The sequence below is a fragment of the Indicator indicator genome, chromosome 11 (genome assembly GCF_027791375.1).
Source record: "Indicator indicator isolate 239-I01 chromosome 11, UM_Iind_1.1, whole genome shotgun sequence".
In the NCBI taxonomy this organism is placed as follows: Eukaryota; Metazoa; Chordata; class Aves; order Piciformes; family Indicatoridae; genus Indicator; species Indicator indicator.
The window spans coordinates 8257447-8318394 of NC_072020.1; the positions used below are offsets into that span (position 1 = coordinate 8257447).

At 41.6% G+C, this 60948-nt stretch overlaps 1 protein-coding gene across 1 annotated transcript; it reads right to left on the bottom strand.

The window, feature by feature from the left end:
• Positions 1-7279: 7279 nt before the first annotated feature.
• On the bottom strand, positions 7280-59694 carry TRIM71 (tripartite motif containing 71). The gene is made up of 4 exons (XM_054385086.1): positions 58840-59694; positions 20092-20259; positions 10466-10600; positions 7280-8731 (listed from the first exon to the last, which is right to left on the bottom strand). Exons 1-4 carry the CDS (start codon positions 59692-59694, stop codon positions 7280-7282), a joined length of 2610 nt encoding a protein of 869 aa, XP_054241061.1.
• Positions 59695-60948: the final 1254 nt, after the last annotated feature.

Below are 60948 nucleotides of genomic sequence, written 5' to 3' on the forward strand. Positions count from 1 at the left end.
CTACTGCTTTTTCCCTTCAGCTAGGTTTAAGCTCTGATAGTAAAGAAGTGAAGGTCATCTAAAACTGCAAGCTATCCTGTCCTAAAAATACCGGGAACAGCCCAGGCTGTGCTGCTTAAGTCAATGTTTATTATTTTAGTTTTGGCCACTTCTTGCATGAAAGGCTGCCTATCCCTCTCTTCTGCCCTCCCCTTGCCTCCTTCATATCCCCGTAGCAGGAAGAAGGGTTTGTACTCCCTTTCACCCCAAGCACTGTAAGAGTGACTGCCCACATAGGGGGAGGGGTAGAGGTTTTGGCAATAAAGTGGACAACAGTGACCATGGTGCAGGAACTTGTACAGCAATGCCCAGGGCCACCTCAGGCCCTGCTTTCAGGAAAAAAGCAGAGAGAAACCAAGGAATACAGACAAGAGCTGTACACAAAGCTGCACAAGTCTCTCATCTTGGCACTCACCTGAGCAGCCTTTTTGAGTCTCCAGTAGTTTTACTCCTTCAACTTGAAGTGATCTCTGTACCGTTGCTCCAGCAGAAAGAAAACAATGAGCTGGTCAAAGACTTTGACAGAGCAGAGCATGGTGTTGAGCAGTTCTGTATCTGCAGATGCAGAGCTGGGGCTAGAAACCATCCCATCTTTGAAAAGTTAGTGAGAGCAATCAGCACTAGCAGGCTGGAAGTCACCTCTGCTGCTACCCATATGCCAGAAATTCAGTCAGTGGCCTTTGTTCTCTCCTTTTAAAGAAGGTTAAGGTTCTCAGGTAGCCAGGCTCTAATTCAAGCAAGTGCTTTTTACTTTCTGCATCCTAAGGGAAGGCCTTGTCTGGGTAATACAGAAACACACACAGATTTGCCATGAAAAAGCTCACATTTATTTGATTAAACAAAAATAAAATAAACTGCATAGGAACATTTTAAAGTCCAGAGAGACACTGACTTTGTTTTAAGGCTGCCAGTAGCTGATACATCATCTCCTTGCTACATCCTTCAGCCTTCCCTATGGACCACAAAGATACATTCAGAAGCCTCCATTAACACAAGGGTTCTAACATTCTGCTCATTTATTCTACATAAAAGTTTGCACATAACCTGTCATGCTTTCTTCTCTGCGCTACTCAGCATCTGACATCTATAAATTATGTCACTTCTTTTTGTCCAAGTAGAATTGTGATGCCCTGGGTTTTTTTGGGAGCATGGAAGTTCTTGTCACAACCTGTCTCATTATCAATTAGATGTAAAAGCTGAGCAGCTCATTAAAAGCAGAGCACTGTCTGTCCTGCTGAGACATTTTTTACTGTTAGAAGAGCAGCATGACTAATCGCTACAGTAGAAAAGAAGCACCTGCAACAGAAGAGGAAACTACAGACCAAATCAACTCAAGATGCCCAACATCCAAGGACTGAAACAAATCATTCTGGATGCCAAAGCAAGCCCGTACCAAGGCAACACTACTTTCTACACTGGTAATGAAGTTTTTGTAAGATGAGGCCATACACGTACAGTCAACTGAAATTAGGGGAGAGGAAAGGGGAAAAAAAAAGGCATCTGCAAGTTTGTAACATTGATTTCATGCTGATGACCTCAATTTCGTTCAAGACTTCCATTTTCTGTGCGACTTCAACTGCAGGCTCGTGTTCAGCCCCCTCGCTACTCCAGTGGATTGTGTATGAGCCAAGCAGCACACAACAGGTAATGCACACTTACAAGAGTCACATACAGTAAGAAACCCTCACCAACTCAGGTGACTAAGGACACCTTACAAACTAGTTAAAAACTTTTTAGTTATTTTAGAAAAAGAAACTAAAAACAAAACCCAGAAACAGACATCCTTCCTCTGAAGGAAAAACTACTTAACTGTCTGAAAAATACTCTACAAACCTATAAAAGTTTTTTTTTTTTTTTAAACTAGTCTGGTAGTTGAAAAGGAAGTTACTTAACTATACTACACAGACACTTAACATTCAGTCAGTAAGGCTCTATGAAAAGAGCTTAAAAAATTATCTACCTGAGTTTGTAAGCTGATACAATCATTAATAGAAGGTCTAAGACCATGCAGGTACACAAAGCATTTTTTAGAACCATTATTGGTTAAACAATGATGGAAGATGCCAGTTTGGCTCGTTAACCCGTAAGATCACTTAGAGACATCAATGTACATTTTCCACCATAACATTTACCAAACCCAACATAGCCCACTGTTATTAGGGGTCTCCTGTACCCACTTCTGTCATCCCCGTTTATAAGCAGGGGAGGAAAAAGACTTTGCTATAGTAATCTGAAAACGTGCTTCTGCAACTTGACTCTCCACAGGTAAAACAAGGAGCTTGTTGCATGTCACTATTAGTTGCCAAAACCCCCAACATACTAGTTTTAAACTGCCTCTCCTGAGTCTGCCCAAACTTAACCTGCCCTCCAGAAATACAAACTCGATTGCTTTGTCATGGTGGAAAAAATTCCATTGAGTCAAGAAAGCTACTAATAAAAAAAAAATCACCAAGTTAAAAGGAAAAAAAAAAAAAAAATCAGTATCTTATCCCTTCAAGCATTTGATACAGCATTGTGTTTGCAGCAACCGTGAGATTAGTCTTTCCAAACTGGACTTATTTGTAGGCATGCATGAAAGTTTCTCTTGTAGAGAAGACCTTAAAGGTCTTGTGGATAGAAGAACACTGCAAATGACATGAAGGATGTCCTGTCAGTTGCTAGTGTCATAATACTGAACAAGTTTACATTTTCTTTCTCTGTAGTGAAAGCAGAACAAACTCTGAAGTGTTTCAGGTATCTTGGTCCAGTTTGCCTGAACATACAAATACTTGGGTTTATTCACAGATTCTCTAGCTAGGGCAGCTTAGTGTGTCCATGGGGAGGCAGCAAAACCAAAAGCAAACAAAAGCAGGAAGTCACCACATTGTACACACTTAGAATTATCTCATTTTCAATTAAAATGCTTGTCCAACAGGCAGGATGAATCCTTCCCCCAGGCAGATTCTCAACTGTTTCTCAAACCTGTCTGATGCTAAATTGAGGTAGATGATTTGTTTCTGCAAAGTGAGGTAGAACTTCAAGGAAAAAAAAAAAAAAAAAAAAAGATAGTGGCATATCTAGTTGTGCATTTTGTACCACAGCAAACTGGGTTTCAAACTCCCAAGGACTCAAAGACCAAAGGTACAATTATTTGTCTAACGCAAGTACCAGTGTTCATTTTTTTATACAGCTCCAAACTGTTTGTCTAAATATCTCTATCTTTAAATACCCTATTACCTTTTGGCACCATTTGGCTTACACTCCTTTAAAAAAAAAAATTCAAAAACCCAAACAAACCAAAAGAACCCCCAACAAACACAAAAACACTTTGGCACGATATGTTTTTTAAGAAAAACAGAACTGAACAAAGATCTTGTTATCAAAGTTATGGCCAAGCTAAGCCCATACACCTGCTCTCCTCAGAAATCAATTCTTACCTGCAACGTAACAGACTGGGTTCTTTTTCCTGCAATTCCAAGGGCACGCCCCATCCAAATGCCTTGTTCTTTCTCCCAGCTTGGTTTTATCTAGCCCCACTCTGCACTCAGCCCGGATGTTGTCATCCTTCCCTTGCTTTCTCTACAAGTTTAAGGTTTATGGGCTTCCATGAATAAGTTCTATTTAAAAGGTACTAAATAAAAAGGAGTGAATTATCTGAAGGATGAGTCTGCTTCAGTCTAAGAAAAGACAAGACTGTTCTATAGGCTGAACCCAAACCAGCCATACTGACTGCTGATAACATTTTGTCAAGCAAAGTTTACTGAGAGCCACTGGTTTAACCTGGCTTAGCGAAATTCCTTTGGGAGTTCTGATAAAGGTCTGTCACTCACATCTGTTGTTCCCCAACGTCAGACGTAAGAGAAAGAGGGACAAGCTCAATAAGCTCACTTCACCCTTCCCCAGGCCATTTCCACTAGTTCAGATTACTCTGAATGCTTGTTCAGTTTGCAACCCAGCTTCAGAGCCTTACTGCTTCTCTCTGCACTGTGTGTATTATGAACTGGGGCATTAACCTGAGAGCATACATAGCCTGAGAACATGCATGGAAAAGCATAGCAAGACTTGACTCTTGTTTAAGTATTACTTTTGAAAAGCCCCTATGGGGCAACTGATGTTGGCATTGTATATTACTGCTACTTATTTTCATTGCATATAAACCACTCCATTTTATAAGGCTATGCTACCATTTTTTCAATGAGACCAAGCGTGCTTAGCACTATGACGTGGATAACGACTTATTTTGGGTAGCTAAATAGCAGTGTTTTTAAAACAAAAAAGCTCCCCAACATCTAAGGTCAAACGCTAGAGAGGTTTGGTTTGCAAGCAAATCCCACTGAATTAAATAGCAGCTCAGGAAGAGTTAAAGCTATTCCTTTTCCTGACAGAGCTGGACCGGAGGTTTGTGCAATGGCTCCATACAAAATAAAGGGCAACTTCAGTGTCTGTCACCTTCTACTTGGAGCAGACTGGAGAAGGGCAAAAAGGTTTCTGCAAATCAATTAAATCCTGAATGCACACTTTTTTTTTTTTTTTTAATGCTTGGAAAAGCTCCCTTCTAGTCCTAGAGAAGGTTGATAACTCAACAAGCATTAACTTACAAGTCTATTTCTAGCATAGTCCAGCACTGTCTGGGTCAAGGTATTAAAAGACTCTGGTCAAGGTACGAGGAGACCTGGCATTTTTATTAAGACATGATAGGACAAATGCAAGGACACTGCAAACTAAACACTAAAGCTTTTTAAACCAGTTTTCTTTGGTATCTAGATCTTGCAGGCTATTAGTTTTCACAGTCCCAAGTTGCAACTAATTCTTGGACTGAACAAGACAAGTCAAACACATCTGTCACAGCTGTAGGCCACCCTCAAGAAGGCAGGCATGTATATAAGCAGAACTTGAAAACACTGAAGATAAACTAGCTCTTTCCCTCCTACCCACACTTTGAGTGGCCACAGAAATTTATGTGGATACCTGTCATTAAAAGATTATCCTTTAAAGACTATTTTTAAACTGTGCTGTCCTAAGCTTAAGTCTAACAGAAACACCCTGCTTTGAAGAGTTTGCTTCCTTGAGACTCTGGCTGAAAGGCAGCAGTTACTCTATCACATTTAGTTTAGGTGTTTTTTCCTCACCCTTCTTTTTCAAATGAGGTTCTGCCATCTCATCAATTTGTCTTTCTGGTCCCCTAGTTTAAGCCTCCTCTAAAATGGCAGCTATCTTGTCTGCACACATCATCAGGATTTCTACAAAACCCAGAAAGTTAACAGTCCTTGGAGGGGAAAAGCAGCAAGAAAGAAAGTGCACCTTGTGATTTCTCACAAACTGGTAAAGAGCCTTTCAGCCTCAGGTCACTCCTGTGCATGGTGGCTAGCAGAGAGATGAACCCTATCCTTGGAGGATAGTTAAGGCTTTTCAGACTTTCTGATAATGACTGTGTTTGTTTCAGAGATCTTTTCTTGCAAACAGCAAGGAAAATAAGATGGCATTTCCAAGCCTAGGAGTACTGATACATGAATATTTCCATTGCAGAGATAGAAAAGCCCTCTGTTCCCCATGTTAACCCTATTCTTGTTTGCCACCAAAGGCCTTATCGAGAGGGTGAAGCAACAACTCTGTAGAGACCATATCTGCATTAACAGCTAAACTGGAATGCAAGAAACTGAAGAATAAACCCAAATATTTCCTGGGACTCCAAGTAACATTTTGCTAGAAATCCCTATTCTCAAAAAAAAAAAAAAAAGTTTCTGCTTCTCAGAAAAGCTGGTTTTATATCCCTGAAACGGCTAACTTCCCCCTGCCTCCAAGTTTTTAAGGATTATATACATTTATTTTATACAGAATTCTTTGGTACTGCCCTGGAAAAGAGGCAGAGTTTCACCTTGATGCAGTTTGCCTTAACGCTAGTACTGGTAAATTTTCACTCAGATCTGTAGCAAAAGACACACAGAACTACAGTTCCACCTCACCCGAAAAACTACAGCAGACCTTCCTGAATTTTTCAGGTCCAGCTCTTTGGGGAAGCCAGAAGATGAAAAACATTTCTGTCATGATAGTTTTTGCAATCCTCTTTAAACACAAACAAACAAAAGAAACCTGTTGACTTCTCCAAAACACACCCTGAATCGCCAAAGCTGTGCTTATTTCTTACTTTCACTAAAAGGTACCACTTCTAACAAATCCATCAAACATTATTCCCTTAACATCTAAAGGGAGGGGAAAAAAAAAAAAAAAAAAGAAAAGAGGCAAGCTAGTAATTTCACAATGAAGTAAATCAAAAGGGTTTGATTCTCCCTCTTTCAATGCTCCTTGTAACCTCTTCTGTTATCCAGATCAGGTACGCTGATAAAAGAAACAGTAACTTTGAAAACAACTAATATAGCTTTCAGGTGAAAAGGGTAAAAAGAAATACTAAAGATAGGATATATTTAAGGAAGCTTTTCATCTAAACTTCAGAACGACTGCACTAAGCCACAAAAATGAACAATTTGGTTTAAACTTAAAAGATTTTGTGCATTTTCATCATCGTTACTTTGTGCTGTTGGATTACTCTGTTTCAAAGGAAAAAAAAAAGAAAGAAAAAAAACAGAAATGCCAAAAAGATGCAAACTTGCTCTTCCTGACCAGTGAATCCCACTCACTTTCACAAAATGTTCAAAATCATCTGGGAACAGCACGCTCTGCTCACCAGTAAATCAAACACACCGAGGTATAAAAAGGAGAACAGGAGAAAGTTCTCTGCTGCAGCAGCAATTAAAAAAAAACCAAACAAAACAGAAACAAAACCCCACAACCCCCCAAAAAAACCCCAAAATCAAACAGGAGTCCCTCCCCTCCCATATCCCCACCCACTGAACTGCAGTATGGTCAAGAACACAAATTCTTTACAGACACCTACTACCATTTTCCCCATTAAAAGAGTTACATAGAGCCTTTTTTTTTTTTTTGGCTTAGTCTAACATAATTCACCACACAAAGCACCTAATGTGCACAGCAACACTTGTTTGTGCATGAAACCCCACCGGGGGAGAGGTAAAACATTCTGAACTGCGAGTGTGTGGGGATGGGGAGGGGTGAGAAACCTGGGAAGGAAGGGAGGACGATGAGGTAGATAGAATTTAACTTTACAGGCTCACTCCCTGCAGAAAAAGATAAGTACATTCATCTGTAAAAAAATTAAAGATGAGGTAGGTTTGAATTAACGTTGTATTTTGTTTTCTCTTAGAAGAATTTCCCTGAGACAGTTTCTTCCTAATTCAAACACCTATTAGAAGACAAGAATTCGATTGTTTCCAAAGTCGACCACCACAATCATGCCATCAGGGGTGATGGCTATACCTGAAGGACGGTCCATCTGACCGAAGCCGCTTCCCTGAGTGCCAAACTTGCATAAAAAGCTACCATTTGACTCAAATATCTGCACCCGGTGGTTCCTGGAATCAGCCACGATAATGCGCCCCTCTTGATCCACCGCCACTCCCTGCGGGCGCAGGAACTGACCGTTCCCGGTACCTTCCGAGCCCAGAAAGCGCGCCGACTGGCAGTCCGGATGGATGACCAGAAGGCGATGGTTGTTAAAGTCTGTCACTACCAAGTGGCCCTCATGATTGAAAGTCACACCTCTGGGGGAATCAAAGTGCTTCCAGAGTGCCCCTTCGAAGCCGTACTTATTCAGAAACATGCCGTCAGGCCCGAATAGCTGAACTCGATGATTCCTGGTGTCAGAGACGAGGATCTTGCCCTCTGCATTGACAGCCACGTCCCACGGATAATTGAACTGCCCGTTCTTTGTTCCTTTCTCCCCAAACTTCAGAATGAACTGCCCCTCGAACGTGAAGATCTGGATGCGATGATTGTCCTTGTCAGCCACGACGATTCTGCGCGAGACATCGCAGGCCACGCCAGCAGGGCGGTCAAACTGCCCCGGCCGGGAGCCCAGCGTGCCGAACTTGTGATGGAAGGTCCCGCACGGTTTGAACACTTGGATGCGATTATTGCTGCGGTCAGCGACGATGATGTAGCCTTCTTTGTCTACGCTGACTCCCCAGGGGCGGCAGAGTTTGCCATCGCTGTCTCCCTCACTGCCAAAGGAGAGCCCTGGCAGCCCAATGCCTATATAGCTGCGACCAGACTTCACGATGACTTTGAAGGGGCTGTTCTCAATGTGTTGGTTGCACATCATCACAGACAGCAGGTGTTCTCCCTCCAGCTGTGGACGGTAGCTGACCAGGTAGGTCCCATTCTGCTGATCACTGATGTCTGCCCCGAAAAGGTTTCCATCTGGGCCCAGCACCACTGCAGAGATCATGTCACCTCCTGAAAGGCGAGGCTCCCCATCGTGATCATACCCTATTACTGTGAAAGAGGCCACTTTGCCCTGCAGTGCACGCTTGAGGCCTTCCCCAGCGGCTTTAGTGAGAGGAGCAAAAGCCCCACTGCTGACAAAACCCATTGATTTAATGGCCATATACAATGCCTGGTCAGGGGGAGTGAACATGATCCTGTCATCTTCCTGTGGCTGAAGAAGGCCTCGCACGTTCTTCAGCTCCTGCACCTGAGCCAGCATGCGGTCCCGGGCCAGAAGAATATCCATGGTACGACCCTCCTCCAGGACCTGCTGAACAGCACTAATGGTGTTGTCCAGTTTATTTAGGTTCTGACGTAACTTTTCAACTTGCAAGTAGAGTGACTTTGCCTTGACTTGGCGAATCTTTTCCACCTTCAGGAGATGAGGGAGGAGAAAAACACACATCAGGAAAGACAACCATAACACAGAAACATTTCCTAACGTTGCTCTTCACAAAAATCAGTTGTGCGATTATTGCAGCATGTCAACACAGAACTGCAGAACAAGCCCCTAAAAGCCATGACGTAGAGAAGCAGAAATTAAGGTATCTATCCAAATTCAGGATTATTAATCTCTCCCATTCCCCAGCAAAAAATCTTACATTCTTGCTCTGCAGATCTGCTGTATCACCAGTGTTGTTTGAAAGCAAGAGTCACTTGCTTACTAGCTATTATTTGCTTCCTCAAACACTGTTCTATCTTCTAGGTGCAAGGTACTTAGACTCCAGGGAAGACAGAGGGTTACTGCAGGCTCTCAAAAAGAAAAAAAGCAGAGGCTGAAGCTTCTCTAAATCAGAATCGAGACCATCTTCAGAAAGCAGGCTGCTACCACTCAAAGCTGAGGCTAAAGCACATGGTCTCTTGTCATTCCCCTGCCTGCCAGAACTGTTTTCATATGACTGGGTAATACCAGACATCTGTCTCCAGGGATTTGTAGAGTCCAATTGCTTTAGTATTTTATTGGAAGTACTGTCAATCATGCCAGGCTAATGCTTTACAACAAGATGCTTCATAATTTCACTTCAAACGACTCAAAGTTGTTGCCAGTCCCTGCTTGGGGGACTGAAACAAAGTAAGGCCAGTTTATTTGTAACTATTTTATATAAGCCTGTGTTTATCTTTACTTGTGGGGAACAAAACCCAAACAAAATACCAAACAAAAAACACACCACAAGAAAACAAAACAAAGCCCAAAAAAGGCAAGAAATCTGACACTTTGCCATATGCTCTAAAGACACCTGCCTTGCACAACTGACATGTAATTGCTTACTTGTTGCAAAAATACGTTTCCTTATAACCAAATACCAGCAATGCATTTTAATGAGGGACAACACTCACTGTCTGAGGACTCCTTGGTTCTACACTGACTAGAGAACAGATGTACAAACATGCTATTTCATGTCAGTTAAGGCATACTTTTTTTAAAAGTCAGATATTTCCTCCATTAGATTTCCAAGAAAGATTACTCCAATATCACATATGCATCCTGGCTGAAGAGAGTACAGGAGTTTGGGACTGTGCAGATACTCTTGCTGGAGACTTTTGTGTATTAGTAAAAAAACCAAGTCAAACCACAGAGGGACACCACCTTGAAATGTGAATAAAATGTGGTTTAGGTGTAGGGATAATAGAAGTCAATCTTGCAGAATTTCTAATAGTCTTTCTTAGAAAGGACACAGCATAAACAGCTTTGCTCCTTTCCTTTGTTTGAGAAGTGGACCAGGTAAGGAAATCCACATACTACATACCTCAGTCTACAGCAACATATTTAAAGTGGTTTTAAAGGCACTCTTTAAACAAGGTGTTCAAAGGTGATCTCCTCGCCAGCCAGCTCAGAGCTGGGGAGCCAGCAGAGGGAGTGCCTACACAACTCGTGTGAGGAGCAGGCAGCAGTCCCTGCAGAAACCCAAGCAGCTTCGCAGATTAAGAGAGATCCTCAGCACAAAGCTAACAGGGGCCAGCATCCTGCCACCCACAGAAAAATGAGTTCACAGTAACCTGTTGTGATTCAACATAGTGTTCCTTGGGAGGGTACCAGTTAAAAATCACATTTTCAGTTTGAAAAGGTACTTCTCAGCAGTTCAAACCACAAATGTAAGGTGCATACCTTCCAGAGCAGCTCACACTCCCGCTCTTCCAAGGCCTTCTTGTGTCTAGTAGTCACTGCTTTGACTTCAGATTGTACCACCTTCGCTTTCATCTCAACCTGCTCTGCCACAGTCTGGGCCTGCTCAATGCTTAGCTGGGGAGAACAAAAAATAAACAAAAAGACACTTAGGGCTTAACCAAACCAATCAGAAGTGCATCAGAAGACTGCTGCTTACATTTCACCAACCTTCAGCTGAAGGCAAAGTGACAACTCTTGGGTTTTTAACTAGGTCTTAACACATCAGAGCCTGAAAACTGACATAATTTTTTAATGCATCCATTATGTGGAGTTTACACCTTAGAGTGAAGGGTACTTTCACTGGACCCTTCAATTCCCTGTGCAATTCCAGCTAGCATGCACTTAAAACAAGGTACTTGCACAGAAGATTCATCCTTGTCCTACATACAGAAAACCCAGTTTGTCTTGTCTCCCAAAACAGTTCTTACCACTGTTGTGTGATGGTTCTGCTTCTAGTAAGAAATTATACTAGAGAACAGACATTTATCACTGTATCTGAGCTGCACAGAAATACCCCCTAATAGAATGTGAGGTTAATCAGTTTCAAAAGAAAAAGCATTAATATAGTTATTCACAACTTGGATAGAGATCAAATTCCAATAACTTTGTAATACTAGTATTTAAAAAAAACATTTTGTAGTAGTGTTCTGCAAGTATGCAGAATGTATCTGGAAGGAACAAGTCTTGAATCCTCAAGTTTCCTTGAAAAACCCTTTTCAAACTGCTCCTATTTTCACAAAATATTACAGAAAAGGGCATAAAAATCAAGCAAGATGAAAAGCAGGCAAGTCTGAAGAATCACGATTCTTGGTGGAAAAATGTTCAATAACACCTTTTCAACACCTCTGTCATACAGTGAGCCAGCATTAACATGCAGATAAGGTTGTGAACCTTTAAGATGTGAAAAAGATAGTAGTTTAGTTATAAAAATCTAGAACAAAATGATGGTCTGAGAAAGTATTTAGCCTAAAAAACAGAAAGCTGAAGGGAGGGTGCAAAGAGGACAGAGCTAAGCCATTTTCAGTGGTGCCCAGTGTCAGGACAAGAGGCAATGGGCACAAACAGAACCACAGGAGGTTCCCTCTGGACATTAGAAAACACTTATTCACTGTGAGGATGGACTGGGTGTAAGCTGCCCAGAGAGGCTGTGGAGTGTCATTCTTTGGAGATATTCAACAGCTGTCTGGACACGATAGTGGGCAACTGGCTCTAGGTGACCCTGTTTGGGCAGAAATGTTGGACAGGACCTTCAAAGGACCCTTGCATCTTCAACCACCCTGCGAGTTGGTAAGTGTACCGTCAAGCATTTACTTATTTCTCTTTTCATAAGCTTGACACATTAAGATTCTGAAGATAAAACACTAAACAGACACAAGACTTCTAAACCCCTACCAACACAGTACACAACTGCCCCAGAGCAGTTCCAAAGAAAATATATATAAGCAACTTAATGCTGCAAGTTGTTGAGAGCTGATAATGTAACTCAAACTCACCTTCATTTTCTGTATTACATACTGAAAGCCATGAAAAGAGCCAGAAGCATTTGTTTTTAAATATTGTATTTTAGACAGACTTTGCAATGCCTTGCCCTCATGCTGGTCTAAGTCCATGCAGAACTTGAGCTGTTTGAGACTAGGTAGCTAAGGAATACTCTGGCAAAAAGCATCTTTAATCTTTAGAAATACAGGCTTCATAAAATGTAATTAAAGGCTTTACTGTACATTCAGAGCCTTGTGGAAAATATCCTCAGCTTAATTCTACATATGAATATGCACCACCAATCTAAGAACCACCCAATGCAACAATCTATGAACTACCAACGTGCTCCAGCTTTGTCTAGGAAGTCAGGCAAGGCTTTTTGTTATCTTTCATGGAATTAGCTGTTGAGTGTTTTTCAGGTCTGATCTGGCAAGTTCAACAGCATCGAGTTTGCATCAACAATGGGAAAGCTAAAACATAAAAATAGAAGTATACTGTTACTTAAACGTTTTCATTCCATGTAGTTATTTTAAGACAGCTAGTCTGAATTAGATATATCCTTCTGGGTCACATAAGGAGTAGAGAACTGCTATTACTCTCTGGAGACAAGATGAAGACATTTCTGACCAAGTCAGACAAGGCAATGTTTCTGACCTTTAATTCAAGAAAAGTGTGCAAGCTAGTAGATGAAAATAGGAGTGCTGCTCTCAGCCCCTGAAGCACAGGGCTCCCTAAGATAGGCTTGCCTTTCAGCTCTTACTCTGAGGCAACTCCCAGGCCAGAGCCACATTTCCTACTTTCTAAACAGGAAATGTCTTCAAATTCATGGAAAGCCTACATATCCCAGTCCCACTGGAGGCAGACCTGACCTGCCTTCACACAAAGCTCCTAGCTGATAAATTTGGCTCAACACTTCGACAGAAAGTGAAAAAAAAAAAAAAAACCCTCATTACAACTAGCAAAGCAGACATGAAGTCACAACCAGCCACAAGATAAAGGATTCATAAAAGCCATTAGATCTTGGTCCTAGTGGGAAGAGTCTGTACATAAGAATATCTTGCCTCTATCATCTTTATTTTAACACCGAAATACAGAACCAGCTTCTACTGCAGGGCAAAGGTATGTATTTCTTCCTAAACAAACCAGGATTCTTGTCAAGTACAGCAAAACACCCTCTCCTTGAGAAATGTTAGGCACACCAGGTTATCCACTCATACTCTCATTCCAGCAAGCACATCTGTGAAAGCAGGCAAGTCTTGGTTTATTTGTCTGAGCTTTCTGTACAGCAGTACCCTTCAAGACAGTGGTCTGGGTATGTTTTCCTCACACCTTACAGCCAAGAACAATTTCAACTTTCCTCACAATTCTTCACTAAAACCAGAGTCCACCTTAGTAAGAACTCCATCACAACAAGAGAAGCTTCCCTGTAGATGCTGTGGTCTATCACCTGTAGAAACTGGTAGGGCAGGTAACTATACTTCATAGCACAAGGTTGCCTACCAACAACTTGAGTCATCATCTGGATTTATCTTTTCTTGCCTGAGCCTGAACAGATCAGATCAGTGCTAAGGCTCTAATTTTGTTGAGGATAGTACTGGTAAAGTTTTGCTAACATCCACATGACCCTGCACTCTGACAAAACAGGCTAGAACAGCCTAAGAAGGATGACCAGCATCAAAACATGTAGCAGTAGGCAGTGGTATGCCATGTGGGGGTAAAGAGCAAAACACAAGTATCTGAAATAACAGCTAAGAACTTTAAGTACAACTTTGTGAAGCCTTCTTTACATGGAAATACATTGTTCTCTTTGATGAATGCAAGATACCACAGCTCTACCATGATAACTTTCCCACTGTTCTGCAAGCATTTCCTGTGTAGAATTTCTCTCCAGGAGGTCAGCTTTTTAGGAAGCTTCTTAAGCAGCAGCATTGCATGGCATCTGGCCAGAGCATGTAATGTTTTTAACAAGAAATCTTTTTAAAGAAAATCAGCTTTTATGATGCTCTCTCTTCATGGTACGTCATAATTATTCCTGTGCTAGTGAATGAGATAGTCACTCAGTTCAGATGCCTGGGAAACAGAAGACAAGGCCTGTGGCTCAGCAAAGAACAGATTGGGTTACTGAATTTGAGATGCAGAACTGTTTTGTTTCCTGCTGTTGGCCAATATAGTAAGTCACTTATTTGCAGCTGTACCTATTCACCTGTGACATCTCAGGGGCCAAAAGATGGCCAATACTGCCATCTTTTACTGATGTCACCAGTGCCTTGCATTATGAAAATATAAAAGGACTCTGCAATGTATCTTGTAAAACTTCGGGGTTGAAACTGGCACTTCCAATCCCTCAGAGTAAAATTTACATAACTGTGTTTGTGCAGTAGTATGTTCCAGAGGGCCACAACAAAAGGAAACTTTGCACACAGAGCTTGCAGTGGGGGAGACAGGCATGGTTTTCACGAAGGAAAGTAATGCAGACATCCATTCCTATGGAGTATTTTAAAATAACACTCTAGAAATATCACTACTCCAAGTTTTTACTAGGACTGCTTTTTCAAATGACAAATCGTGATCAGAAGCATACAGGCCACACCACAGGAGAAATAAAAACCATTACAAAGCATTGTTCTGATGAACTACAAACAAGAACTGCAGAGCTACTGTAAAGGTGCTGTTGCCCTCACTGCATGGTTTCCACAGTCCTATACCCAACTTCAATCAGTATGTCCACAGCTATGTCCACACACAGCATTATTTAAAGAGGCTAACTCAGTTCTCTGAAACAGCAGAGCCTGTTAGACCAGAGGCTGAGCCATGATCCTAGGTTATATAAATTCAGTTCAGAAAATTGTCCATTTGAGCAAATGGCACAACTAGCACTAAGACAGGCACAGGCTGCTGATGGTAACTGCACTGCAACTCATCAAGATGAGCTTGGATGAACTTTTAAAAGGTCCTTAGGATTTTTAATTCCACCCATCCAAAGATGGGAGTGAGGTATAATTTTTCAGACATTAATTCCAGTATTTGAGTTTGCTGGTCTTAAATCATTCGATGAAAGTGAAAACCTCTGGAGACAAAATTCAAACTTGAAAGCAAACTTAGTTTTCTTCAGAGGAATCCTTCCATATTTCACTGGTGAAGACTAGAGGTAACAGCTAAAGAATCTTAAATACACAATTCCCTACCTCAATATGAAGGATTTACACTTTAAACACTAAGGAATTTAAGAAGGTAATCCTACTTAAAGGAAAAAAAGCTTTGTGATGCATATTCTCTGGCAAATCCCTCTGTAGCTTTTAAAAGCACATTAAACACAGAAGACTATATTCCCTATATCTCAAATTAGCTCTGTTCCCCCAAATGAAAGTATTCCATCCACAGTCCCTTTTCAGTTCCTTACAGCAGCAAAAAGATAAAGGGCTGTCACAAAACTCTTCCAATGCATTACCATGGTTTCAGAGCAGAATAAGACAACCTGGACTAAATAGCCACCTTTATCCAGCACCAAGAACTGGGTATAAACTCTCTAATGTTCTTATACTAGAAAGATTCATTTGTAGTTCCTATACAAAGTACACTTGCAGCAAAGATATTAGAATTAACAAGCTTAGCAGTGGCTTTGCAGTAATGTTGTTGAACCTACAGCACAAATCACAGTAGTTGGAGCATTTAAAGGTTTCAGTCTAAGAAGTGTAGCATGCTACGAAGAAAAGTTCTCACATAAAGAGAAATGTAAAAAGAAGCTCTGATGGAGGCTAGAGGCCAGGTTAATTCATATCAAATTGGCAATAAAAATCATCAGTTTTTACTGCAAGTATTGACTTTTTGCCTACAGTTTTAGGCAAAACAGTGGTTTGGACAGTAAGATAATCAAATCCATCTTCTCCAGTAATCATCTGCTCATGTGCTATACGAAGGAACTCACTAAAACACAACACAAAACAGTAACTAGAAGCACAAAGGAATTCAACTTCTGTGGATAAATCCTACAGATTAAGAAAAACACAGTTAACTCCATTTTGTTTACAAAGCTTCCTTTCAGATTCTCAAACCTGCACATTTGACTTCAAAGCCACACAGAAGGGGCGCCTGAGCTAACTCAATGTGACAGCCCCAGAATGATCCCTTGCAGCACAGTGGTGCCATCCTTCTCAGGTATCGACCTCCCAGCAGCACACATTCATATGGCAACCCACAGGGAAGCTTCCACTGAAGGGCAGAGGCTGAAAGCAACAGATCAGCTTCCTCCTCTGGCTGGCCAAGTTTCTTACTTTTATTCTAGGGAAGGGAGATACTGTGTTAATCAACTTCATTTCACCTCCCCCACAATTCAGGAGAGAAGAGCCATTGCCTTAATGGATGACCTGCCTCACCAACCTCTAAGCCTTTCATGCTGGTAGATAAGAGAATGATTTCCCTGTAGGTCTTGCACATGACCAGTCTCACTGCATTCATTTAAATGTGGAAGTCTGCACTGTCAGACATGCCAGCAAAAACAACTATAGGCTTGGCTAGGAAGGAGAGTGTTTGTTTTCCAGCAAAACTACTTTTAAGACAACTGACACGAACAGATTGAAGTTGCAGTTGAACATGTTCACCTGGAAACTGCCCCTAAATGGGAATGAGCACTCAGTGCTTTACTGTTCTGCAAGTGCATTAGATTACACACATATACATACCTATATACAATTACACATCTATAGATGTATTTTAAGAACATGACATTTTGAAGAAGCCATCTATCACTCATCGTAACAGATTTACGTTCAGTTTGTGGCCCAGTCCTTGGAAAAAATTCTGAAAGAAGACAGCTAAGTGTGCACTTTCACAAGGTAAAACAAGGCAGCAGGAACAAGCTCCCCATATAGAAAGGCAGTAGAGTCTTGCTCTCCCTCCCATCCCATTAATCCAGGGTCAACTTTGGCTTTCATATCATCCCATGAATCAATTTAGATCTCTGAAAAGGCTAGGAAAGCATCCTAGCAATGAGGATAGCTTTCCACTAGGACAAGAAAGAGGTCTTGCAAGCAAAATTGTGTGTTTCTCCTCTGTTCCCTGTCATGTCCTTGTAGCACTCCAGAGTGAACCAACCAGGAGGCTGGAGCCAGTCAAAATGTTATCCCACAAAAAGCTTACCCCGTCAGCTGGATCAGTCCAACACTCAGGCACAAAAGCACAAGTTCTTGTGCTAGGGACAGGCTTAGAAACACAGGATTCAGGCCTGCACAGGCACAACAGAGGGAAGCAGGGGAAGCCTATATTGCTCCAGAAGCCCACTGACTAAAGATGCAAGCTTGCCTCTGCTGCCAGGCTTACCACTTCTTAGGCAGGACTTCAACTCCTTTGAAAAGTGATGTTTGGACTTCACAGAACTGACAGACTGCATCAGGCTTCAGTGGATCAAGAGGCTGAAATGCATCCCAACTGACAGCTTTTTTTTTAAAAGAAAAAAAAAAACCTCTGAAAAACAATCTTTCCTCCTAAGCTGCAGGAAGAGTTTAAATAAACATTTCTTCCTAAAAGCCTTCAACTTTGGTTAACCAGATACTCTCCAGCCAGTTGATTTCCTCCCTCCTGCAATGCCCTTCAAATTCCACCTTTTCCCCTTTACTCTCAACTAGCCCTCCTCATTCATCCTCAACACCTCATGCCAGAAAGCGATCACTTTCAGAGCCTATTAGGAGTTACCAGTACAGCAATATGAATCAGTCCCACCATTACTACACTTTATTACTTTTCAAGCCTCAAAGCTAGGGTTTATGTTCATCATATTGCACTAGCATTTGCCTGCTGACTGTTTCCAAACTCTAAGAACAGCACTGAAGCCAGTTTATTTTAATTTATGACTCTAGTGAGTTTGTTTTAAATTCATGCTGACATGCTGTCTCCTCCCTAGGATAAATATAAAGCTTCACAATCCTCATCCCAAGGACAAGGAAAGCTCTGCTCCATGAACACTTGCTTTTGCAGCAGGCTCACTGCATCAACCCTGGAGTCAGGCACCTCTGCTTTTAACTGCATCACATACTCTACTTGTGGCTGACACTGCTTAGATAGTAGCTGCCTGGAGCTGTACAGTCTTCCCATTCCTGCATATGCACACACAGATTATCAGCCCCTCAACTTTATCTTGCTTGCTCACTACCCTTTTATGGTACACTGGTACAGATTAAAACCCCACTAACCTAATAAAACAACTCAGTTCTTGAAAAGCATGGTTCATTTTACAAAATCTTTAACACGAAGTTGCCCAGTTCTACACTCTCCAAGACAGTCTCTTAACCTGGATGGATTCTAGCTAGAACAGGACAAAGCTGCACAAACTAAGTTCAGTTAAACTTCTTGTCCAAGTATATCTGTATCATCAAGCAGTCTGCTCACCACAATGACAGGAACCTACAATGTAGCAGCCAGAAGAAAACAAGGGAGGAATGAGTAAAGTAAACCCAGTATGAATTAAGCAGGCACAAAAGCACTCATGCAAAAGTAGCAGAGTAGTGCTCAATGACACTCTGCTCATTTCTACTTGGAGACAGTCCCTTCTCAGATGGTTTACCCACACCAGTTAGATGACTAAGACCTGGAGGTCAAAAGCAGCAATTTAATTAGTAACAAACAAGCCCTTGTCTAGGACAGCCTGGAGGAATTCTGAACACTGCACCAGTGAGGGGCTCTTCCTCCTTGCTCATTTTGGGGACACATGAAATGTTTCAGTATGGATACTGCTGAAGGGTCTCATGACTCAATTTAAAACACATCTTGGAAGAAGCTGATGTTTGCAGGATTCTGTCTAAGCACAAGTTTTATATTAGCTGTCCAGGTCCAAACACTTAGTGTTTGCTGTTCTATTGCAACAAGTTACTATCACAAGCTAATAGGAAACAATAGTCTGCTATCTATACCATCATAATACTTATTATTTCATTCTGCAGGTGCAAGGGAAAGAAAAGTTAGCTACTCCTGTCCCACTGGACAAGCTTAACTTTCTCATCTGCTAGAAACAAGAGACAATGGGCAGACAGTGGGTTTGTTTGGGGGTTGAATGTGGCTCTGGGCAACCTGATCTAGTGGGAAGTGGCCCCATCCATACCAGTACAGTTGGAACTAGATGATCCTTGGGGTCTCTTCCAACCCCGACAATTCTGTGATTGTTTGTACCATGCATGTATTGGGAAAGCACACAATTCAGAAAGTAAGTTTACTTCCTATACCTGGCATTCTACCAACATTTCCTCAAAAATAATAAATAAATAATAATAAACAAACCAAACTTAATCACATAGAAGTGGTGAGTTTCAGAATATTCAGGTCAAATCTAGTGTATCTGAAGTTAACAACTAGAAGGTAGTAGTGTGTGCAGTGAAGCTCCCTACTGTGCTTTCTTTCCCTATCCTGTTCTTTGCACCTAGGCAAAAACATTGCTTATATCATATAGTAGTTACTAAGTGTTTACATGTCCCCACAGATGAATTCCCTGTGTAAATGTCTTCTACAGTTCAAAGCACTGTGCTGCCTCCCTTCCAGTACTTGCCAAGTGTTTATATTTGCACCATAAAACATAGCTGAGGCAGAATGCAGTAATAGGCAGTTATAGCATGTGTGCAGAGTAATCCTTGTATGGACACAGCTCCACATCCTTGGCTCAGGCATATTAGAAGTTTTACACCAATCCAACAGGGGTTAGTATTTGGTGTGTCTTCAGTTTTGCCACTATCTGCAGTAGCTACAGCGCTAGATTCTGTACAAGCATTGCAGGTCAGCTCAAAATAAGTCTCAGTTGTAAATGCAAACCCAAGCTTGGCGTTGCCATACCACATCAGAGCTTTTTTGCAAAATTCCACATGCATCTGTACAGAGCTTCATATATATTGTGATTCACAGGACAAGATCGTGCTGCAAGAATGCAAAACACATAGCAACAGTTGGTTTTCAGCTCCAGAGCCACTTCAGTCATATTTGAGAGAACAAAAGGGGTGAGATGATTGACAGCAGAAGCAGTTTTTTTGTCTTGATCCCTTGCCCTGTAACAGGCAAGCTGTGGGGAAGAAGGAAGGGGGAATGAAATATTCCAATTGGGAGTATCTTACTTGAATTGCCTGTCGTCCTTGCTGAGCATCTGCCAGGAGCTGAATGGTGAGAGTCCTGGAATCCTGCAGGGCATCTTGGAGGTAGATAAAGCTGTGACCCACATGTCGCCCCATGGTACATTCCCGACATATGGGTACAGAACAGGTATCACAGTAGAAATGCAGGACCTGTAAGGAAAAAAACACAACCTGCATCACTATTGAATGAAGAATTCAAGACATAGTTGAGCCAGGACGAAAAGACAAGCAAACAACCCAACAGCTTGACTAGCCAAAGCAGGGGGTTGCAGGCACCATAACAGTTTCTTCCCAGAAAGCTCTGCATCATACCCTAACAGTTAGATGGAAGTGTCATTGTTTTCTTTGCAATACAATACTAGGAAGAATGTCCACATCAGCTCCTCTTAAGAGCGGAAGCCATCTGCCAACACTCACATATTGGAGATGTCATCTATGGCAAGTTTCAGGTGAAGACTTTTCCTGCATACATAAAGACCACATTCTAAGTGGATCATTTAATAATCACTGTACTGGAGAACTGCAGCACCAGCACATCCACCCCCTAGAAGGGGGTGGGAGAAATATGTGTGCTGAGAACCACCCTCTGTTTTCAAAATATAGAAGTCTTATGTTCAGGGTAGTGACTACATCAGGCAAGATCTCCTGTCAATCCCAACAGCAAAGCAAAAAGCCTCTCCTGTAACTGCTTCTATGCTAGCAATACTTAGAAATGCTTGAACTGGAAAAAAAGACTGGAACATCAGCATCTGAATGCTACAGTACAGTAAGCTGTGGGTAACCACTAGAACTCCATCCTATTCACAACACACTTAAACTATATTCAAATCACAATGAAAACCTTACACCAAGATGTTAGCCTAGAAGTTGGATCCATTGATCAGCTATAACTGTTCCCATTCCACCCAGTAGAGGGAAATAGCAGACAGAAACAGCACCTTCCCTGGAAGTGTGCTTCTTAAAGAGGCAAGCAACTGTTTTGTTTTGAAAGATGCAAGTGAAGAAGTTCAATCTGTACTCAAGGTCTTGCTCTGAACTATGCAGTATTTTTGTTAGAGTGTAATGTTAGAAAAGTCTACAGTACCCTGGGAAGAGTCAAAAAAATCCACAACACAGCAGCAAACAAGGTTTCATACAACCCATTTTTCCATCACCAGCTATTTGAAATCTACCTCACAGAAAGAAGGAAGAGCAGAACAAAGGCTGCGTAAGTCTCACAGATGTCTTCCAGCCACTCCCAAATCCCACTGCTTATGATACAGTACACAACATCCCCCTTTTGCTTCCCCCTCAAAAAGGAGGACAGGTGATTCCCCCAGATTGCCTATGCTGCATAAAGTGACATTTTAGGCTACTATAAGCACAACAGCTGAAGCAGTCTGAGTAGGTTCTCAAAGAGCTCTGTGTGTGTCTGAGCACACATGACAGATTATTACTAAAATCTTTTTCTTCATTTTTGAAGACTAACCATTGCTGTAGAGAAACAGACTTACGGTTTTGCTTTTATTTGAATTCTAAACCCTGCAGCAAAATCTCAGGTCTTCCATATAAAGCTGCCTTGGCTCTGAAATGCGTTATTCAAATGTAACTTCCTTGTCTTTACACTGTGGCTATCTAAATATGGATATGATGTTCACTTGCTCATACAATTCTGTAATTTTGCTGTTGAAATTACAGGGAATGTTTATTACATGTTGCTGAATGACTCCACTTTAAATAACTGAGAAGCTGAGAGAGAATGAAAACCAAGACAGGGTATCAAGTTAAGTCATATGAATCTGATAAACTTAAACATACAGAAAGGATTTGGGGCCTCCATCAAGCAGAGCAGCTGAAAAGTATAAAAATGATGACCATATGAACAGAAGTCCAGAAACAAGTTGTATCTGTTACTAGTCCTTCAAAACAGTCAACACCAGAAGCAAAAGCTCAATGTAACACAACACATCAGTCCTGTCACTCAGGCACTCCTGCTGCAAGTTAAGAGCACCACTGGTACAGTCCCCCAGCTGTTCAAACCAAAGATAACCAAGTTTAAGCTGTTCAGTTGCCTCTTGCCAACCACTAAAATGTGTGGGAAAACATCATTCCTGAATTCAGAATGAAGAGAGACAAGAACAACAATCTCATTTCAGAAATATGCAGATCACACAGGACACAGCAGTGGAAATTCCTGGGTAAATACTAGAGAGCCATTGATAAAGCCTCATACTTGCTTCTTACTAAACAAAATGGTGAAAATAACCTACATTTAAATCTGAGGCCAAAAAAGTTAACAGATTTGGGCAAAAGTTAGTAGACAGTGATGGACCCATCTCCATCATTTCACTTGTTTAAAACAGATACCTTTAATATACACAGGAGAAGCACAAATGCCTAATCCTCCCTACAGCTCTGAGCAAGGAAGTGAACTAGCCACCAGCAGGGTCAGTCAGCTTCAAGATTGACTGGGAAACCCACAGAAAACCCTTTCTGGACAGACCACAACAGAATCCCCAAGTCTGGCAGTGGTACACGGCCAATTCTCCTGTGGTGAATCTCACATACACGCTTTCAGGAGCACCCAGCAGGCTGTAGGCACATCCATCAGCTCTACCTAGCAGTAGGGCCATCTCCCAAAGAATTAAACTGGACAGTATCTTGCTGTGCAGAGTAGAGCAACAAGGGAGATTTGTGCCAGCTGGGCTGAGCTTGGAGCACAGCATCCAGCTTGTCTGTGCTTGCAACCATAACCAGCCATTTATTGTTAAACTCAAGCCTGCTCACATCCCAGTCCCTAGGTCATAGCCACAAAGGTCACACACTTGATAGATTAAGTTTCTATGCCTGTTTCTAAATAGAATAAAGCTGGAAAAAAAAAAGTCAAATCCCCAACCTTCAACAAGGAATTCCCTGCAAAAAGTTCACATCAACAATGTAAGTAAGGCAATACATGAGTGTTTTTTCAATTCAGGTTTGATGCACTAAAAGATTGGCAGAGCCTACCTCTTCTTCCAGTTTCACCAAATGGAAAAGGCCACCCCACATTTCAGTTGCACTGTTAATGAAGCAACATATGCTTTATTATCCTATGCTCATTATACCCTATTATATCCTATGCTCATTATACAAGACTGGTCAGGCAGGGGTAGTGGAAAGGAAGGGAAGAGTAATACTGAGTCTTCCAAAACAGAGATCAGCTTGTGATACTCATCCAGACAAAAACAAACAAAGCCAAACCCCCAAAACAAACCAACAAAACAATCAAAATACACACAACCAAAAAAAAAAAAAAAAGAAAAAAAAAAAACAACCCCAAACAAAACCCAACCAAACAAAAAACCCCCAAAAAAACCAACCCCACAAAACCCAAATAATTAAAAAATACCTCCAACAATAAAATGAACAAAAAACCTGCTACATAAAACAAGGGAAAAAAAACAAAAACCAAACAACTTAACACACAAAACACAGTACTTAATATCTTAAAGCATCCCCTCTGCTTTCTGAAGGGGTAGAGATGATGCAATCAAAAGCTGTAAATTACTGTCTAACTTGTTAATTTCACTGTTTTCCCCAAGGATGAAGAACTGTTTTATAAGCAAGTCTTTTTAAAAGAACCACTTCACTGTGTAACTATTTTAGAATTCCCACCAAAATTAAATGAAGTCAGAAGCAAAACGGGAATAGTTTTTCAAGATAGTTAAAAGTGATTTATTTTAAAGTAAATCAGCTAGGGGTTGATTATTTCCCAAACAGGAAATATTTCCTGAATTGGTGGCATACAATTTTAGACACAAAACAATAAAGGGAGCCTACTTCAATTTAAACAAAATCAGTGAACCATATTACCGGGCTATTCATCTTTTACAGCCACGGCAGCCCAAGGAGTACAACAGCAAGGCCATAAATGATATTGCTTCAGGAAAGGCTGTACAGTGCACTGTAAAAACATTTTACAACAGCAGGAATTCCTGGGTGTCGCTCTCCCCATTTTTTGGTCCATCTGCTTTCAAAGGGGGCAGGGGGATGGGCGGAGATGTTGTTAAATGTCCCCTGGGACTGCACAGCAATCAATCATCATCTGATGAATGGCCACTAAAGTTAAACCCTGACCCCACTCCACAATTCCCACACCAGCCCTCCTCTCTCCTTACTGCTGACCAGCTTCCAGCATGTCCCCCTCCCCCCACAGCTTCCCCCACCTTCCAGGGCTCACCAAAATTTCCCAAATACCAAGCCCAGACAAAAGCAATGGAATGTAGTAGGCACCATGACAGGGGAGAATGCAGCAGAAACAGCATCTCAGGAGGCCTGTCCTTAACCTGTGTTTAAATAAATGTTCCTTTCAGCAATACTCACAGTGCCTTTCTCCTCCCAGCCTGCAAACACCCGATTTCTCCTTTCAGAGCACATTTAATAGCATATATATACATGCAGATGTTAAAGCATGTGGAATCCAGCCATATTCAAGCATTTTTTCCTGTCATGTTTCAGTGTCTTGTACCAATTTTATTTAACCCTGCAGTGTTAAGAATAAACACAAGGTAGCAACACAGGGTCACATTATTTATAAAGAAATATGATGCTCTAAAAGCCTACCCTGTAATCTTAACTAACAATAAAATAAAATAAAAATCCAGACCAAACAGTAGCCTCTTGGTTTACACTTTTGGAAGAATTTCAGGACAACATTTGTAAATTAACTTGGTTTCAACTTATGACCAGAAAAATAAATTAAAAATCATACTGCCACAGTCAAAGTTTTCCATTACTAAACATGTTTTACTGTGTAGTTCCCTTAACTCACACACCAGTGGCTTTGTTAGGCACTGTGTAAGGCTTAGACAACTATGAAGTTCACATGAACTAGTTTTCCAATTAATTTTGCTCCTCCTCCCTCAGCACTGTTGAGGTTTTGCCTCCTCCCTGCGTGTAGAAAAAGCTGCTTCCCTGCATCGTGCAGGCAGAAGGGGTTTTCTAGTTTGGGGGGAGTTCTCTGTGTGTGGGTTTGGTGGTTTTTTTTGTTTTGTTTTGTTTGGGTGGTGTTCAGGTTTTTTGGGTGTGGGGTTTTTTTGTTTGTTTGTTTTTAAAAGCATATAAATATACCACCTAGGATGGCTGGTTCAGTTTGGTGCAGCAAACTGTTGCAAGCTTAAATGGAAAGAGGTAGCCCTTAGTTTCCATTTTAATACCAATTCATGATAAATAACTTGCTTCACATCAGAGCAGCATTCTAGGAACCTTAACTTCTGCACTAATCTAACTTGTGAAATTTAAGTAATATTAAAATAGAAGGTATGAGCAAGCCATGTGACACATACCAGAACTTAGTCTGTTTCCCAGTGTACCTGAAACTATTTTCCTTTCAGAGATACTTTCAAACTTTGTGTTTCTGTGTACCACTTAATGGTCAAGTTACCCTTAGAATCTGTGTTTTGACTTGATACTCTGGTGTAGAAGAGACAGGCTTAGCACAAGTTTTCCTCAGCATCCACTGGTAATTAGAAGCAGTACAACAACTCCAGGTGATCTCCACCTGGGAGAATTCTCAAAAATTCAGGTCAACATTAAATAATCCATTTTCTGCAAGAATATGGGCACTGTGATGCATGCATTACAGCCCTATGCGACATAGGGCATGCAGCACTCACAGGAAGTTGTATCGAGTGAGACTAGTGAAACTAATTTGCTATTTATTATCATCTTTGCCACTTGGATGAACAGAGAGAGGTTTTGGTCCATTTGCTCATCAAGTGCAAGAGGATCATTAAGCCCTTCTGTTAAATTCAGCTGGATTTTCTTGCCCTACCTGGAATAATAAAAGCACAGCTAACAGATAATTTTAAGACTCATTCAAGTCTGTTTGTAGAAAATAAAGCTGTGGTTCCACACACATTTTTCCCAGCAGTGTTAATACCCTTCCTTTCACAGATGCTCAAGTGGGTTTTGTCCCCACTCCAGTTTGAGTCACACAGGTATCTTTTGGCTGAGCACAAGGGAGGAGGAAGCTCACTAACAAAACCCCCAATGTAACCAGCACTTCTATGTGAAACCACACACAGCTCAAGGCTCTCATTTCACTCCACAGTTCAGCAGCTACTCTGAGGAAGCCCTATGCCTCCTGCCTTCCTCCTCTCCTCCCCTTCACTGTTCCTCCAGTCTCAGTTAAGAGATTGAGATCTTTAATCAAAAATCCTTTGCTGTTTGTAAATTATTTTCTATCAGATGACCCTGAGATCAGAATAGCAGCTTGGACAGCAGAAGGCAGAAATAATCCACAACTAAGGACATGGAAACATCTGATGACAATTACTTGATGGTCCTAAAGGTCTTTTCCAACCATAGTGATTCATGTGTGTGCAAATTATCATCTGAGCTACACTATTAGGCCACATGGTTCAGCTCTAGTACTTCACCAGGCTCACAGCTGAAAAAAATCACTGTACACCTTCTGGTAGCATTCATCAAGTTCTAACTGGAAGAACAGCATCCAACCTGACTTAAGACTGACAAGCTAAAGCAGACCAAACCAAAGAGACTACCATACTCTCAAAATCCTTGATGTTTTCCTTCAATTCTGCTACCAAGCCAGTAAAAACAGTTATCATTAGGTCAGTAATTATCTAGGTTAAAGGCAAAGGTTTGGTGGTTTTGGGTTGTGTTTTTTTTGTTGGGTTTTTTTTTTTTTTTGTTGATGGTTTAGTTTTATAAGACAGTTCCATTAATTAAGTTTAGGAAATCCAGTGGATATTAACAGTCAGCTGGGAAAGGAGCAGAGACTTTAAATTGTCTGTGCAACCATAATTTGCACATTCAAAAGGACAATCAAGATACACTTCACTCTGGAGGCCACATTATTGCTACAGAGGTGCAACAGGTTAGGAGACAGGAAATCACATCTTTGACAAAGCCAGACTGGGAGGCAGCTGATCCTTAAAATTGCATCCTGTGTTTCAAGTTAGGATCTTAACTAAAATCTCATGCAATGACCATAGCTCCTGGTTATAACCACCCACCTGGAACTGCACCATCCCAAGCATTTCTCAGCAGCAGTACCTCCCTGCTCATCCACTCTAATATGAAGGGAGCCTTACACCACTCATCTGGACTCAGACTATCTCATCAGCTGGCTTCCTAAAGGCTCTTGGGTGCCAGGTAACTTGGCTAGCTGAACTAATTCACAACTACCTCAAGAGATTCTAGTTACTGGACTGGAAAGAACATCTCACATCCACGTAAATTCACTGCTCCAACTCTTCCTAAACAGGGCTGAAAACAAAAGCTTAATATTCTAATATTAATACTGAGGTGGCAGAGTTATAACTATCCCATGGTGGGCTATAATTACTGCATGATGGTTGGTTAAGTCTATGTCCTGCAATGTTCTTTTAAAGACATTGCTTGGGATCAGCATTTCTTGTTTTAAAAAAAGTCATGCCATCCGCTTCAGCACTAAAGCAGGTAAGTGGCTCCTCATGGCAAGATGCAACAGTATCAGCTGCTAGCAGATGACTCAGCCAGCAATGTCAGCTCTTCTACAGATTTCAAGAGGGTAGACCAGCCTCTCCCTCAACATGCAACCCATTAGCTGTTCAAATGCAGCTTCTCTGCTCAATCTGCATGACACAAGTAGCAATAGGGTGGGCATCTAAATATTCAAGCAAGCTAGTAGCCTGCTCTGGAAGGAGACAGTGGGTCAGGACCAAGTTCCACTTTCAAGCCCATCGGTCTAAGTCACTGCTGTTAAGTCCCCACACATCCTTTGCAGAGTAGCTCTTCAGTTCTCAGAAAAGCTAGCACCTCACAGTTCTCAGCCAAAGCTTGGCCATGATTTCACAACATTTCACATTATGTATAAATCACAATGGGTTGAAAATTGCTTTGCTAGTGTACATGGCATTTTGTTTGTTAGAGAACCAGCAACCTTCAACATCTCTACAAACTCCTTATGTAACACATTTTCCCTTTTCTGCACAGCACAGCTCAATGTTATAGCTTTTGGAATTTTTCCTTCTATGCACAGGAGGGATTAGAGCAGGAGTCAGGGTACACTCAAGGCTCCTAGAGCCTGCTCTGATTGAGTACAGGCCCTTACTCAGCTCCATGCTCTTCCTACACCACTTGCAGAGAGCACCACCTCCAGCCAGCTCCTTGGTGACTGTTGACCTTCACATAGAAAGCTGACAGCAAGGATGCTGTTACATGCCTTGCAAAGAAATACCTAGAAGTTTGTCTTAATATACTGTAAACAAACCTTATTCCTTTTGATTTCAGAGGGGGAGGGAGTAGAAAAATAAACCCTTAAGTTCCTAGATCTCATTCAAGGGCCAGCTAGCCCTCATGCCAAACATAAGCAATGTTAAACATCTTAAGCTGATAGACTGCATGCAGTTGACTAAAGTAGTTTCCTGATGCAAACCTTTTGTAGGATTAATTTTCTTACAGAGTTAATCTATAGTCAAACCACCACTACCCAAGAAAAATTTACTTTGGTGCAGATTCACATTAATATTCTTAGACAGCTTCTCTGGGGGTTTCAGAAATCCCATCAGGCTATACGTCCTAAATTCATATAGCTCAATTGTTAGGGAAATAAGGGGTATGAGGAGAAACAACATCCATAGAAACTGTGGCTTTATCTATTTTAACTGTGACAGATTCTGCTGTTTGGGGGGATTTGTGTGTGCTTGACAGGGGGAAGGTTGTGGTTGGTTTCAGGGGAGGGTGGGGTGGTGGTGATTGGTGGCTGTTTTTTTTTTTTTTTCCTTTTATTTTAAGCAATACTAGAAATCTTTTCTCAGAAACATACTCTTTGGAACATGCATTTGTTTGTTCTTCCACAGTGTAATGCTTCAATTAAAGGAAAAAAATTGCAAGTGCACATTTGAAAAGTCCCAGTTTAAGCACCATGTGAAGGTAGCCTGCAATTTAAACTAGAGTAGCTGGGGAATAATTAAAAAAGTAAGTATTAAAGAAACTAAGCAATTATGAATTCTGAGCCCACTCTACAGCTTTTCTAGTTGTTTCCCTTTCCTTGTGTGGCCTTACTGCCAATAATATAGGGGAAGAGCACAAGAACCCAGAGTCAAAACAACTAGCAGAGAACAGTGCTCAAGAGTAATAAATTCCAGATGAAGTAATGTTTTTATGGACATACCATTAATATAAAACCAGAAACGAGGTTGCACAACATCTTTAATCAATGCAGTCTATTTGGCTGAGGCTTCTCACTACAGATTATTTAAATAATTTTAGCAACATTACATAATCCCCACAGAATTTAAAAAACATCTCTTTAGATTGAGGATTTGTGTTAGGATGAAAGAAAATTATATATCATTTTAAACAAATTGCAAAGCCCTTTTAACAAAGATGGTTAACAATATACATTTAGCAAAAAAGAAGTATTTTGCATCCAACACCACCACTACTGGGACTGGCAATTCCAGTTTGAATTCAAGTGGTAGGCAAGATCAGTCCACATACTTGCACCATGACACTGCCCCTTCCACTTCCACTATGAGCTCTTCAACAGAGATTTGCCCAGTATTATACAAGCTAGTAGCACTACAGAGAGAGAAGTTACTGAAGAGATTTGGCTCCTTCCAATGACTTCCCCCCATGGCAAGACTTACATAAAGAAAAAAATTAAGTACATCTATCAGTTTTAATTAAGAAACAGAACCTTGGTGACCCTATGGCTGTTTAAACTACGAGAAGTAAAGACAACAGTAACAGAAACATGCATTGGAGCACAACCTGATTACCTGGGATACTACAGGAAGGAATTCCTCCCTCATGCATTTTCTCAGTAGGAAAATGCCCAGCTGGGCAAGCACATGAGGCAGACAGGGAAGGCAAATAAAGTCTCATCCTTCTCCCCCCACCACCCCCGCATTAGGCACTGCCTACTGCTGCAGCCTGGACTTCTGATGGAACAGTGCAGTTCTGCTGCTCCTCCCACTTCTGCCTCACCCCTGTCTTTTCTTCAGAGGAAAGCTGTATCAAGAACAGCCATGGTACTGAACCCCACCAGCAGGAGTTGCTATTTTTTTTTCTTTCCTTATTTAATTGTGAAACAACCCATGCCTATTAAACAGGTGCAGTAACCATCATCAAGTTCAGGTCAAAGTGAGTATGACCAGCATAGCATCTTCAGTAAACACAAGCGAGATGGCTGTCCAGGAACACTGACAAACTCATTGCAAGTGTTTTATGCTGCCATGTATTTAGTTAATGCTTATGCAGAACAAGATTTGTTGGAAACATCAAGGCAGCACTGAACTCATCCACTCTCGGCTTTCCATGCTCCTTTTCCCTATACTGTCTCAAACACTTTTTACAACAACTATAAATCTGCGTATCAAGTCCTCACAGAATAAGGCCTTTGGAAAGCACTTCACTGAAAGAATGAATATTTGGAAGGTATCCTTTCAGAAAGCAGTCAGGCTCTCCTCTCTCTACATATACCATCATCCTTTCAAAAGCTCACACAAATACGAAATGTTGAATTTTTACTAACTTAAGCACAATTCAAAGCAGGAAGAGAGATTATAACATATTGAGGTTTCAGTTGGGATTCCTCATAAATATGGGATCTTAATTCAGGAAAATCAAATTCGGATTAAAATGAAATTTGCTCCAGACCAAGGCAGTAGTTACTAAAAGCATTTTTTTATATATATGTGCGTATATATATATATGTGTGTGTGTATATACATATATAGGTATGTATATATACGTATACACACTGTATCAGGGTTCCCCAGGTAACACCAAGTTGGATCATCCGTACCAAAAAATAGTTTTCTGCTCCCAGCATAGGACTTTGAACTTAGAGAATCTTATTTGAAAATCAAATTTGAGGATCAAAAAGCTTTGAATGACAGCAGAACAACAGACTAACTTCATTAAATTAATATTCTTGTTACAATTCCTCTTAATTAAGGAGGATTATACAATCACATTTTATGAAAGACTCCTCATGGAAGTGTTATCCTATGGGTGCTCATGCACTATTACTTCCAACTGAACTCTAGTATTTCATGTTTGTTTTAGAAGACCTAGCTGTCTTTACAGCCACAGGGCATTTCAATAATCATATAACAAACACTGCTGCAGGTTACTCTTTAATCCCTTGTGAGTGAATGAGTAAATTCTTGTCCATCTATCATGACGACACAGCTCCGCAGCTACTGCCAAAAAGGTACTGTAAATCATAAAAGAAAAACATTTAAGAATAAAGAGACCTGTTCCAGGAAGTCAGAAGTGTCAAAATAATAATTTTCTCCGTCACTATAGAACAGTAAGCACAGCAGATAAACCTTAGTTTACAAGGCATTAAGGCAAGATGAGAGACATTTTTATTTCTGCCTGAAGATTTAAGACAAGTCCTGATAGACAATTTAAGTGTGCCTTCATATACCTCTAGCTGCTTGCCTCTTTAGCAACAGAGCTTCCAAACATGCAAAATACAGGCACGAGCAAGTTTAAAGCTTATGTCACCATCCCCACAAAGTGTGGGGTTGGTTGCTGGTTTGTATTCTCAGGGCTTTTTAACTGCCCCCCAAATAAATCTGACAAAGCCAGAAAGTGCTGCACAGTGTCCTATTATGACAACACTTTTCCTCATGGAGAGGATTTAAGATTGCTTTCCTTTCAATTTTGGGAGAGCTGGGAAGATTCAATGAAGTGAAAACCCAGAGGACAATATAATTACTACTCCTTCAAACTGCAGAGTAAATCTGAGGTTCTTCCAACAGTGAGTTAGAAACATTGATAACTTCTTGTTGTCATTCTGCCATAGATACCACTATTAAGTATTAAATGCAGTCTTAGGAAAATAACAATCTTCCACCCCAGTGAAGGTTTAAGTTATGACTGATGCACTCTATTTTTAACCCATTCCATGAGGCTCACTTAGGTCAATTATACTGTGTATGTAATTCATACAACCACCAAGTAAGTTGCTATTGAACATTATCATTTTGGTCTAACCAAACCAAAGTGGTTTGGTGCCACTGTCATAGTTCAGCAGTCATATTTTTAATATGCTTAAATACTTTGAATTGTTCAAGTGAAAGCACCAGACTTTTCAATAGCAGCATTGACCATTCCACATCACACTAGCTTTAGATTGCTTCTATGTTGTGCAGGCAAGTTAGCCTTACTCTAACTGTATTTGATCTATGTTTACATTTATCTGAAGGTCTCCTCAATCAGTGAAGGAAAGAAAAGCTATCTAGACTGAACTAGAGAGTCTCACTAACAAGGAAAAAAAAAAAAAAAAAAGGTGAAGGGATAGCTAAGGAAATGAAATTCTTGCCCAGTTCTCAAAAAGAAAAATACATGTTAATCTTACAACAAAACAACCTAGTTTTATGATAAAATATGCTGTCTTGTTATACACAGTTAAAATCTAAGGAAGAGATTATTCTGACAGTGAAAGCCAGTGGAAGTGCACCATGAATATCTGCATTAAAATTACACTGTTCCTGAGAGTTTGGCTGCATTTTAGGTGCAACAATTCACCAAAAGCACCAGGTCTGCCTGAGGTATGGCAGATCAAGGAGAAAGCAGGTAAGCAAGACAGAAGAAATGTTGTTGTATCTGCACAGTCAGCAGGAAGTTTTTATGAACACTCTTGTGTACACACAAGTTTTGCATGTTAACCCGTGATCATTAATTTTTTTATGTACTGCTAAACTAGTCCTACATGTCCCCACCTGCTAAGAAGAAAGTTTGAGATCACAGATTAGCTTTATTTTCTCTAAAAGAAAAATATTTTCTGCAATCCAGCCAGAGGAATAAAACATGCTTAACCAGATTTCCAAGCACAAGACCTATTAACCTATTGCGTTGCCTGGTCAAACGACTGGAAGAAGCTACATGCCTGCCTCCACAATATTCTTCTATGTAGTGTTTTCTAGCACAGGAACTCTTTTCAAAGATAATATGCTGAATTAAAAAAAAAAAAAAAAAGGGGCAGGAGGACAGGCTTTTGGACAGTCTTGTCATGCTGTCCTTTCAGCAACCATGTGCACAATGCTAACCACTCTGCTGGTTTCCTAAGTATGTATTAGGTTAACTTACTCACAAATGGCTTATTGGGGCAGTAAGGGTGTGTGTAAGATCAAGACTGCAATTAGAAAGAACTAAAATCCCCCAAGTTAACACAACAAGGATTTCAGAAAAGGCTGAATCTCTACCTTTGTCCTACACCAAAAGGTTATCTTGCTTCACCCTGCATACCACCTTTGCTATCCAAGTAAGAGAGGAGCTTTAAGAGCCACACACAGGCAAATACCTGGGGTAGCTTACTACCAAGACAGACCCTACCACATCAGGAACATCGCTTCCTGTAACGCTGCTTTCAAGTAATAACCAGACCCACTGATTCACTTAAGATTTAATGAGATTACAGCTTGAGGTGATTTGACTGGAGACCGTAAAAGTTTTAGGAGCCCATCTGCTCTGCAAGCCTAACCTCTCTCAAGGCCGGGTATGAGCCCGACCTTTGAGAGCCGCATCGTAGTTCAGACCGGATCAAGTCCTATCAGTACCTGTGATGGGCAGAGAGACCAGAGATTCGCACTTTCAGGCGAAGAGGAGCTGCCCTGCACCAGTACTCAGGGCGAATCTTTCCAAGCAATTAGCAGTCTTTTCATGAAGAAAAGCCTAGCCACCTGAGGGTACTTTCCCCACCATTATCGCTCCATTAGTAACAAATTCAAACTGTGCTGACAATGGCTGCAATGTCACCAGTGCTTCAAAAACCTAAAGCAATATTCCCCTGGTAAATACAACAACAAAAAAACCAACATGACAAAGTACTCTTGATAAAATCTTCTCTGCTTTAAACAAAAAGAGCTTCCTAAAGCACCACTGCTTTTCATCTCACTTTGTACTTCTATCCCCCCACCAAGGGCAAGCACATGCGTTTTCAAGAACCAACTGGTTATTTTTCTAATGTTTCTCAGTATCAGATTTAACATCGACTTTTCTTACAATTAAGAAAGTAGTAGTCATTTGGAGAGATTGAGGACAGAAAAGAGCTACTGGTTTTACTCTTTTTACAGACTTGTGAAAAAGCAGTGTTTCAGCAAGACTGCCATTAAAATACTTAAGTATGTAAATGCTGGACAAATATTCACATTTTGTTGTTCTAAACCCGACCTTGTTAGTTGAAGGAGTCTCATTAGCCAGCTGTATTTTGTAGCATTAAAATAAAAATATTGGTGGTGTTTTTCCTTCCCCTCTTACTCTGGCTGAGATGTTTTGTTGTTTTGTTCTCACTTCAGTAACAGCCCTCAGTATGCAAGTTACATCTGGAAACAGACAAAAGCCAACTGCCCAGCAGTATTGGAAAATTAAAACATTGGGTCAGATTCAAACAGACTAGAAAGCCAAAGGTCAAAGCAGCATTAAATCATTAGTTTCCCAGCTGCCACCCAGGCATGGAATTGACCTTTGATTTTGTAAGAAGTGGTCCAAGCAATTTTCTGGTGGCAATATGGGCAATCTGGCACAGTGGAGTATCACCCTCGAAAGGGGTGGGTGGGAGGGAAGTTTAAGGTCTTGCAAACTAAGATTAAAGTAACTTTAATCCCTCCAAACCAAATTTGCACTGTGAAGCTATAAAGCACAAATAATGAATATGAAATTAGCAAGGTTTAAAAGCAAAAACATTTAAACATTTGAATCATTCAAGTAGCTTTTATTCATCTAGCAGGGAGAGGCAAGTAGAATTCAACATAATTAATGTACTTTAGATAGTGCTAAAAATATTTTCTCTCCTGGAGTGATCTAGGCTTTCAGAAATTACAGTTGAAATCTGTTTTATTAGTTGCATATTTTTAACAGTATCTGAGATAGACATGCTTCTCAGACCAGAAACTGCATTTAGTCTAACTGTATCCTCATTAATGAGCACTTTTTTTCTTCCCCACAGAGGCGAGGTAGTAAAGCCTTTAGAAAGCCAAAGCCAGTTTCTTACTTTCTTTTTCTTTAGCCTCTACGATTTTAATTTCATCTGCTACTGTCCTCTGGTAGTAATTCCAGACCAGGCCTTATCAACTGTCCTGCTGAACGTGTGCATTGTGTGTGCCAAGTTCTAGTCTGACTGCTTCCAGGTTCCTAGAAAGGGTTTTACTTGTGCTTGGCAAAGAGTATCAAAAGGGCTTCCAACAAACAAGGTACATTTGAAAGGCATGTTTGAACCTCCACTAGCAGCTGAGCACATGTACATATGCAAAACCAGTTTGCATGCACTCCAGTGTTATTTCTATGTGTATTTAGGACATTTCTATGCAAATGTCAAACAATTTTCTAAGTCTAAAAGGGTCACCTAGTCCACGCTATTATAATGGCAATAAAGTTAAAAGCTATTGCTTTCTTTTGTATTGTAGGGAGCAGAGCAAGTAGTCCAAACAGAACATAAAGGGCCCAGTCATCATCCTATTTCCAAGATTAATCACTACCTGCTCTTCATATGAGAAACTAGGCAACTTTAGGCAGGGATTAAGCCATATATCCACAGCCCCTAATGGGAGGGGAAGGGGAAGGGGAGGAGTAGTATTTCAGAAAACTGCAATTAGGTGTTAATGACTTGAGAAAAAAAAATTACATCCCTGTGCTGCTAGCCACCCAGATGTGTTGTTTAAAAACAACTCGTATTTTTACTGGTAAGGGTAAAAGGCAATCACACCATCCTTAAAGACCTTAGTAAGGATGAGCAAAAAAAACCTCTTGCCACAACCTTTCTTTCTAGAAGAGGTTCAAGACCACACAATTGGTATAAACATAACACAACTGCTATAACACAAGCCAAAGACCTAAACATGAGCAGCAAGACTACTCCCTCCAAAGAGCCTAAAGTTGCGGTGCTCAAACAGTGAAAAAAAAAAAAAAAAAAACAAACTTAAGCCTACTTTAACAACAAACACTATCAAAACAGAACATTTAAAGATCACAGTGGTTATTTTTTTAGAGGAAGCAACTTCGAAGATCATCCAGTTAGCAAATTAGAAAGAGACAGGCAGTTGATCTGACTCCTTTATACAGGTACACAACTTAAGTAACATGGAAGATGCAAAACAAGTAACCAGCAGCATTCTATTACAGAGACTTAGAAGACCTTCTATGGTCCTGAGAAACGTGTAAGATGTATAAAACCTAAAAGAGCTTTTCTAAAAAGAGCTATTCCTGACACGTCAAGTTTAATAAAATCATTCCCATATAAACAGGCCAGTGAATGAGTTACAGTCAAAAAGGTCTTGGACTTCATAAAGCAGCTCTTTCTGGTATTGTGGAACAGCTATTTCACCACCTTCTTTCCTGAAGGGATAGTTCTGTGTATTACTTGAGCCGGCAAAGACAAGACTGCCCTAGAGGTCTTCAGAGATTCAAGTATACTCTCTGGAACATAATCAGCAGCCCAGTAGTGAACCAGCACTACACATAGTTATCCGCTCCTCGACAGAGCACAGCATGGAAGTGGAACAAGATGGCAATCATCCAGGTGACTGACCAGCCCTGACCTTGCCTCAGAGCCTTATTTTGGCTGCCCTGGGAAACTGCTTATACCTGGAAAAAATTTCCGTTAGACCTCTATTCTGATCTCTGTAAACAGATGAGAGTCAGGACTTCAAGTCTGCAGTAGAAGCAAGACACCCTGTAACTTGAAACCCTTCACAAGGAACTCCTGGAGAATCACTACAGTAATGCTTTCTGCAAGCATCCAGTCCCAATGATGACAGCCATCATATGTATGCCCACAGAGCTGAAGTTTTAGAAATAATACTCTTTATTTTTTGCTTGAACAGGGTAATTAACTGCTAATACAGGGCATCATATAACACATGAAAAGTGTGGCTATGCAACTACCCACCTCCCAAGTGAAGGGGTCCTATTTGATACCACCTAATGACACATCTTACAATGAAGGAGAGGAAGACAGACCTTTGGAAATCAGACCAGTATCAATCAGGAGGCCCCCTTCTGTGACTGCATGTTCCTCCTCATCTTTGCTATACTGTCTCCCTTATCATTAGGGCCAGATACTAGGGGAGCTGACAGAAGCACAATAGAAGCTAGGGAAAAGTGCCTGCATGTACAGGCATGTTTTTAGCTGCTGTTGGCCACCAACTACTTAATGCAAAGTCTTGGTAATGGCTGAAAACACCCCTACTCCACAGCAGTTCGGGAGAGAAGCAGGAAATGGCTCCCCTGCCTAGCCCCAATCTCCTATGCATAGCACCAGAACTATCAGTCTGAACCCTCCCCCCCTACAGAGCAGGTGGTTTGTTTTGCTCTGTTACCAAAAAAAGCAACACACTTCCATCTCCACAGGGGTTCTTCTGAAAGGTCCTTTTCTCCAAATCCTTTATGATACACAAAAAGGTGAGGTAGGGTTTTTTTTGGTGATGGGGTCTTTTTTCTTGGCCCTAACATGCTGTTCTGGGAAATGAAAAGCCATTACTAGCCATCGGTTTTATTACTGGAAACATGACAGTCCCCACAACCCTACCTCAGGGCAGGAAACACAAGGGAATTTGAAGATTCCTCCAAAATCAGTAGTTAAAAAGCTAGTAATATTCAGTTTCAAGGACAAAAGGCTATTGTATCTCAAATGTGGGCTTAGTGGATGGGCTTTCTAGTCAACTCTCTCACTCCAGGGGAGTTTCACTAGAGGCAGTTTCCAATGTTTTTTGGTTGGTGGTTTTTTATTGCTTGTTTTGGGTTTTTCTGGATATTAGAACCACATCCAGTTTTACTCTCCAGCTCACAGTCTACTTCTAGCATTGTCATTTCTGCTATTTAGAAATGTGTGTTCAGTTCTGCTTTGTCATGTGGCTGGGTTCCCTTTCGATTCATTGCAAATCTGACCTGAGGTGCCATGATAAATCAGGTAGCCCAGAGCAGCACAAATGCTCCTGGGAGCAGGCACAGCTATCTAGCATTCCTCTGATCTGAGCAAGGCCATGAACCTAGAACAGCTTATGAGCCAGCATCACTCTCTTCAGAGATACAAGCCACATTAAATTATTTCCAGAAGACATTAAGTTCTACCACTGTTTTCTTTCCTGCTTGGAGAAAAGCAATGGCCAAGAGTGGAAGACTCTGACATGAAGCCTCACAGAACGTGGTTCTATGAGAAGCAGAAAGACTTCTGCTTTTATCCCACAGGCTTTGTTAAGCCTAACTGAGGTAAGCTTGGAGCTGCCATTAACACCTTAAAGGAAGTACCAGCCACAGCAACCTTCTTAAAGCCAGACCATGCTTGGACACAGTGAAACAGAACAACTACTTGGACAGAAGTGAAATCAGAAATCTAGAGACACATGCTCTTGGGAAGTTTGGTTCAGCTGCCAGCTACAGGCAATAGAGGAATACAGGGACCCACAGGCAATTTGAACAGAACAAGTATTTCTTTCTACTACTGACATGATCTGGGACTGGCTGGCAGCAGACCCTTGTACCTTAAAGTCAACAGTTCTCTTAAAGGCATAATGAAGATGTCAGTGAATACAAACATTTTCTCTATCAGGAAGTACCCTGTATAGTCTCATAAATACCTTCCTCTGCTGGTATAGGAAAATTAAAAGTCACAGTATTCTTGACACTGCCTTACCTATGATGGAAACTGCAGATTGAGAAGATTAACACAGTGCTCTAATCTGGCAGATCAGTGGCTGAAAGTCTTGGCTAGGTAACAAACACTTCAAATGTGACCTTTATAGGCAAAGCTGATCTTGCAGGAGGTTGCATGCTCAAAAACTAAGTAATTCCAGTAAAATAGAGGCACCCAAGATGCTTGAGATCTGGAGCTAATACATACCAGGAATGTATTTATTTTCTTGGGAGAAGGAAGAAGTCAAGAAGGAAAAAAAAAAAGAAAAGAAAAAAAGCTTATTAAGAATGTTAACAGCAGACATTATATCTAATTTCTTTGCATTCCTTCCCCCCTCCTTTTCCTCCCATTTTTAAAAAACAGAAGCAAACTTGCAAGTTAAGGATTCTGATCAATGCAACATGTTAGGAAAAGAGAGCAGGAGGTCAAGAGGAAATGATTAATCCTGTGCAGAAGACTGGCAGGATGGGTCCTGGAATGGCTTACCAGAACAATGCCCCCACTAATACACAAGTCAAAAGACCTTTACAGTGAACAGAAGCCTCAGTTACACTGTACATTAATGTTCTTCCCTTAACGCAAAGCTACATTTGTTCATTAAAGCCAGATTCAAAAAAACAAGTGCTGAATTAGAGGACAGGTGAAAAGTTGTGCCAGTCATGCAGCAAATCTGAAAGATAAAGGACTTCAACTTAACTCTGAAAGTGTTAAGACCTCTGTTCTAAGATGGTATTTGCAGAAGGCTTCAGTACACTGAGGAAAGAGGGAAGGATTATTACAGATTTCAGTCGTAACACTGACTTTGTTCAGCTCATTCAGTGGACTAGTGCTGCTCTTGATCAAGATTGCTCTTCTGTTAGTGGCAGTTCAGTGTGGTAAAGAAAAGAGCAAGCAAACTCACTGCAAGCCATACTTTGGACTTGGAGGTGTGCATGTAGTTCAAGGTTTACTTCGAGATAGCTATTTAGTACTGTGGTTTCATGGCATCAGACAGAAGCCATGCAAACCTGAAAGATTCTCAACTTCAGGTAATCATCCCAGTCAGCATTACAAAGTCCCCAGGGCTGCACTGTGCAAGCAGGGTAACCAAGCTCTGCTTCTAAAAGGATTGCAAACTTATATAAAGCATGGATCAACTCCATGATGCAGCATGCTGCATAACCTTGCAGATATGCGTTAGCAAATATGCAGTGGGGGTTTCACAACTGCTCGAAGCCTGACCTGGGGAAGCCCTTCCATTAAAGAAACACCACTCCATCAGTAGCCCCCCCCCCAGTTTAATCAGCTCCCTCCTGCAAGCATTAGCACCTTGCAGTGCCAAACTGCCATGAACTGGTCAATAATCTACAAGAAAAAAAAAAAAGTTGCTCTCAAGACAGCTCAGTTCCCTAACATGGCTTGTTGTACCGATGTTGGGGAAGTGATAAGAACACTGCTACAGGTGTAAAATCCGGTACCGACGTAAGAAACTGGTGGTCTCAGGCAGGCGGAGAGCTGAGGGGCCGGCCTGCCCCTCCTCCCAGCCGCAGCATGCTCTTCCTCCCAGCAGCAGCAGCATGCTCTTCGCTCGCTGGGGCCACTGCAGAGCCCCAGCCTAAAGGAGCCAAGTGGTGGGGAGGGAACGCCCTCCGGCAGCACTGCTGATTGCCTTTGTATCGGCAAATAGCCTCCATTTTGAGGAGCTGGAGGCATTCAGGGTACTCTAGAGAAACCAAATGTCAGCTTCCAATGACTAAGAATAAAAATGGCAGATCGTTATCAGTGCTTTCCAATACAAGCTGTCGCAAATGCCCTCAACATTCCCCCCCAGTCATATGCTGCCGTGTAGAGTATTTATCCTTCGGGTCCTCCTCCCCAGTAACGCGGGGGGCACTGAACCTCCTCCCACCAAAAAGAAATGAGCCTACACAGAGCTACGGGCCAAGGACAGAATTTAGCAGCGAGATGGAGCACTGCAAGTCACAGAAAAAACCAAACAAAAAAAAAAAAAAAAAACACCAAAAACCAACACACTCAACTTTCACTAACAATTCCATTAATCTGGAAATGCCCTCTCGCCCACCTCCCCATTTCTCTATGGGGAAAAGGCACAGGCAGTAAAGTAAGTAGTACACAGGTTTCAAAACACAGGTCTTCAGCATTAAGCAGGGCATTTCAGACAGAAATCCACACAAGTCTACAGTTTTATCTACAAGCAGTTTGGACTCAGCAAGGCTCTACAACTCTTTTGGTTAAGCTGAAATCCAGCTAGTGTGCATGTCAGTTTATGCCAGCAGTTAAATCTCACCAGTATAGGCAAAGTTAAGAGGGCACAGCCTATTCCAGTTTGAGACCTTTTTCAGGACTGCAGAGAATCAACAGATGTTAAGCCTCTATTTTTTATTAAATCAATGAATTAAAATTGAAATTTACCCTTTCAAGTCTGGAGGAAACAGAGTCAGAGTTATTAAATTCACTTTCTGCAAATCTATTTTCTTTTTTTTTAGAACCACATTTTCATAGGGTAAGACATTTTGCAGGCATTCCTTTAGTTTTAGGCCTAAGCTACCCATTCTACAAATTCTGCAATGTGTACTGAGAGACTGCCTTTGGGATAGAGACTGTCCTTACAACACACCCTAGACATGCTTGAGAATCTTTGGCCCTCAACGCAAATGAAGCAGCCTCAGACCTGGGTGAGGTTATACATCTCTGCACAAGACTACAAGCCAGTTTTCAGCAACACATGGTTAATGAATGCTAAATCTCCTGCAAGCTGGCCAGGTTACTTTCTGCACCTCATGTGCAAATACATAGGACAACCCTGCATGGCTGGTTCAACATGCCAAATACAAGTATGTTAAAAAGCCAAATAATTGTTATCTGAAGCTCAGCGCACGTGCCGAGTTGAGTGCAAACATCCATTTTGCTCTGCCTTCCCCACACAAAAGCCGGGAAAGTGGATTCCAAAGTTCAAGCACTGTTACTAGAGGAAACAGTGGCATGAAACCCAGCCTCACTTCAGCAAAGTTTCCATGAAATTTAAAGGACAAAGTTCTTGGACACCATCACACTGATAAAACATACAGCCTCTATTTAGGTTAGATCTCCTAAACCTATGTACTTTTGTCCTTGTGCTCCTTAAAACATCACAATGAATAGAGGTCATACATCTACAGCCATTCACTTCAGTATAAGACTACTAAACATAAAATGGCTAGGAAGTTCTTGAAGAGATAGAAATAGCAGCAACCATTATTAAAACAAGGGATAGCAGGAATTCCTACAAGAGCTAGCTCTGCTGAATTCCTACAAGAGCTTGCTCTTTTGCTGATACATTTCTCAGCTGTTCCCTGAAGTCCCATGTAATACACATTATAGGGGTGATAAAGGGACTGCTAACCAAAACCTAACACCTCAAAACACCCAAGACACTGGTTGTGATGTAAATGCATGAGAACATGATGATGTTTTAAGACCTCCCATTTTATGTGTAACAAGATACTGTCACAAGGGCAAATCCATTTAAACTACAGATGAATTTTATTAATGTGATCAAGTCACATTTCTCCCTACCCCACAAGCTGATTAACCTTTAAAACACAGAACCACCACCCCACAAGTTTTTAACATTTGTGACTAGTGTAGACTGTTGTTCAGTCTTCACCCAGTACTTCAAAAATATCAGAAAATTCCCCCCAAATAGAAGCTAGACCGTCCTTTGTCTGCCCCACATAATTACTCTTTCCTTGACAGTCACCATCTTTTACACCACAATCCTCACAAAACGTCAAGCACTGTTCAGATTTAAAAAAAAAAAAAAAAATCAGTTTTTAATACTGTCCCTTTTAATGAAAATACAAAAGCCCAGTCTGCTGTCAGTGTAAACATTTTCATAGAATTGCAAACCTCTAAATTCCACACAGAGCAACACTATCCCTCTAAAACTTTGCCTTATGGCTCTCTCAAAGCAAGAGCCCAGTTATTTCAAACTGCAAGTCATACAAGAGGAAGCAGTCCTATGAACATCACATTTAATGTAAAGACTTTTTAAATTTTTTTGGATTTTGACTATTTCAGTGAGGGAGAGAAGGCATTTACCAGCCCTACCAATGATTGATTTCAAACAGTTTAGAGAAACAGGCAGAAGCAAATGCAGGGCTTTCTTTCAGATTGCAAAAGAAAGGTATCTTCTTGTTGGCCCTCTGGTCACATTCTGTGCTGTTTTTCCTTAAGACCACCTAAACAAGACAGATGTAGCCAGTATCCAGGCAGCAGCTAAAGCCTGAGCACTAGAAAGGCACTCCGGGGTGGGGGATGGAAGGGAAAAGAAGAAGAGAAGGAGGAAGCCATTTGGCTATAAAAAGGATCTTTCTTTCCTGTTGAAATGCAATGTAAAGAGTGTCAGAATGGCTTAAAGGTGGGGAGGTCAAACATGTTTTGAGATGTTAAAAACTCTTAAGCTTTATTAAAAAAAAAAAAAAAAGAAATCTCTTAAGATAAGTTTTTGTTCTTCCAGTCAAAATACTGCCATCGTAACAGCTGCAAGCAATTCTGCAATTTCCATTCACTTTTACCACAAATTAGCCATTAAGTTAATATTTTATCCTAATGAATATGCCACTAAAAAACACTTCTTAAAATTTCTATTTTCCAGTAATTTTCAGATGCAACCATCTTTGCCAGTCTTTCCTCCCTCAAGCAAGTAAAAAAAAAAAAAAAGAAAAAGCCAACCAAACAACAAACACAACCAACCACACACAAAACCAGTCCCTACTATGTCTGACTCTGCAATAATCAAGATGCTGCAAAGTAAGACATGAAAAGCGATTTTATTAGTGACAGTATCAGCACAATACACCTTTAATTTTTATGCGCTCAAAACTAAAACACAACATTAAGTGTTTTGTACTGCTAAACAAAAGTATTTTACAAACCTCTGTGACTGTCAGAGTACTTGCCATTTAAACCCAATAATGAAATTCAGAGCTCTTCTACTCTGATTCAAAGCTAGACAACTAATGGTGCTTACAAAAAGTCAAGATGCAAGAGAAGGCTTAGTAAAGTTTGTATATTGTCTTTCACCCTTTTCCATTTCCTCACTAAATCTCCAAAAAGTAAGCACACCACTTGCACAGTAAAACTTAACTTTTTGCTGTTACAAATATGTATGTCTTTAATCAACTCTAGCTTCTTTTCTACTTTGAGCTGCAGCAACACTAGTCAGTAGTAATCATGCCTTTTTAGCTCATGATAAAGAATTTAGTGATATTAAGAGCTACTGAAGCACAGACTGACACCCCAGACCCTGCCCACACACACTCCTCTCTTATTCATGAGGAAGCCGTCCTTACTCTCTTGGACCAATCACTCAGGCTCTGCTCTATAAAAGCTGAGCAGCTCCCACATGAGACTCCAAACCACCATCCCAGAAGCTAGACTTGGAAGTTCATTCACAGGAAATTGGATTTACACCTGCCTCATGAGAGGTGCGTACACTAGAACACAGAGCAAAGCTACTTCTTCACCATGACCTCCCACCCCCACACTTGAAGGGGCCTGGGGAGTGTAATAAAGAAGCTACCTTTGGAAAAGCATTTCCAACACAAATGAGTCTGATTTCCAGTTGTAACTTTTGAACTCAAAACCCAGATCATTTATCTCCATCACAAAGTTTAAGTTACATATCAAGAATTAATTCAATTTACAAATACACATGTTCTTGACTGAAAGTTTTCTCCAAGACTGGAATAGGCTCCCCAGAGAGTTGGTTCAATCCCATCTGTGGAGATGTTTAAAAAGATGCAGAGATGGGGTGCTAAGGGGCATGGTTTAAACAATGGTAGAGTTACACAATGGTTGGGCTCAATGATCTTACAGGTCTTTTCCAATCAAAGGGATTCTATGTTAGGAAGTTGTTAGCACCCTTACAATCCTACTCAATCACTGAAGTCTCCTCATGTTCCATAAGCACCTTGTCTGTTTGAAGTTTCTGCATTCCACTAAAACTTGCTTGGGGTGGGGATTGCACTATCTGGTGTTACAGCTCTTTAGGATATAGGTGTTCCTGCTTTGCAGAGTTATTCTATGGAAATAAGTCCTCTGAGAAGTGGCAAGTCAGACCTCTCTCACACAGGAAGGTTTTAAGCAGGAAGTCTTCCCAGCACCTCATTGGATTAGCTTGTTAGGAGTCAAGGCTCATTGAGGTTTCCTATTTGGACAGTTAACTGGGTTGAAGAAGTCACCCTCCTTAAGCATTTTCAGGAATAAAGTTCACTACAATGACAAATTTGACCAGCACAACACTGTCTGTTTACAGGAAAAGACAGCAAGAGAAAGCATAACTTCCCTTTCAATCCTGGAATTAAGGGTTAATGACAGCATCACACATAATACAGGTAGTACTGAAGCTGGAATATTTTAAACAATTCCTCAAGCCAACTTCCCTAAAACTTGTATCAGAAATACAATCAGAACCTAACATGGCCCTTTTCCCCCAGCTCTGTAGAACTCAGTATTTGTTCAGTTTGGTTAAAGCTCAAATTAGTAGGAAACATTTTATCACTTTTCAGGGCATCATGGCTCAATCCCCTTGTGCCAAACATTGTTTTCAAATGCCAGCACCATTGCTAAGTTGCCTGGTCACAGATGTGACCACAAAATTCAGCACAGAGGGAGCAAGGACAGAAGCCCATTTAGCCTAGTATACATTTTTATGAATAAGTACAGAGAGATGAGCTAGAAAGAGTTGAGTCACTGAATCAGGTAGTACCTCCTCTTCCTTTTGTCCCAACATAGAATTGATAAATTTCCATACACAATCTCAAGTCTACAGTATGTGATGTTGACTTTCACCACACAACCACCTCAGAAACATAGCATCAGAAAAACATCATAAAAACTAGGAAAAAAAAGTGAGATTTTGAAAATGTCAGGCCAACGAACAACCAAGAGGTGGCAGTGTTTCTATCTGGTAAACCCATTCATTGTTCATGGAATTCTAGTAGGGTGGGAAGTCTGGTGGCATCAAAGAGTGATATACTGCAAGAGGCACAAAATATAAACTGCTTCCCTCTGCCTTTCAGCTGCAGCACAGTTAAACTGAATAGCCTCTTCTGGTGCTACATCCAGTTCTTAGTTAAAGAAGTAGCAGTAATAGTGTAATATCAATCTGGATGCTTGTAGTATTAATTGGATGATTCTAACCAAGAAGGTGGCAATATTTTAGTGGTTCGGGAGTCTCTGATAAACGGAAAGCATTATAAGACACTGTCTATGCAGTTTATTTTAACTTGAGAAAGCATATTCAGCTTTAAAATAAAGATCGTAGCTTTCTCAGTTTGACTCAAATTTACAAAAAAGGAAGAGTAACTGTATAAATCAGTGCTTAAATTTCACTTGGCAGTTGTGCTAGCCTAAGGAAATCCCAAGACTGCCTCACCTCTGAATTTTTAACATGGTTATTGAACACTGGAAGATGAAGTTTCAGTTCACATGTTCAGTGCAAAGGTCACAAGCTCTGCAAGACCATGATCAGAAACATTCCAGGGCAGTGTTGCTTAATTCATGGCAACAGCTTTATTTAACAAAAGCACTCAAGGAATGGTTTCCCTCCGTAACTCCATACGGGATCAAACATGAAACAAGTCAGCTTGCTCCAAGAAGTGGCTTTTGACCACATGAGAGCTGGGTGTTTTGACAATTTGTTTGGCTGGTTTTGTTTTTGTTTGAACTTTGATTTGTAAAGATCTTCCATTCTGAAAGCATTTCTACCTAGTTGTAGCAGAAAAGAAGCCATGGCTTACGTACTTGGCAGGAATGTCTCCCCTGCTTGAAGAAAAACACATACATGAAATGGGGAAAAACAACCCACACACCATGATATTCTCTCAGACTTGAGAGTATCTTTTAACAACAGCCATTTTGCTCCTAGTGAGCTGCTGGCAGCAGTTTGCCTGGGTCAGACAGGGGCCTCTGAAGAGGGTTTTCCTTTCAGATCACTAGGATTTCATCTCTCTTCACATCATGCTGCTCACAAACATGTCCTACTTCATTAGAATATGTACACCCACAACGAGTTCCTAGATTTACAGCTATTGAAGTCACCTAGATTATTTCCCTCTACTTAGGAACTACACAACTGTCAAAGTACCTCTGCACAGAATCCAAATGGGAAACTGCCAATCGATTTCCAAAATGAGAATCCACTAATACAGGTGGCGACTATTTCTTTACATGTCTTAAGAAAATTCATACCAACATGCTTTGTGGTGAAATCATTAAGCTAACACAGAATTGGGTTGGAATAAACTTGTCAGTTCCAAGAACAGACAACTAGAATAAAGTTATTATGACAATATACTCATTATCATGTCTAGTTTGTCAGATTTCCATCCCAAGGTAAGCCACGTACAAATGCACTTGAATTCTGCAAAGCAGCACTGTTCTCTCATATGCTGAGGAATACCTGGAAGAGGTAAACAGGATTTCCAAGACAGCATACCAATTTCAGCTAATAGCACATTTGGGTAGCACAGTAATCTCAGCCGAGAGATATCACTATTTTTATTTTCATGTTCAACATGCAATACTTCCTCTTTCCAATCTCGTGCAAAGTGTTTCCTTTTATGTTTCCTCCTTGGATAGCACTAAACTTAAACCCCAATATTATTGATTAAAATACCGTCTTCTCTAGCCAGGATATTAATTTTCACGCATTATATGGTACTTTCAGTTGAAACCTTGTTTTTTGTTGTTGCTCATATTAGAGAGCTAACGTTAAGAGTAGAAGACAGCATTGTTCAAGGCTTCGCCGTGGTAATTTTAGATGCAAATTAAAATGGAAGGACATCTTGTGGACCAGTTACTATACAATACACAGCTTTCCATTTTTTCCTGGCACAGCTGTATTGAACATTGGTGAAGACAAAACAGCACTTCTAACAGGGTACTAGTTCAATACATTATTCCTAGATTGATTAACTGTCAGGATTTATCTTTCATTTAGCAAAAGTCAGTCTTACTATGCTTGCCAAACCCTCATAAATACTATATAAAAACATTCGTATACTGACTATATAAAGACAAATTAATAGCAACAGAAAAAACATCACTGACCAGGTCAGAGGAATGAACACATAGCTCCATGTTTAGACAATGACTTACACTAGCAGAACAAAAATATTTAAAAGTGAGATGTTTAGTCACAAGAACACTTTATATTGAGAAGCAAAACGATGGCTTTAACCAAAAATTCATTCAAAGCATCCAAGTTATTTAATTCCAAGTCTGAGTTCTTAGATTTAAGGCAGGGCTAGTTCACCCTGCTGCTTTCTGCTGCACTCTCTGCTTTGTATCTGCTTCCTTCTTGTATTGAGAGCAAAAAGGCAATACAGATCCAGGTGACAAGGGAGGTGAGGGAATTAGCTGCATTGTGTAACCCACCTTGCAATCCCCACCACAATGAATGCAACTTTCCATGCCTGAACCCTGCATGGAATCCACACCACTGAGAAGACTCACCAGCTTGAGCTCTTTAGCAATCCTGTATTTTTGCTGAATGGCACAGCCTGATATTAATTTTCAGATGTGACATCATATACAGAATGAAAATACTAAACTCAAATGCCATTCACAAGGATATTGCTTGAAAGGCATGTCTTCTCTGTAAAGAGCTACTCAGTAAGGCTTCCACACAGTTTGTGGCTAGATGAACAAATAGGATACCAATTAAAATAAAGCTAGTGATTAATTTTAACACCCTAAATGACTTCTCTAACTATAAAAATTATAGTACTTTCTGTAGATAAATAAAAAATTCAATTATCTGAAGCATTTAAGGACTGATATGAAAATAAAATTAAGCAAAAGAATGGTTAATGTGACTTTTTGCTCCAGTTTGAAGAGTTAAGCTTCATGTTAACACCTGCACCTTTAAGATTCTCCCCTTTCTACTATCAATGGCAACAATACCATAAGGCTTTATACAAGAGACCAAGATAGGAACACTAGTATTTACTACATGCCAGTTCTGGAAGGTCTACCTTCCTAGATAAAGAAATTTTAACTAGCAGAATCACATGCAATCAAAGCATACAATTGCTCCCTGAAAATATCCTTTCACTAGTAAACCACTGCAACAAAAGGCCCACACACTCCTTCCAGCTCACACCAACCTTGCCTTGGAGGCTTTTCCACTTGTCTTTGGTGGAAAGACAAAGTTAGCCTGGGTTTGATGGAGTTTCTACTGTTCAGAGTGTAACAGTTCAGATTCAGAGGTAGATACTGAAACACGTTTTTACAAGATGCAAATGCAGGATACCATCAACTTTGCCACAAAGGTAGTAACATGAAGTTAAAAATCACGTTTTGATAAACCACAATTATTAAAATCTTCGAGTATATCAAATCTGTATGCATTTGTATGAAGTCTGTCATTGGGAAGAAGACCTCTTAAGACTGGCCTGAGGTTTGGAGTAGATAGCCCTCCAGCAGCATACGAGTTATGTGAAGAAAACCAGCTCCAGACACTCCAAGGCTTGCTTAAACTGGCATTAGTCTGCTTAGACTGCCCACTAAGCTCCATACTAACCATGCTGCCAACACCCATACAAGGCAACTGAAGTAAGGCAGCCACGGTTCATCAACAGGAAGCTCAATGGTCACATTAGTTTCCTCTGCTCTAGGAAGAGGCTCAGAGGCCTTTGGAAAAACAAGTACTGCTAGAACAGAGCAAGAGCTACCATGAAACAGCACTGTCAATTAAAATACACACTGTGCAAAACATAGAAAGCAGATGACACCTCCACTCTAAGAAAGGACATGCCATTACCATTTGGGGGCACTGCAACAGCCAGCATTTAGCCCTAATCTAATTCCCAATTCTAATTTTATCAATGCTTCAATTATATTGGGAGGATTACATCCACTCCCTCACTTGAAATTCTCTTAAGTACAAGGGAGGAAGAATGAAGAAGAGTATTACATCTTCCTCCAGTTACTATTTTGAGTACAAGTGCAGCACTGGGAAGACAAGACCTCAGTGTTCCAGTAATTATTTGGTACTTTGTCCTCTTAATTCCCAAATGCTTTGTTGTTAGTTTGATAGTTATTTCTTTCAGGGTAGAATTCACTCCAGACCACTGACTGATGTTTCCAGTTCTGAATTTTACTTTTCTGGGGGCTGGGGTTTAATGTTGTTTGGTTTATTTTTTCAAAAATGGTTCCCCCTCTTTCCAAAATATTTGCCCATACATTTAAAAGCCTTTAACAGGATTTGACACCAAATGCATTATGTTGGGACACCACTAACATTACATAACTTGGTTACCTGCATAGTATTTTCTGTAACTTGCAAGCACTTCAGTGAGAATGTCAGAGTTTTCATTTCCCCCTACAAATAACCATTGTTCTCTGAAAGGAGATGGCTCTCAACTTTAGCTGGCTTGCTTATCAGTCCTCAATTAAAGAAAAGCTGGTTTCCAAATTGCTCTTCTATCCACAAAAAACCATTTAGGACACACTCCTCTGGCTTATTTGGCAAACAGTTTAACTGAGAAGCCATACGTTTCTCAAGTAACATCTCTGTATGGATCAAGTATTCTTGAAATTTGAGTGACTTTGTCTAGCAGCTTGCAGACCCCCTTCACGCTCCAACCTCAATGTATTAAATCTCCAGTGCCTTTGGGCAAGCCATATATAGCAGTGGGGGCGGGGTGTGCTGCTGGGAGGTGAAATTTAACTCTTCACCATCACTGCTTTTAAAGGAAAAAAGGCTTGGAGGCATGATAATTCTTACCATTTCTTAACAAGTTTTTCCTCAGAGTAACAGGCTCAGTCTGCCTCATACACGTGCTTACTAAAACATTTCTGAACTATATAGATGACTTCCAAACCACAGAAATATACAACAGCAGCAAGCCCCTGGGAGCTACCAACTTGATTCTTATCTCCTACACCCTCAATCACCTGACATGGCATTACTCAAGGTTACAGGATCAGGAATAGTAGTAACCTCAAACAACAGGGACCAGTACTGACTAGTTCAGTGGCGATTCACAGACCACACTACCAGCCCTCACTGCTGCATTCTCTAGTCCCTTGATGCAGGCACTAGAGGTTGGACTACAAAAGGCTTAACAGCATCCATAATGCAGACAGCTTTGGAGCTTCGCTTGCAGTGAAGATTTAAGGCTAGGGATTTTTATATTGTGCACATAACTGACAGCATGAATGGCCTGAGTAATAAGAACCACTGAAGTGAAGGGGGAGGGAAAAGGGGAGGATTTGAAGTTTGATAGCTGACATTTTCCCCTAAATGATAGTTTGCCTTTTGTTAATCAAGAGCAGCTGAACAAAAGGCTGCATAAAATTAGTCTTCTAGCATATGCCTGCCACTCTGGACTGCAAGTACCTAAACACACAAACATGACAAAACCCAAGACAACATGGGTATGGAGAAGATAAAGCCACAAGCTCTACCATTTGATAATTCCCCTGAAGATTGATTTCTGAATCTTACATCCCTGACAGCCTTTTAGTCCAAACAAAGAATTTGGGTAGTTCTGTACATTTACAATACCTTAACCAGGAAATCTTTGAGTAGATGGTAATTTATAACAACACTGGGTATCTACAAAATGCATGGGATGGGCATGTAATGCATAGAAACAAGGAGACAAGGTTTGGCAAACTTGACAAAGTATCTTTAAATATCTTGGTTATCCCTGGAGACCAACATTAAAGGGAAAATGAATCAACACAAGTTTATATATTACCTTTAGCTCACTAAAGGACTATTCTTCCCTGCCTTAAAATCCAAACGCAGGCAGCTGCTATTTTTACAGTCCTGTGGAGTACTGGTACTGAGAACCTTAATTACTTGTGTGATCTTTGTAAGACAAATACTTAGCATAACAGCATTCTTTGGTTGGATTAATCTGCCCATTTTGGGAACAAGTTTAATATGCTATCTTTTTTTTTGGTAGAGATGATTTCCACTATAGCACTGAAGACATATCTCACAGTCCCCAAAATTTTAAAAACTGTGGAAAGTGGCTTGCACCCACTGCTAATGAGACAAGTTTAGGAACTGCCTCAGGTTACCTACCTACTGCTAGAAGGTAAGCCCTTTCTCTAAGTCAGCACCAGTGCAGAGGCATACAGCAGAAAGTTTCCAGTTCAAGTCTTAGTCACTTCAGAAGTATTTCACATATGTATGTAGAAAAACCGCTCACCGGACATCATCCTATATAACAAGCTCACCATCCAAGGTTTTAGAAATGCATTTTATAAACTCAAGTGAATTGAGGTCTTATTTCCTACAGCTGAACATGTAATTGAGTTCATTCTTGTCAGAAAGTGCCAGTGTTGCATACAGATCCAAGAGGCAGCATGGTAGAACACAAAACATTTGTGAGCCTCCTCTGTGGGTAGAGTTTTGCTCCTTTTCATGCTGAACAGCTACAGCATTCAAAGCTCATCAGCATTTTTAGTTCCTAAATAAGATTATTAGCTATGGACTCCATAGCTGAGATTTGTTTTGTTGAGGGCTGATAAGAGGAAGAATGTAGATCCAAAGTCAAAAGAACTTTAGGAAAGTACTACTGCTGTATTAGCCACATACAATTTCTCTTTACAATGGCACAGGGAAGGAAAAAGTGGTTGTCCAAAGCAATACTGCATAGTAAAGGGTCTTTTGAGGTCATTAGAAAAATAGCATTGCTCTGATTCTTTAACATGTTTGGATGCACAATCACAATTTGCTAAACAAGAGGACCAAACCCATCCCACACACACAGAGCCTTTCAACAAGCAGAGCCAAAGAAAGTAGGAAACCACCCATGGAAGGAGTTGCAGCTGAGCCCATGATGAGAACAGCTAAAAGCAAGGACATATGCCTATCAGGGACACCCATGCATTACATTAACCAATACTTGCATTGCCAACCTGTACTCACACTCCTGTCCAGTATTTCTATGCTTTAAGACTTAGTTTTTAGTATTGCTTTTATCCTATCATTCTATCAACTACACAATTATGATCCACTCTATGATTATATTTGTAACAGCTCTATTGAAAGTGGATTATAGCTAAAGACAACAAACCCCTCCTGTGAAATCTTATCTGTGATAATGTTAGTCTTGCATTCAGTGCATTGTTCATACAGCTTAGGTCTGCGTTCTCAACACATCATGATTCTTTGTCTGATGGAAAGACACTAACAATTTTGCAGGAAGGAAGGGAGCATGGGAGGAGAACTAGGAAGAGACAGGGTCAAGATAGTATTGAAAGAAGAATGATAGCTTCTTAACTTTAAAACAGAGGAACTAAGTAGTTTTCCTCTAAGGAAGCGTGGTCTAGCAAGCATGTTTAAATGCTCTGAAGATTTAGCTAAAAGGAGAAACTTGTCCTACAGTACTTCCTCTCTAAGTTGAGGAGACCCTCTCTCCAACTTAAAAGGTGTACTTTGACAATTTTAGCAAAACTGAAGTTAAAAAGAAAACTTCTCTCTTTAAAAAGTTCTCATTATACAGTAGACTAGTTTCATGCCTATGTTTGCACACCTGCAGCCCTATTTTCAAGGAAGTAACCTGAAATCTGTGATGCAACCTGCAAATTTCTACTGTACCGATACTGATTTTTTTTCCAAGGACATTCCCAAAAGTAAAAATGGGCCATGAAAGTTGCCTAAAAAGACATGTCTGTCTCTTCCAGTTTTTACTCACTTAATTAGGCCAGTAGCATAATGGTATCAGACTATGACCACAAAAAAAAAAAAAGCCACACAACTTTACTGTATTTACCCTATATTGTTGAGAATATTTGAACATCAGTCACAGTAATGCAAGGAGAGAAAGAGGTTTTGCTTCTACCCAGTATGATACTGTAGCTGTTCTAAGCCCAGCGAAGTTTTTTTCTTTTGCAAAAGAGAAGCAGCTAAATAAAATGCTTTTATGCACCAGGAAGATCTAAGAATCAAAAAGGTGTAGTGGAAAAGAGGCAGCTAAAAGGAAAGTAAGGCAATCCAAGATGTGACCTGCCTAGCACCAAATATCTGACCATTATTTGTAAGTTTAAAAATAAGTGTGAAATTAAAGATTATTAAAAGTCTTCATTGTTCTGAAGACATTAAATCCACATTACATAGACTACATATGAACAAGATAACTCACTATCTTACTTTCTTCACCAGGAAAAAAAAAGAAAACAAATATCACTAACCAAATCCAAAGTATTGTTCTCAGAATGGGCACCTGCTGGACGTGCATTTGGTATCAGAAAAGAAACAGTAAGTAACACTAAATGAAGAGTGCATTAATATAAATAAATATATGCAGTTTCTCACATATCCTGGAACTATGAATTTCTCTATCTCATGTGTACATTCTTCTCTAAAGCGAAAGCTATAGCAGCCACAATAGCAGCAACACAATGAAGTACTGCATAGTAAAACAAACTAACTCCATGATGTGCTTCTTCAGTTCTAATTATTTTATGTTTAAAAAAAAACAAAAAGAATCAAATAACATTAAAGAAAAGGAAAAGCAAGAGCCTGCATCACATACTGCAGTTTAATTATAAATAGCCTTTGAGCAAGAGACACAGAAGCAGGGACAGAGGCATATTAAATCCCTTTGTATTAGGTAACTGTTTTGCTGAGACCATGCCTTGGACATTGCTGGGAGCACTGTGTTATTCAGTTTGCCAGTGATGGCAATGACCATATCAAGCCTACTCTTCCTTCCTAGCCAGGCTATTCCTCATTTTCCCTCATACAGAATATCACAGAATGTATCTGGTTGAAAGAGACCTCAAAGATCATCCAGTCCAACCCTCAGCCCAGCACTAAAGGGTCAACACTGTAACATCCCTTAGCACCAGGTCCACATGGTGCTTCAACAGCCCCAGGGACAATGACTCCTCCATCACCTTGGGCAGACCTTTCCAGTATTTGATAACCCTTTCAGTTAAAAGGTTATTTCCTAATATCCAGTCTAAACCTCCCCTATCATAGCTTGTAACCATTTCCTCTAGTCCTGTCACTTATCATCAAGGTGAAGAGGCTGGCCCCTCTCCTCATTCCAACCTCCCTTCAGGTAGTTGTAGAGAATGATAAGGTCCCCCCTCAGTCTCCTCTTCTCTGGCCTAAAGAATCCCAGCCATTTCACTCACCTGGCATAGATTGAGTTTGTGAATCAATCTGATCAATGAAGAGCTAGAACTGATGCAAGCAAAAGGAATGAAGTGTGGCAGAGGCAAGAAAGATTGCAGAGGAAGCCATGGTGCCACAGGGCTTTGGCCTTGTAGTCTGAGAACCACTTCTAGAAGGGAAAGAGAACTAGGCGGTCACAAACCATTACACTGACTGAATTTGACTACTCCAAACTTTCCTCAGAAAATTGTTAGAAAGCTGCTATTGGAAGTGTTCTGGCCATCCACCACTGTTAGCACAAAGTGATACTAAAGCATGTAGCAGCTGAGTCAGCATACAAGAAACCCCATATTATTTGATATTTTGAGCCCTTTCCACAACAAACTTATTTGAATTCAGGTAGTTTATCTATACCAACCAAGTATCCTGCAGTTGTTCCAACACATTTTTCTAAGCATCTAGTTTGGCATGTAGTCTATTCAGCATTCTACAGAAAAAAAAGATTCTCTTTCAGTCTGAGAAATGAGACAGTCAAACACACTTTGTCATACCAGTTAGCATATTTGATTTAATTATAGATAAGACTAAATTAAAACCTTTAAGTCCTTTTCTAGTGGCTTTTAATATCAGTAACACCTAGTTACTACTGTAACATTTATAGTTCTAGTGATGCAACAAACGTGGTCACACAGAAAAAAAAAATTTAAAAACTCAGGATTGAAACAAATATTGCCCCATCTGTAGAGTTGTGTCGGCACTCACAAGAGTGCTCTAAAATCTGACTGAGATTACATGTTTCCCTTGCTGCCTGGGTAGCATTTTACCTCAGACAGCAAGGTTCCAAGTGGTAAGCAACCGACTGCCATTCAACAGCAGCTCCAGGCCAAAGAAAGACTTGCCCCCCCTTTTTTTTGTCCAGGAGTTTACTTTTCTTTCATGCACCACTGCAGTGTTTGCAGGCAATAGCCACTCTAAAGCGTTCAGATATCCACTTTCTCTAATGTTTGCTGCTACATTAACATGCAGTATTCTCTGCTGTCAGTGACTGTATATACTCAACAGCTCAACTGACACCAGAACCAACTCAGCTAGAGACTGATCCAGACATGACAGTAGAGAGACTAAAGTCTGCTTTTCTCTCCATTGAAAGGATAAGCAACTGCATACCCATAGTCTTGAAACTTGAAACATCCAGTAAGTAACCACCCACGGTGCTATTTCCCTTCTCACTGGAGGGAGTCTCAAAACAGGAGTGGAAGGAGGAAAAATTATGACAGATGGATGGTGATTCCCAGAAGGAAAGGTGGAAAGAATAGAAAGGAATGGAAGCAAAGGTGACGTGTAGTGATGTTAGACAAACAGGAATTATATTCTAAGAAGACAGCCAGCTGCTTTGGCCCAGAAAAACCTCAGGGACAGACTCAGTCACTCTTTACAACTGATCTCCAATAGAATAAGAAAGGAGAACTCTGCATCCAAGAGAATTACTATTCTGCTAGTTTACACATAAGATCTGCCTGTGCTCAACCTTCACCTGCATGACATTAGTCTGAAGGAATACCCTGCTCTGTCACCAGGTTTTCCCACTTAACCTGATGAGCAGAACCAGAGTTTGTAACTATTAAGATTTCAAGCTACCATTCCTGCCTTGCATTTTAGGTTTGTTTTTGTACTATTAGACAGCCAAAGCCTATAGTGCATCACCTAAGTAGTGTCTTGAAAGGCTGTCTTTCTACTGGCCCTCCTTTTGTGAGGCTGTAAACAGCATTCTCAGAATTAAACTAGCAATAACCCTCAGTTTTGCAGACCCCCTTTCTCAAAAAAATTGTATGCCTCACCTACATTCTTAGCAAAAGTAAGAAAATGCACAGTATAAACTGCTCCCAACAGTCATAGTCTCTCCCAAATATTTCCCCTTGGGTGAAAAATAAATACTTGTAAATACTGATCAGGCACTCCCACAGTAAGGAACCACCAAAACTCACTAATCAAGAACAGTAGTAGACCATTAACTTGGGGAATAAAAGCCTTTCAACGGGAGCCAAAGGCCTGAAATTTTTCACTTGTTTTAGAACGATTTCTAGATCTACAGAACATAAGAACACCCAAAACCACTCCTAAGAGACACGTTAGTTGAAAAAAGTTAGTTATGTAAAATAAGTTTTTTTTAAATAAGGAGTTCTAGAAAAACTGTAAGTTTAAGCAAGACTAGAGTATCTTTTTTCCCGTTGCAATTTAAGCTTTTAAGTCTACAAAATGCCTTGGAGCACTGGTCCTTAGCTAGTCTTCACCAGGTGGTGGTGAATACAACTGAATAGTCTATGCTATGGCCAAGAGCCCTCCATTGTTTCATTTTACACACTTCGACAACAAATTGTGATGCCGAGAACACAAGAACTAGAAGCTTCTTAGCCCATACCACAAGTCCAAAGTTATACTTCAAAATGAATACAGAAACATAGCTCTTTTAGCACATTAAGGACATACTGAATGCCAGAACGAAGCAAAGCATTACTATGTTCTTTTGGAAGCTCATGAGCAGGAAGATACTTGGATACCACGAAAAGCCATACACAGGCCGATTTCTCTAAAGTTGCTGGGTTTTGGAGGTTGGTTCTTTTTGCAGGTTTTGTTCGGTTGGGTTTTCTGCAATTTAGCTTCCTCGCCCCTTGAGCACAGCCCCACCTCAAATATCATTTTACATTTTTTTCCACAGAATTCCTACTTTCTGTCCTCAGGCACTAGCAACTTCAAGAAACCAGAAAATATCTTCTAAACCATTTTAGAAAATTATTTCAGACATATAGCTGCATTAGAGGATAGAAAATGCATCTTCGCAAACTGAAAACAAAGGCATCACATTTCACTAGGCTAAACATCTTCATGTATCAGTTAAGCAAGCATCCCACAGAAAACTCTTGTGTAACTGTCCTCAGGTTTTTACCCTGAGGTGGCTTCTTGTGCTGTCTTGAATCCATACTGGGAGGAAACCATGTCGAACACTGAAGTTAATGGAAAATTCCAGTAACATCCCCACAACTGACTCCAATTTCAGATGAAAATCAAGCTTCAAACTACCATAGCAAGAAACTATATCCCAATAAAACTTAAAACGCTTTCAAGTAAGTTTTGAAGAAGTCGCAGCATTTTAGATCTGTGAAACTTATCAGAAACAAAACTTGTGAGCAAGGCATTTGAAATGCAGACCACTAAACCATGTTTCCATTTTTGTTTGTTGAAGAAAGCTCTCATTTGCACCACAGAGGCAAGTAACACGTCATCCAAGAACTGTAGCTTACTGTAGCTTACCAGAGGTAGCTGATACAGGCAAGGATGAACATCTTTGCTACCCTCCTTCCCCCCCCCCTTTTTTTTTTTTTAACTGAAGGTAGTCGAAATACTCATTTCCTCATTACTGTTATCTTCCGTCCCTTATGTATTAATTTTTTTATTTTTCGATGGGCTACCTGCCGAACACGGTTGCAATTGGCTCTACTGTAATTTAACTTTGCATATAGAAACATTATGGGCTTGGGATACACCAGACTCTTCTCACTGCTATCTCCACGGCCTCGCCACCCCTTACTAGGCGCCCAAGCTCCCTCCGAGAGGCAGCACCGGCAGCAGCCCCAGGCTCCGACCATCGCCTCCCGCGGCAGCGGCTCCCCCAGCGCACCTCCTCCTCTTCCTGCCAGGCGACGACGCGGAGCGGCGCCCTGAGGGAGCTCTCCCCCGGGCCGTTAGCGGCTCCCGCCCCCAACACTGGCCATCGGAGGGACGGCCCTGTCGTCCCCCCGCGAAGACTACCCCGCACGTCAACCGCCTCCGAAGGTGGGAGAAGCACCGCGGCTCGTCCCAGCCACCACCCGCCCTCCACTGCCGGCCCGCCCGCCAGAGGGTGCGAGGCGGGCGGGGGCCCTCTGGCGCCGGCCAGGGGCGGGAGCGCGGCTGTCCCCCTCCCGCTTCGCGCCGCGCAATCGCTCACCTCGTCGTCGTGGTGCTGACAGTAGCTAGCCCGGTCAGGGAAGACGGAGAGGATGTTGTAGGGCGAGGCGGGGTAGGGCGGGCTGAGAGCGAGCGGGGCACCGGGGCCGGCAGCGGCGAAGCGCTCGATGAAGTGGTCCTTGGTGAGACGGACGCGCTGGTGCGCCCGCACGCAGTTGTCGCACAGGTGTTCCTGGCAGTCGAGGCAGCGGGAGCTGGCGGCGTTGCCCTCGTCGCAAGAGCTGCAGCGGGGCTCGCCCTGCCGACTGTGGGGCCGTCGCAGCAGGAGCGCCGCCGAGCTGCCGCCTGAGGAGGAGGACGACGTCGAGGAGGGCGCGGCCGATGCGGCGGCAGCGGGCGAGGAGCCGGCGGCGCGGTGCGGAGGCGGCGGGCGACCGTGGTGGCGGTTGTTGCCGCCGCCCCCTCCCGCGCCGGAGCCGGCCGCGGGGCCGGTCCCGGCGGCGCGGCCGTTCTTCTGCTCGTCGGCGGTGGCAGCCACGACGACGACGTCCAGCAGGTTGCTGAGGAGGAAGTTGGAAGAGGGCAGCGCGTCCATGCCCGAGGGCTCCGAGATCACCACCTTCTGGTCGCAGATAGGGCAGCGCAGCTTGAGCGCGTCCCCCGCGCCGGGGTGCCGCTGCGCCTCCAGGCACTGGCGGCAGAAGGCGTGCAGGCAGGGCAGGACGTGCAGCCGCCGTGGCGGGCCACCGCAGGAGGAGCCGCCACCCCCGGAGGAGCTGGAAGTCTGTGAGGAAGACGAGGAGGTGGAGGAGTTGGAGGAGAGGGGAGCTGGCGAGCCGCACATCTCTTTGCACAGCGGGCAGATCTGAAAGTCGGACTCGGGAAACGATGCCATTTGAGATGGGCCTGACTCCCCGATAGTGGGGGGGGGCGGTGTAAAAGTGTGTCTCCCCTCCCTCACAAAAAAGCGTGGGCGGGAAAAAAAAAAAGGCTACGAGGGGCGTTTGGAAGGCGTGGGGAGAAGGTAGCTTTACAAGCGGCTTACGAGCAAGCTGCCATCGATCAGTCGTTTTGCCAAGTGGGATCGATTGGCCAGTTTTGCAAATACGGTGTCATCGATCCGGTGGTCTGCAGAGAGCTGGATCCCGTCCTCGTACCTCGCCGCTGCCGGGCTCGCTGCTGCGGGGGGTTATTTTTGGTATCAAGGTGTAGCTGTCCCGTCCTCTCTCAGCAAACGGATCCTCTCTTCCCTTACATATACTTAACCCCCAATTCCCTGTAGCATTAGGCAAATTGTATCGATTCCCAGATCAGTCAATACCTCACATAGTCTTCTCATTTCCCTCTTGGGTCAGCAGTTTGACAACGTGGTTTGGTTACTTGTCTTCTTCCTAAAGAGAAAGTGCATGGGCGCCAATTGCTCGATCCCCACCGCATCCAGCGGGGACCGGACCTCTGTCCGCCGGGGCTCGACGCTAGTTCCCACGGCCGCAGGACGGGAATGGGGCGCCGAGGCGGCAGTGCAAGCCCCTCTTCGGCCAATCGGGAGGACGCTGGTGGGGGGGCAGCAGGGGTTTAACTCAAGTTTCTCTCTTTCTTCTTGGGGCGTTGGGTTTTTTCTTCTTTTCCTTTAAACCTGTGCTTGTCGGGGGGGAAGGGGAAATTTCGTTTCAGTTCCCCCCTCCACTTTTGCAATCCAGAGCAGCTCTAGGAGAGAGAGAGGCACTGAAACACAGTGGCCAAGCAGATTTCTCCGGCTCCAGTCCTCCCCCGTCGCCGCCTGCTCCACCACCTCATGACTGGGGGTGGGGATGGAGGGCGGCGTTGGTGCCCACCCCACCGGCAGAGGCTCACGCTGGCGGGACACAGAGGAGGAGGAGATGGAAAAAGAAAAAAGGCTCCGGGGACAGCTAAGAGCAGCTCCTCTCGGAGCTCAAACTCCCACCAGCCGCCTTCCTCTAAGCGGGGCTCCCTGCGGAGAGCCGCGCCGAGCTCACGGCAGCCCCACAACACGCGGTGCCCAGCGGCTCCCGGCCGGGTGCGGGCCGGTCCGCACCTCGGGCTTGGCGGCTCTCACACTCTGCAGCGGCTGCGGCTGGGCAGAGGAGCAGTGGCAGGTCCCCGCCGGCCGCCTTGAATTATTCATGGG

What these genes read in the sequence shown, in the direction of transcription:
- TRIM71 (XM_054385086.1), bottom strand. Translation starts at nt 59,694, where the DNA reads ATGGCATCGTTTCCCGAGTCCGACTTTCAGATCTGCCCGCTGTGCAAA. An exon ending in GTCAGCACCACGACGACGAG is followed by an intron (nt 20,260 to 58,839) that starts GTGAGCGATTGC and finishes TTTTCCTTACAG; the next exon opens with GTCCTGCATTTCTACTGTGA. An exon ending in AGTGTGAGCTGCTCTGGAAG is followed by an intron (nt 8,732 to 10,465) that starts GTATGCACCTTA and finishes CATCTCCTGAAG; the next exon opens with GTGGAAAAGATTCGCCAAGT.